This window comes from Cyprinus carpio, chromosome B11, assembly GCF_018340385.1.
Source record: "Cyprinus carpio isolate SPL01 chromosome B11, ASM1834038v1, whole genome shotgun sequence".
NCBI lineage: Eukaryota > Metazoa > Chordata > Actinopteri > Cypriniformes > Cyprinidae > Cyprinus > Cyprinus carpio.
The window spans coordinates 10743975-10799672 of record NC_056607.1 but is presented as its reverse complement, the minus strand read 5'-3'; the positions used below and the strand labels follow the sequence as shown (position 1 = coordinate 10799672).

At 36.8% G+C, this 55698-nt stretch overlaps 2 protein-coding genes across 2 annotated transcripts; both read right to left on the bottom strand.

Annotated features, from left to right (window-relative positions):
* Positions 1–907: 907 nt before the first annotated feature.
* On the bottom strand, positions 908–13711 carry LOC109098873 (MAP kinase-activated protein kinase 2-like). The gene is made up of 10 exons (XM_042733888.1): positions 12946–13711; positions 6384–6523; positions 5378–5442; positions 4433–4512; positions 4159–4285; positions 3941–4016; positions 3699–3823; positions 2872–2957; positions 2704–2784; positions 908–1620 (listed from the first exon to the last, which is right to left on the bottom strand). Exons 1-10 carry the CDS (start codon positions 13240–13242, stop codon positions 1465–1467), a joined length of 1233 nt encoding a protein of 410 aa, XP_042589822.1. The 5' UTR covers positions 13243–13711; the 3' UTR covers positions 908–1464.
* Positions 13712–14445: 734 nt separating this feature from the next.
* Positions 14446–51939, bottom strand: LOC109105285 (dynein axonemal heavy chain 1-like). Its single transcript, XM_042733887.1, is given in 81 exon segments — positions 14446–14813; positions 14924–15158; positions 15394–15600; positions 15787–15931; positions 16169–16278; positions 16280–16300; positions 16747–16917; positions 17098–17274; positions 17484–17663; positions 18651–18821; positions 18970–19101; positions 20593–20751; positions 21022–21166; positions 21268–21464; positions 21817–21968; positions 22495–22690; positions 22791–23016; positions 23122–23282; positions 23450–23599; positions 23905–24024; positions 24145–24270; positions 24550–24681; positions 24885–25076; positions 25367–25534; positions 26595–26786; positions 26889–27074; positions 27202–27312; positions 27396–27587; positions 27660–27831; positions 28039–28247; positions 28585–28720; positions 29298–29494; positions 30185–30412; positions 30496–30674; positions 30894–30923; positions 31076–31249; positions 31474–31631; positions 31732–31892; positions 31982–32122; positions 32242–32349; positions 32518–32676; positions 32760–32879; positions 33035–33229; positions 33328–33505; positions 34253–34407; positions 34477–34568; positions 34797–34983; positions 35130–35216; positions 35424–35573; positions 35664–35777; positions 36005–36299; positions 36425–36535; positions 37771–37934; positions 38052–38192; positions 38430–38609; positions 39113–39218; positions 40994–41115; positions 41206–41370; positions 41511–41723; positions 42205–42458; positions 42680–42878; positions 43021–43182; positions 43273–43414; positions 43554–43636; positions 44061–44180; positions 44263–44488; positions 44600–44790; positions 44974–45124; positions 45403–45698; positions 45777–45988; positions 46098–46255; positions 46737–46989; positions 47353–47520; positions 47697–47829; positions 48047–48170; positions 48526–48688; positions 48768–48837; positions 50328–50420; positions 50635–50775; positions 51328–51491; positions 51747–51939. Coding segments are annotated over 80 exon segments (12801 nt in total). The 5' UTR covers positions 51487–51491; positions 51747–51939; the 3' UTR covers positions 14446–14691.
* Between the last annotated feature and the right edge of the window lie 3759 nt (positions 51940–55698).

Below are 55698 nucleotides of genomic sequence, written 5' to 3'. Positions count from 1 at the left end.
GCTACTGATTTACCTCCATAGTTAAGTGGTCATCTAAATATGTTCACTAGAAAGTGGCACGCTATCAGCAAGACTAATGTGTATGATAAGTGCTATTTATAAACCATATGCAGTGCCTGACCACAAAGAAAGCAGAGTATTTAGCCCAGGCTTCTTTGAAGTGATGCAATTTCTGTCAAAGGTCCGCAATAAAACATTTTTAAAAAGTTAAAACGGGAAAAAATTCCTTCTCAGAATCTACTCAGCTTTGTAGTAAGCAAAACATGTAAGTGCCTGTGGGAAATCCTAGTATTTCATCATAATAATGAGCTGAATTGGTAATTATCTCTGGTTAATGCACATTCTGGCAGCTAAAAAATAAACAGCTGAATGTCAGAGATGGTGGAAGGAGAGATCAAGTATGTGGATGTCAACTTCTCTAGAACTGACTGCTCCACTAAGGAATGAAGCCTGTAGAAAATAACCTGTAGAGGTCAGCTTTTTAGTTACTTATGCTGATGTTCAGGTTCAGGGAGTGACTCACTGCACCAAAAAGCTTCATATCTCGCAGTACAAGGAATATTGTGAAATACTTCCAGTACAGACACTCAATTCCTCTGAATATGTATTTAACATTTTTATTTGCAATCAAAAGGGCTAATAACAAAAGCCCAAACACTGACAAATTAAAGTATTAGTTCACCCAAAAAATTACAATTTGCTCACAATTTAGTCACTCTCAAACATTCCAAGATGCAGATCAGTTTAAAAACTTCTTAATCATGGATTTGTTTCTTACAAACATGCAGCTTTTCACTTGACAGGATGTTAATTGATGGACTGGAGTCATGTGGGTTATTGTGATGTTTTTATCAGATGTTTGGACTCTCATTCTGATGGCACCCATTCGCTGCAGAGGATCCATTGGTGAGCAAGTGATGAAATGCTACATTTCTCCAAATCTGTCCCGATGAAGAAACAAACTCATCTACATCTTGGATGGCCCGAGGGTGAGTAGATTTTCCGCAAATTGTCATTTTTTGGGTGAACTAATACTGGAGTGAACTGCATGATAGGACTGATGAGACACACAGAAACACATCGTATACAAATACACATACATAACATAACACATACATAGTGCGAATAGTGCGTATCAAGTAATAGATCAGTACACAAAAAAAAGATATCAATGAACACTCACATACTGCTGAAGGATTTCAAAGCAGCTTTTTAAAGTCTTCTTCACTGCTGGTGGTAGAAACAAGGACTTCCTCTGTATACATGTGCATACCGTCTAATTTTTCTTGTTTATCAACAAAATTGTCTCCTGTTCTTGCCTTTTCCCTTGATCCATCCATCCTCTGTTCTTCTATGGAGAGCCCATCTATTTCCCTGTGCTTCCATTCTTGCTCTTGACTCCTTTAATCTGATCTTGCACTTTCCTTCGTGTCATTGATCTGTCTGTTCTTCATCTCCAGTCCTTCATTGGCTACTGCATCCGCTTCCTCCACTCTTCTCCCCTGTCGCTGCTTTCTTGCGTCTCTTGTTCAGCAAGGGGTTACTGGAGGCATCCAAGTCCTTAATCTTCACCTGCTCGTAATCTACACGCATGGTGGCCAATGCACTGGTTAACTCTTCCTACAAACCAAGAGACAAAAAAATGCACATAGTATAAAGTATAAAGTTATTTATATATGCATCTTATTTTACTTTCCCATGTTTCATTTCACTCATTACATTCACACCTGCCACCAATCACACAGACTATATAACACCCATTCACATGCTCTTCTGGGCCGAGTATTGTTAGTGTTTATCTCTGCTTAGCAATAGCTACTGTATGGAGCCAGTCCTGCTATTATAGTCCTGTCAAGTTTCGCCCGTTTAGTCTAGTCGTGTTTTCATCTTGCCTGTCTTTGGATTATTCTCTTGCTCAGCTCTATTTGGACTCTGTTTGACCCTCACCTGAACTGTTGCCTGTGTTTTGGATTACCCCTTTGGATGACCCTGTTTGGACATTGAGAGATCGAACATGCCTGTTTACTGGACTACTCTTTTGTCTTGCCCATGAATGGCCTGTTTGCCAGGGTCTGACCCTTGCCTGTTTTATAACCACGTTGTGAAATAAAGCTCTGCAGATGGATCTGAACGCCTCTGTCACTTTCTCCATAACACTACTATTAAATAACACTGTTTTATTATTTTATTCATATATATTGCATAAATAAATAAAAAAAACACATTAGTTTGCATTAGTATACCAAGTGTTATTCTATTTACACTACATATACAAACAGAACTCGGTCTCTGTTTAAAGAGAAAATCTAAAAATAAAATTCCATTAAAAATATATATTAACAAAACCTGTAATATTATATCAATGATACAACTATTAAATAACACTGTTTTATTTTATTCATATATATTCAATATATCTGTTAAATTACATACATATATGATGATATATACATTGCCACTAAGGTTACTTGAAATGAAATGAAAATGAACTGAGTTGAGTTGTTTTTATTCTGCTGTGTGGCTCCCCCTTGAGGATTCAGGTGGTTTTAAAGAAAATATTGTTACCATTCTTCAGTGTCAGATATTACATAAAAAAAATAAAAAAAACCCCATACCAATGGAAAAAGCCCCCTAAATGGTATTTTTCCATTATTGTAGACAGGTAGTGTAATTATCTGATTGGGCAGAGCAGTCTGTGCTCACCTTGACCTCGTCCCACATCTCGCTGTCTTCTGTCAGCACTCGTGTGGTGTGGAGAGGCGTTTGGGGAACCACCATGGATTGCTAAAAGAAACATCTCAGTGTTGGATCCTTGTATATACAGAAAAACATACATCTAAAGAAACACATTCAATCAGCTGAAATACTCACATTGATCCAGGGATGGTTCATGAATTTTTCAATGGTCATTCTTTCATTGGGGTCGGTTTTCAATAGCTGGTTAATCAACTGTTTTGCTGGAGGAGAAGAATATTATATATCCGTAAGAGGAATGTTACTGTTTTAGGTCCTCATAATCGAGACCAGTGTTTTGAGCATTACAGACATGGTTGTGAGGTACAAAAATTTTTGAGAAATACTGATCTAGATAGTGAATCGTGGCACCAGTGTGAACAGAAGTAAAACCCAAAGTGGATTTACAAACACAGACAGAATATTTGAAAATTCAGAATATTTACTGATATTTGCAACATACTCCAAACACAGTCTATACCACTCTGTATGTTTCATAAAAATCAATGTTTCATAAAACATTCTAGAAAATCCAATTTAGGATTGTTCCCTCTTGCTGTAACAAATACAAAAAGATATAATTAGACATAATCTAATTATATATGTAATTAAATACAATTTATATATAAATTATATATAAACCTGCAACAATACTAATCATTGTTATATTACTCAATATTCAATATATATTTCTAATTGCAGGAATATATGGTTTCTAATGCTAAATGAATTATATACAATAAAATAACTGAAAAAGGGCAATAGAAAGACCAAAGAGAGCTCACTTTGCATTGAAATATTGCAAACTGGAATTATAAATAACCATGCATACATAAAACAGGTCCAAATGATTATGCGTAGTCATGGAGACATAACGAGCAAAAGCAAAGCAACACTGCCCTCTGGTGGTAAACAGGCAACATGATGTTTGACTGGGTGCAGAATGAACATAAAATGCATCTCACCCTCCTCAGATACTTCAGCCCACTCCGGTTTAGGAAACTCGTACTGGCCCATGCGAATGCGCCGCTTCATTCCCGGTGAAATAGCCTGTCCTGTGTTGGAGTAGAACGGTGGGAATCCACACAACTCAAGAAACATAAAGAGGAACAAAGCAGTTTCAACTAGTTTAAAATGATGTACTTCACAGCTTTTACAAATAAGCTGTTATACTTAAGGTAACACCAGGCAGAGTCGTTATACTCACAGGATGTACATGATCACACCCAAAGACCACATATCACATGATTTGTCGTATTTTTCAGGACCTAAAACCTCTGGTGCTAGAGACATAAGTAAAAAAAACAACACAAGTTTGCATTAACATACCGAGTGTTATCCTATATTTACACTACATATACAAACAGAACTCAGTCTCTGTTAAGAGGTTCCTCTCATGATAAGTGTGACATTCATCTTACTGACCTACATAATACGGCGTGTAGCAAGGCGTCTGTAATGGGTTATGCAGTGAAGTCTCTTTAGCAAAGCCAAAGTCTGTTAGTTTGAGAACTCCAGTGTCTTCTTTACTATTGTAAAGCAGGTTCTCCGGCTGAGGAAGGCATAGAGATGCTCAAAATATTGTCAACAGTGACACAAAAATAGAATCTTAATTCAATATCCCAGTTTCCTGAATTTCTGACTTGAATATAATGTTACTCTCCTTCTGATGGTAGTACTAGTAACAATCATTTGTTACCTTGATGTCTCTGTGTGCAATGTTCATGTTGTGCAGATATTGGATGGCTGTGCCGATGTCTCTCATGATCTCAGAGGCCTCTGCAGGTACAGAACAGAGGGAATACAGTGTGACTGCTGTCTCTGATGTCATTTCATGATTATAAGTATACCAGCGAACTTCCATTTTTTTTTACTATTCAGTTCCTCCCTCAAAAAATGTGTTTTTGTTTCTATTTCTTTTGTTTGTGTTTCTGTCCAAAACCACAATATGTACCGAACAGTGAGAAACTTAAACCGTTACACCCCTACTTATAAAAATCAAAATCATAACCATAATCCTATCGTAACTAACAAACTTACTAACTAACCAATGGAAATTATATGGGGAAATAACCTCATCATAACTATAACCATATTTATAGTTAATTAATAAACTTCCTAACTAACAGAAAGTATACAGAGAATTATCCTCCTCGTCACATTTATTGCTAACTAATAAATTATTTGATATTACATGGGAAATTAACTATTGATATTGCATGGAAAATTAAATAACTAACTTAACATGGGAAATATATTGGAAATGATCCTGTGTTATGTTGTTAACTAACAAATTAAACAACTAAAGGGAAACTGCATAGGACATTAACTTCCTCTCCATACTTATGGTTAACTAACCAACCACTTAACAAATATTGGAAATTATCTTTCTCATCATATTTACTGTTAAGTAACAAAGTAATCAACTAAATGGAAATGACATGGCAAATTAACTTCCTCTGAATATTCAACCAACTATTAATACTCATTTTCACCATGTAAAAGGGGGCAGTAGGAGAGCTTAGGCTGGCCTAAATGTGGTTATATGCGTGTGTTTGTGGCAATATACTTATACTTTTGCATGGTAGATTTCCTGTGTGTGTGTGTGTGTGTGTGCTAGAAAACACAAAGACAGATAACCCACCTCGCTCTGTGAAGGCCTGGTCTCCTCTGACCTGAATTCTGCTGAAGAGCTCTCCCCCCTCCATACTGACAAAACAAATACACACACACACACACACAAACACACACACACACACACACACACATTTTCTTATTACACAGCTCAATGCACAAATACACAATCACAATAAGCTGAGTTCCTTTCCCAGCTTAGTATGTGAAAACAACAACAACATGGCTTTATGGTTATAGAAATGATGTGAATCATATTATTGCCAAAATGCCCAAAAGCACAAGGGAAACAGGAAATGAGATCTAATTAAGAGATGGAACATTTGTCTCTGTGAATCTCAGACTATGAAAGTGTGCTGCTCTCACAGTGAGAGTGAATGAGACGCTCTCAGACTGCTCAAGCACCCAGATAAAGCACATCACAGCCACTTAATACAGCGTTTGATTAAACTGCATGGAATCAAAATTCAAGTTTTGTGGCTTTTAGGCCATGTTTATTAACTTTGAGGTTGTCTGTGTGAAAGCTGGTAGTCTTTTTTGGAAAATGAATGACTCATGTTGGACTACACCTATTTCTGTCTAATAAGATGTTCTCTATAATGAGAATGTTCCATTCCCTGAGTCTACTGGCTGTTTAGCAAAGGGCATACGCAATTTAATATGACCCTATAAGAAAAACATCAGCCATTTTCAAAACAGCACATTTTTATGTGTCTAAAGTCTTATGGTTGCTGTTACTCAAAACAATGCAGTCCATACAAATGAGAATAAAATAAAAAAAATCCTTGAGATACTACTAGTGGAAAAGAGAACTGAAACCTTCATTCAGAACAAGACTGTGAGATAAGATCACATGGTATCACTGGGTGCAAAAATACAGGAAAAAAACCCTGTTTTTCCTCTTGTGTCTTTATAAAAAAGAAATGTCACTAGTCAAGGATGTTGACTAAAGAGCTGTACTATTTCTGGCAGCGGGGCATGATGGGAAATTATGGTTTACCACTGACAGGACTGACCATTCCATAATTATGAGAAGACACTTTTTCCCACGATACATGTTTTCATAGAGGCTGAGGATCCGAACTATATGTGGCCCCCCGGATACTCGCCAGTGCAGTTCCACTTCTCTCAGGGCTTTGGGACACTCGTACAGAATCTAAAGAAATCAGAAAAAAGATGCAGACTGTCAGTTTTTTTATTTTCTAAAAATCTATACACTACTGTTCAAAAGTTTGGATCAGTAAGATTTTTTTTTATGAAATCAATACTTTATCAAGCAAGCATTAAACAAACCAAAAAAAATACATAAATAAACAAAAAAAATATTTTTCAAATAAATGCTGTTATTTTAAATTTTCTATTTATCAAAGAATACTTTTAATAAAAATTAAATAGAAAAATAAATGTAAAAATTAAATGCAATAAATATAATGTTATATGTATTAAATATATATTTTTCATCTAAATACTAAATTGCATACAGAACATTTAAAAAAATAAATTGTCGACATCATCTGTGGCCTTTTCACCTGTGGCAATTGACAGCATGTCACAGATGCTGTCTAAGAAGCTTAAATTGTTTTGAACCTGGAACATTCCTTTAATAAAATTCAACTGCCTTCCAGCCGCTTGCTGCCCATTAAAAGAAGAACAGTTATGCAATAGCTTGTTTCATCTAAAAGGAAAGAATATTTCTATTCATATTATGCAATTTACCACACAGAGTAAGTACAGAAAGTCCTTAACTGGTCTTTCTGTGTGTCAGTCCTTTCTATCCTACTAAGTGGGACATCAAACACATGGCGTGCACTGGAACAGTGTGAGACCTTAACATTGCACATGTATCCCATCAGAGTGTATTTTTGGGGCCTAAAAGCAGCCACTGCAGTGACACCCAGTGTAACTTCTTGGTGGCTTTTTAGTGTTTTGTGTCCTTTTCAGGCAACAAAATGTCTATGATCAACTGATAACGACTGCAGTAGTTTCATAAATAGTTTACTGCTGCAGTCACAAAAACAAGACTAGCCTCTAAAAAAACATTACATCACTTGCTCACTAAAGGATCCTCTGCAGTGAATGGGTGCCATCAGAATGAGATCTTATAAAAACATCACAATAATCCTCAAGTAGACTCCAGTCCATCAATAAACATCTTGTGAAGTGAAAAGATGTGTGTTTGTAATAAACAAATTCATCATTAAGGCATTTTAGCTTTAAACTGTTGCTATGGCCAAAATATGAGTCCATTATCCTCATTAAATCCAATGAAGAAGTCCATTCCCTGTTGTTCTCCCACATCAAAGTCCCATGTCAATTTTTTTTTTGGACTATTTCACAACTTTTTCACTGGAGAAAGCAATATTATTGATAAAAGACATTTTCAATTGGAAACAAAAAATGGCTTTATGATTGGTTTTCTTAAACATTTCTTATAAACATGCAGCTTTTCACTTGACAAGATGTTAACTGACGGACTGGATTACTTATGGATTATTGTGATGTTTTTTCAGATGTTTGGACTCTCATTCTGACGGCACCCATTCACTGCAGAGGATCCATTTGTGAGCAAGTGATGTAATGCTACATTTCTCCAAATCTGTTCTGATGAAGAAACAAACTTATCTACATCTAGGATGGCCCGAGGGTGAGTAATTTTCATTTTTGGGAGAACTATTCCTTTAAAGTATTGGGGGGAACCCAAAAATGAAAATGATGTCATCATTTACTGACTCTATGTGTTTCTTCTATGGAACATGAAAGAAGATATTCTGAAGAATACTCAAAAGTGTTTGTCGATTAAATGAAAGTTAGTCATTGACTTTCACTGTATGGACAAAAAATAATTAATTTAAAATATGAATTAATTACAATTTTTGTGTTTATTACTCTCACTGATGTAATTATAAAACTATTTTTGACTTGAATAGAAGCAGTTAAGGCAGATGTCACCACAAAAAGCAATTACTAGCAAAGAAACGTGCTACAGTATATCCATCTACACACTAAAACAAAGTTTAGCAGTTGTTTACATGTTAGTAATGAGCTTCTGGTTTTAATTTCTATCAATTAAAGCCCAAAAGCTGTTTGAACCACTTGCAGAGGCGTGAACTGCATTCAATTTGATTTGACCCCCACCCACGTTGTCTCTGCAGCTGATAACCAAAAGTTCACAATGTGTGTATATATGTGTTGGGGGTGGGGGTGTGGGGGTAATAAAGAGACGTGTTGCGTATGCTTTCTGACTAACAGCAGCCGAAAGACAGTTTGAGTCATTTAACAGAGATGCCCGTGGGCTGGAGTTTCAAGGACAGTGTTGTAAATGACTGACTGGAGTAACCTTTATAGTTCAGTCCTGATTCAGAGATACAGGAACCACCCACAAAAAAAAACTGCTGTAGAATCACAGGGAAACAGACGTTAGGAAACTCCTTTTACAAAAATAACAGAACAGAAGCTGCGGTTGAAAGAATACCACCAGAGTATCAGATTACACACACACACAATAAATCACATGTGCATTGGTTTTGCTGCATAAGCTTTATGGGTAATCTTGTAAAAGGAGCGACAGCATCTACTATTATGAATGTGAGTGCTGTCTGGTGCTAACAAACACATTCACTTACAAAGAACACGTATTAGCAGTTTTCTTTATATATATATATATATATATATATATATATATATATATATATATATATATATATATAAGACATTTTTAAAAGTATTGTCACCTTTGATAAATTGATAAATAAGAAAAGTATTAATTTCTTTCATATGAGAAGAAAACCCTAGCATTGTGGCAGAAGATTTTGCACAGACAAGCACCACTCTTGTTTTCTTTAAGAAATGTCAAAATATACAGTACTTTACATTATGAGAGAAAGCAGATGTGACCATGTGCTTACAAATGAGTCACATCTACTTTTGAGCCAGCTTTTTCAGTTCCACAACAAGCTACAATGGTCTCAATCAAGACCAGTAATAATATGTACACAATTGCAAAACTGTATGTACCATTAAAGTAATCAGTTTGCTAAATTCACAGAAACATAAACAGACAATAAATGCAACAGGCAGTTCATCTGCACGTCTGCAGGGATTGATTGCAGAATGCATGAGGGCTATATTGACCGTTTAAGCTTTATGACTGCATTTAATTTCCTGAGTCTACAGCCACAGAATTTAACAGTCTCAGTTAACTGTGAGACGAGTCTATAGACTTCCAACTGGATTCTATTTAGTAAATAACAGGTTATATTCTTTTATGTGAGTCATTAATTTGAATGAGATGGATGTGTGTTGTTTACAGATACCATCTAATGACACGTTTATATTTATTAGCTTATTTATACTTCAAAATGACTTTTGTTTGTGTAGCCTAATGTGGTCAGATCGATGCATTCAATATTTTTAGTAAAATAAAATCAATTCATTTAGATGTTAAGGGCCTTTTGTTGTTACGGTTAGTGTGTATAATTTATAATAGTAGTGAGTATAACCAGAAGGTTTCTGTGACCACAGTTTCCTTAAGAAACCCTACAAGCCGAGTGGGGAATTACATTTTCTAGAAACCACTATATTTCAGTTTCAGCCCAGAAACGTTGTGGGGGTTTTGTCGTTTGAAGCGGTCTGTTTTGTCATTTGAAGCAGCTCAACTTGATTTACTGGAGGTCAGCGAAATAATAACCATCTCACGTTTGGTTCTTGGTCAAACAGAGACACGCATGAGAGTTTATATTACTTTCTGTGTTTGTCCAAATTACGTTTTATGATAACACGTGAAACATGACACTCTGATCTGTCTAAAATAAGACTCTTGTAAAAGACACCACGGCGTTACTCAGCAGTCTGCTTTATAAAACTATTCTTATCTCATGTAATCTTATACTCTTCTTTATTGGGCCTTTTGTAAAAGAATAACTGAATACTAATGGGACAGAGTTCGAGTTGAATTCATAGCCCAGATCTTGCAAACTGCTACAGCATAAAACTGAGCCTCCTAAAGAAATTAACTTCTACAGACAACTTGGCAGCTCCTGCAGATTCGTCATACAGCTTTGTCACACTCTGTTTTTCCATTCGGGGGAAATGAATTTCATCCCCCTTGCTTAGGAAACATCAAGCGGCTGGCTTCTAGATGAACCTTGCGGCACACTCAGAAATATGCCAGGATTGAAAAAGGCTCAGACCTGAACAATGGCTGGATCCTGAATGTAGAATCAGTGCTGAAAGATGAACTCAAACACTGAACAGTGAGAGTGGCAGTGCCAGGGCTGTAATATGAACCAGTCGAGCATACGGTAGCTGACAGCACAATGGGAACAGTGAAAGGCCATTGAACAGGGCTTACACATCTTTTCTTTGACATTTTACCACAATGCTGCTTTATTAAATTATAATAAATACTGTTAAACATGAAACAAGGTTCTGATTTTGCCTTATTCACAGTATATTCAATTGTTCAATTCAATATTCAATTGTCCTAAAAATGATTTGATTATTATTATAATTATTTAATCAATTATTCCTTACTTAACTGTATATATTATGTAGAGAATTTTGTCCTACAAAACACACCAACACGCTACAAACTAAACTCAATCAAGGGATCAAGAACCACCACTGCACTGGACTTTACATGCAGGGTAGACGTTGTAAGATCCCAATGGCAGGGTAATAAATATATCTCATGGGTTCGATCAGGCAGTAAGATATCTTTTCCTTATTGGCAGCCGTTCAATATGGGAAATCAAGAGTGAATTAAATGAAATTTAAGGGATGGCTTCTATCCAGCTAAACAGGGAGGATTAAACAGCACCTATACACTCACATTCATTACACTTAGCCATCAACATGCTACCTAATTAAAAGGCAGCCAAGATGGACAGCTCTGCCCTATTCCTGTTTACCCTGTGATTAAAAAGAATAAAAGAGGATATTGAGCAATAAATTACTCCTAAATGACTCAGGTCAATTGGATTCTCACTGTGGTCCAGCACACTGAGATTCATTTAGGGTAGCACAATAAGCATCAAAAGAGCCTCATTTACATTTTCCCATGCCATTTTCATAATAATAGGCAATGCCTCTATCACTCTGAAGAGATATTTGGGATGGTACTGTGTGTCAGTCGAGTGTAAGTGAGTCTGTTGTCACATTGGCTCTGTGTGATATTCAAATCCTGACCCTATTACAAGAGACACTGATTGTGTATCTCAGGCCAGCTGCTGTTTAAATCTAGTTAGATATCTTCCACTAAGTTGTAAAACAGAGAGAACAGGTGCAATCCAGACTTGCCAAATCAGATGGCCTGACAAAACTACAAGTGGACAGGGAAGTTTATAAATTCTTATTGCTTCACAACACAAAAACATAAGCAGACGAATCATTACCTGACATTTTTGTAGTTTACCTGTCTAACTTCTTCCTACACTTACACGTCCATATTTTAATAATTGGGACCTGTAAGTCCAATTAGACTATAGGCACATTTCCCCAGAAATATTTAAATAAGCAATAATTTATTAAATTGTAATATATAGGCTAATATATTAATATTAAACCTGAATATATTATTTAGAGTTTTTAGTGTTTTACTACTACAATGATAATTTTCTCTTTATGTGCATTTAGAGTTCCTCTGTTTCAGCTGGATTATACTGGACAGTAAACCCCTGTTCACAATGGCGCTTGGGTGACATGTTTCCATTGCACTGCCTGAATGCTGTGTGTCACACCTCATCTCCTTAAAGAGCCAAGACAGATTGGGTAACCCTTCAACTAGTGGCCCTTCAGTTTCCAGGAACCTCAACACTGTTTGTCACTCTGGCAGTCACCCTTTACATGAGGTGTGGTGCCATGACACGCATGCAAACACATAGAGACACTGAAGACAAGCAAATTAACTGTTTTCTGTGACATCAGATGTGAATACATAATGAATAACTCTTGATTATTAAGCAAAACTCCAGTAGCTCAAGCAACACCTGCAGCAAGTTCATCAGAAAATTTCACTTGATTTGACAAAGCTGTCATACTGACACAGACTTTATATTTATTATATTTAAAGTATATTTGTCATCTAACAAATATTTTATTTGCAGCGTTTTCAAAAACCAGTGAAACTTCTTGATTTTCCCTGAATTTTTCAGTCATTCGTGATTAATGCAAAAACACTTTCTAGCCAATAAAATTTAAAGCTGATAAAAATCTAATTTTTAATGTCCTTTCAGGACTATCACTTAAATTGATTTCACAATTCACAATTTTAAAATTCCCAGATATTTCTGCATTTTACTCCCATGCTCCCAGACTCCCAATTTTGTAGATTTTGAAAAATCTGATGAATGGTGAAAAATATGGTGAAAAGTTCCATCATTTTAATAGGCTATTTTAGGTTAATGTCCATGTTTTTTGTTAACTACACATTGTGCTTAATGTTTTGAGGTGTAAGGACTGATTCTGAAACAAAACCACTATATTGCATTAGGTTAACAGCGTTCATTTGCCGAAAAATGCATTACACGAGTTGAGTCAACTGTCCCATTATATCTCCATTACAACATGTGTGTAATTTACCTTCAGCGCGCACTTTTGTCCGGTTTTCTTGTTATAGCACTCCACCACTTTGCCGTTAACACCCAGACCCAACACTTGACTTGAGACTTTGTAGTCCTCGGTCACGGCATGACGCTTGATTTCCAGCTTGGGATAGACGGGCAGGGGGAACCGAGTGGAGTCGGTGTCTGTGGACTGGTTCTCTGGGTGAGACGCGGCGCTCTCGGTCGAATCTGTCTTCTCGCTTAGCGTTTCAGGCTTTGGCTCGGACTCGGACACGTCCGCGTTGTCCGTTTTAGACTTTCCATTCTGGAGCATTTTTCAATGCAGGCGAAATTAAGCTATTAGATACTCAACGTGGCTCAAGAGGGTCCTTTAAAATCCACAGATAAACTATCCGCGCGCTGTCACTGAGTGACGCTGCTCCGAAAATACACTGCTGATGAATTCCTGTGATGACTGACGCTTACAGAATTACTGCACATTTACCAGCAATAGGCCACTTATATTCAGATACATATAAATAAAATGCCTGTTTCAACATCACCAGGAAGATTACCATAAATAAAGTTGAACAAAAAACTAAAATTCCTTAATTTGTAGGCTAAGGTTTCGTCCATAAGTCATAAAAATGAATTCGAAAACAGTGTTACCAAATAATAAAAGTCATATTCACGTTGAGTAGAAAAGGTCCCAGCTGAAAGTGTCAGATGAAAAAGAAAGTGTGATTTGTCCTGTGGAGTTCCCGTCATTGACTGTATTGCCGCTGTGTGTGTGTGTGTGTGTGTGCGCGCGCGTTCACATGGGGTCAGTGTGTCTGTTGCGGAAGCACGAGCTGCTGAACCGCTAGTTTCTTAAAGGAGCCGCGCACGTTTATAAATGAGACACCGAGACTATGTCTGCATTAATCAGAATTTTAAGTCATGTAAACACTAATATATATATATATATATATATATAGATATATAGAGATATTAGATATATAGAGAGAGAGAGAGAGAGAGAGCGAGAGAGAGTAAAATAAATTTCATTTATGTCTGTCTAATTTACTGCAGTGTTCTGATTGTTTTTATAACTAAACACTGAAACTATTAAAGGGATAAGGGGAGAAAAATGAAAATTCTGTCATTAATTACTCACCCTCAGGTTGTTCCATACCCTTAAGATTTGGACATGAGGGTGAGTAATTAATGACAGAATTTTCATTTTTGGGTAAACTATCCCTTTAAAATAATTTTCATAAAAAAAGCTAAAATAACACAAAATATACATAAGATAAATTGAAATGAAAATTAGAAATGTTGCCTTTGCAACTAACTAAAACTAAAACTGAAATAAAAAAATAAACACTAAACTGTATTTAATAAAATACTAATGAAAATGACAAAAAGTACAAAACACAATTACTGAAATGTTAAAATTAAAACAAAAGTTAAAATAAAAGAAAATTCAAAATATTAATAAATACTACATGTAAATACTACCATAGTTATATACTAAAATATGAATAAATATGCCATATATATTGCATGATATCATTGCTTATGGGTGGAGTTCATTTTGTGGTTTGCGTGAGGGACCCAAGGTTTAGTACAACACTGCATCCATGCATATAACTGTTTTATTACCACATTTAAAAACTTAGTAGTCATCTCTAAACACTGACTGACAGTGTTTACAGTGTAACAGTGTTTTTTCATCAATCTGTATTTTTCCAATGTTGCTTCAAGCTTTTATGTGTGTATGAATAAGGGTTTGTGTACAAGTCTAGTAGTCAAGAGCACAGATCAAGGCCACACCCTGTTTGATCCAGTGCCCTTGCGTACGATCTGTGGGCAGCTCAACTGCAATTACATAGTTAGTTGAGTGCCCGGTGGTTGAGAGAGTTCCTGTGGGGAAAAAAAACAGTACATTTCAGGTAAAAAAACAAAACAAATTGTCACATAAATCACAATGACTCCACGGGATGTCACAAAGAAACGCTCTTCAAATTGCTCACCAGCACGGGTAAGAGTTTTGTAGATAGGACACATGTAGATTCCAGACAGAGGGGGCTTGCGGTTGGGAACGGGTACCATCCAGATAACAGCCATCTCTGTGTAGAGCTCTTTGGGACGGGATTCAGTAAGCTGGCCTGTTTCTGAATCCCAGCGTGCCCCTTCAAGATACAGACCATGGATGAAGCAGCCGATGTCGGGCCTCACAGTCAGCTCTGCTACTGCTTCCTTCATCACCTAAACGAGGGTTCAAATAGAGGAAATCAAAGAAAACCGATAAAAGAATGGTTCCTAAAAAATATACACATCATGCTGTTTAGATATGCAACAGAACGTAATATTCCAATGTTTGACCTTCTCAGGTATGCCATACTTCTCTTAATGGTCTATCAAATATCAAGCTTGCTTTGAGAGCTTGCATTACACAGAGTTTAATGCAAGAAAGCCTTGCTGTTGAAAGCAAATTATGCACCTTAAAGTCAAAAGCAATGGTGTCAATGGAGACCGAAGCGCGTCGGGCAAAGTTCTGCATGGTTCCTGTGAGGAAGGCTTGGGGGAAGAAGAACCCACTGATCCAGAAAACAGCAGGAATGCCATCTGAAATCCAGTTCTGCAAAAAGCTTATGCGCTGAACCAGATCTGACACCCAGGAAGCCAACGGCTTAAGAGATGGATATGCTTGGAAAATATTAAAAGAAGAACATTATGCTACCCATCAAATATATCAAATAAGTCTAAGCCCTCAGTAGTCAAAGTGCTAATTCTGAGTTGAGTTACACACACAAGAGTGTTTGCATAGTCAAGTCATAACAAAAACACTCATTCCACAAATTCAGTGCATGTCTTGCATGGTTAACATTCTTGCCTTGGCCTTCCATAGTTCTGGAACAGCGTTGATGAACAGACTGTTAGACATCAGCTCCAGTTCAGATGACATAACCACCAAACCCTTCAAAGCCTTCACCAGATCACTGAGACTCTGGGAAATCACTGATAACAACTTATTATATCTGTAAAAGTGATAGAGTGGTGCATTTTTAGAGTGTTATTATTATTTTTTTTTTAAATATACACTATTAAATATACACTATCTGTAAGATTTTTCAGTGTTTTTGAAAAAACAGTAATAGCAATACTGTTAAATAATATTGCAATTCAAAATAACCATTTTCTATTTTAATATATTTTTATTTATAATTCTATTTATTTATATTTTTAACATAATTTTCTAGAAACTGAAAACTTACCTTATAACCTCCTGAACCAGGACCGTGTTCATAGATTCTTCATACATCACTGGGTATTTATGCATGACCTCCTGCACATTAATGAGACTGGGAATCTTCTCCACAATCCCCCTCCACAATTTCCTCTATGATCTTTATGTGTAGAGGAGAAAAGAGAGTGAGCATTAAACCTAAAATGCATATGCATTGTACTTCACTGGTGTTAAGAACAATCCATAATTGCAGCGTTACAACTACATTACATTACATTACAACATTACAATTTAAAGCAACAATTTATATATATATATATATATATATATATATATATATATATATATATATATATATTTTATATATATATGTATATATATTTTTTTTTTTTTTTTTTATTTGTTTTTTTTTAAATGTAATTTATTCCTTTGATGGCAACAGCATTTTTTAATAATGTAAAAGTATTCAATATTTTTTATATAAACTGAATGCATCCTTGATATATACAAATAATTCATAAAAGAAAAATTCTGAGCAATATATATTCAGTTTATAAACTGGTATATTAAATTCAAATAAATGTATGTAGAATCAATATGACATACCTCATCTCTGGACTTGCCTCCGCTGGCTGCTGCTCTGGGCTGGAGCTTCACTAAAGTTCCCAGCAGAGTAAATGTCTCATTTTGTGCAAAGCTTATGTTGGCATTGTCATGGAGGCCAAAAATCTCTGGTGAGTCGTTAATTGGTAAACCACGAAAGTATGTCAAATAACCCCAAAAAAAACAAAAACAACAAAAAAAAACCAACCATTAAATGTATTGCATACCTCTAAACATAACAGAACACAAGCTAAATTGTAAGCCTGTGGAGGGAAACGTTCATTTTGCACTGATCTGAGATCAGCTTTATTGTTGTTTCATAATATCTGAGGTTAAGAGATATCAGTTCTGGACCTTGACATTGTTCTCAGTGCTGATTTGTCTGTATTCTCCAGAAGGAGAGTAAAGGTGTTCAGGGCCCAGAACAGCAGGGCAGTAGAAATCCTCCAGAATGGTTAGGATGCAGCGGCGATCCCAGTTGTCTGTCACACGACCCCCATAGTTTATTTCCCCTGCAGTATACTTCAGAACCTGAACAGTGAGGGAGAGAGAGAGAGATCAGTAAGATCTGCGAGTGTTGCTTCCTTTATACAAACATAAACACTACCAAATATAGATGTTTAGATGTTCTGGAATTGTTTAAAATGTATGTTTAATCAGCTAAGGATATGCACAAAGGAAGGGAAATACTCTGCAGAGAGACATGAAACTGTGTGTGGCAAGAGAACATCTGGATTTGCCTTATATGGGATGTCCTGATATTCATCCAGGAACATTTTCAGCTGGCTGAGGCAGATATGCAGGTCCCCATCCGTAAACTCATATGGAATGTTAAATCCTAGTGGGCCGAATTTCCTGCGCTCAATAGCATTTCCATGGAAAAGGCACAGAGACAGGAGGAGAGCCTTAAACTCTGCTGTCTGCCAAAAGACATGCGAAATAAATAAAAAGAGAACTATATTTAATAATAAACATAAATGAGAAAGATATCATATTACATATTTACATTTACATACACTGGTGTTTATACTTCAGCATTCATTTGGGGTCAGAATAAGTTTTTAAAAAAAATATTGTTTATTAAGCAAGGATGCATTAAAGGGTTACTTCACCCAAAAATGAAAATTCTGTCATTAATTACTCAGCCTCATGTCGTTCAACCCGTTAGACCTCCATACGCCGTTTATGTTCAGTGGATATTCTCAAAAATGGCTCTAGGGTGATGCGGAGGAGATGAATTGTTGAATAAAGTCATTATTTTATTTTGTTTTGAACACAAAAAGTATTCTCGTAGCTTCGTAAAATTACAGTTGAACCACTGATGTCACATGGATTATTTTAATGATCTCCTTGCTACATTTCTGGACCTTGATCGTGTAAGGACACCTGCTGTCTATGAGAGGGTCAGAGAGCTCTCGGGATGCATTAAAAATATCTTAATTTCCGAACATAAAAAGAACACATATCATACTGGAACAAAACAACATAAAATAAATAAACAAATGACAGAATTTTCATTTTTGAGGGAACTATCCCTCTAAACTGACCAAAAACATTTCTATTTCAAATAAATGCTGTTCTTTTGAATTCCTATTTATCAAAGAGTATTGAAAAAAAAATGGTTTCTACAAAATCATTAAGCAGCAAAAGTGTTTTCAGTGATAGTTTCTGCTGAAAATTCAGATTTGCCATCACAGGAATAATTACCTTTTAAAAGAAAAAAGAACATTTTATTTGTAATAATATTTCACAACTTATTTTTTAATTTTGTTCAAATAAATGCAGTCTTGTTGATTACAAGAGTCTTTTTTTCAAAAACAAAAAATATTGCTTTAATCCAAATTAATATGACTTTTTTTTTCTCAACATAAAAAGACAAAGAAAATGTGCTTATTTTCAACAGGTACCTTAGTACAGGAAGTGATGAAATCATCAGTGAGGCTGCCATAGGTCCTCAGGAGATTGGCTTTAATGCCTCGTGGTGGTTCTATGGTCATCTTGGAGCCATTCTGCAGAATAGAGACTGGAAACTTGTTGCTGGGCAGACTAGTGAGCCAAAGACGGAAGTCCCGATTAACCTACAATCAAACAAGTGTTACAGTACATTTAAACAAACTCTTCCTTTTGAAAAAAAAACTAAACAAAACAATGAATGTAACAAAGATTAATAGGTATACTCAACAAACAGTCAATAAAAACTAAAATAGCTAGTCAGGTGTGTCGAACTTTGTCAGGATCGATGTTCTCAATGAGTCTCTCCAGAGATGGCATCCAGCTGGGAGCGAGGTGGCAGTTCTGGAAGAAGACCCATTGTCCTTTCTCCATGGCGCTGTGCATCATGGCCTCAGCACTGGGGCCCTGACATACAACCAATGCTGTTAGCCCAATATAGTCAATATACTCAAATATATGTAGATATAGTGTCTTATAATGTCTCTATTATTACTCACTTGTTCACTCATCCATTACTAATGCTTACACAATGCAGAGCAGTTGAGAACACAATATTAGTGACATTATTAGTGATATTAGTGACAGAATAAAGTGACACTACTACAAAACGGCCAATACCCAATATAGTTCACTATATATAATTTTGGTTATAGACAGTTTTAGTCCATGTTTAACTGGACAAATTTCACTTTATTACATTAAGCTATAACAAACACACACACACACACACACACATATACATACATATATATATATATATATATAAAATGCTATTAAAATGTATGCACTAAAGGGAAGTACTTGCACTAAAGATGATTATTTGTAAACTGGTTGGTGTCAGCCTGTAGGTCAGGTGTTTTACAGTTCTTTAATAGGTGGCAAGGAACATTGCAGGCTTTCAGAAACTTTAAATAGGAACATTATTAGCACTAGGGTGAGGAGTCTTCTTTTATCAGCATTTGTCTACTGAAAAGATCAAATGTATGGAGAGAATCTTAATCTCAGGGTCTCAAACGTGTGAGGGTGGATACTTTGAACTAAAATTCCATGTAGGACATACTTAAAACATTTTTTTTTGTTTCGCACATACTCCATTTGCAGTGCATATGCAGTCCATGTGTGTTACGTATGTGGTGCAGAAGCAGCACGGACTCATTGTGCTTTCACACAGGATGCGTTTGCAGTCTGCTCCTGATCCGCAGCTGTTTACCACAAACACAAAATTAATCCATTGTTTTGATTTCAAATCCGAAGGTTGTTAGCCTATACTGAAAGTGCTTTTTCAGCATTGTGATGATGTGATCCTCTTTTATCACAGTACAGTTACACAATCTTTCATAGACATATCCTACTTTTCTTGAGTTAGGCTATCACAAATATTTTAAATTAAAACTTACCACTGAAAGAAGCAGTCGGCTCTTGAGCCTTTTACTTTTAAATCTTTATCACAAACAGTCCCACGGGTCTTAAAGAACTTAGTTTTTCTAACACCACAAGACACAAGTGCACTTTTCTTTGTTTTAAACCTAGCCAAAAAGCCTGTGAAACACAGTAGACTTTAATTATATCTATTTATTGTGAAATTACTACATTTCCATGTCAATCTATGTTCATTTTTACAGCGAACAAAGCGCTGTCACTTTAATTCAGCGCATGCAGCACAGCAAAAATAGACTCAGTGCGGAAACGATCGCTGCACTGCTGCAGACGCACTGCTCCTGTAATGCACTGCCAGATCGCAATCACATGCAGTGTGAACGCTCTGATCCGTTAACATGGCTGTGGAAAAAAATACGCACCGCAAACAGAGTATGTGTGAAATAGGCGTTAGTCTGACTATACATTTATGATATCAGTTTCTGCATATGTTTATCTCTGGATGTTTTGTGTTCGGACCTGTCCTTGGCCAAGGGAGATGGCAGTCATCTTCTTTGAAAACTTCATGACCTCTGCAAACTTATAGAGGTCAGCAGCGGGGTCGGTACCAGGAGAAAGCACAAAAATGAGGGCGGTGGAAGGAGACGAATCTTTAAACACCACAGACAGGTCTGATGTCTGAGAGACAAGAGAAACATTGTCGAATGAGAGACATGACAAATCAAAACCAAAAACAGTGAGTCACACAGAAAAACATTATTAGTATGACTCAAAAATATGCAAATACCTGCTACAGGGTGAATTCAAATTAACCTTTGTTTATTTAACATTCCAATGCAGAGTTCTTACATAAACAGTGTTCCGTTAATATCAAAATGCTATTAGATTGTTTACGCTATTATATGATGATATGAGCAAGGTGTGTATATAGAGCATATGTGTGAGTACCTGTGGCTCGATGAAGTTCTGACCCAGCTGTGAAGCCACGAAGTCCTGCAGGCCGTGAGTGAGCCGGTCAGCTCTCAGACAGCGCAGAACCAGAAGCTTCTGAAATGAGTCTAAACCACTGTCCCACTCGCCTGGAAGAGGCTCCCTGTTCACATATGCTTATAAACTTAGAATCTAAACCCGACATGCACAATAACAAAAACATTTACAACCTCTAATAGGGCCTACAAGTATGTTTGTGCCTACCTCTGTGGCTGGCTGCTGTCGAATATACTCTTGAATGCAGACTCGTGTTTGGAGAAGCTCTCTGGCAGGTTACTGAAGGTGGGGAGGGTGCTCAGTGCCAGTATGTCCTGCCAGGCTCTCATGGAGAGCCAGTTTGGAGCAGGGTTTGGAGCCTGATGTTGGGGCCGCCCCCCTGATAACAAGTATTGCCACTCAGCCTGTACACATTCAAATCAAGATATTTCTTTACTTTGTTATTATTTCTTCCTCACTACAAACACAAAAAGATTATATGACATTTGTTTTATCACAGCACAATCAAATAAAGCTATAGTGGAAGAAATATTAGCATTATTAAAAGCAGTTGTAGTGATAAAGATCAAAAGAAAATAGAGACAGAATTCACTTAATGAAATTGTTTTAAATGTCCTTGTGTGGTCTCTGATAAACTGATAAACATTTGCCATAAATATTTGCTGGCTGGAAAGAAAGAGGCTGAGCTAGAATAAAAGAAAAAAAAGGTTGAGATAAAGACAAGAGAGATTTAATCCTGTTTTTCATCTTGCTAACCATATCAATCTTGCTGTCATTCATCAGAATTCTGGAACAGAGGAGGAAGGCAAACATCAGCTTGTGTTTCTCAAAAAGACTGCGACAGACGTTACTGTACAAGCTGAAGGTGAAGAACTCATTAATGTTGAAAATACGCTCCTTCACTTTATCTGTGGGGAAATAAGACAAGATAGTTAGTTAATCAGTTTGTTAATTTATAAAATCATTTATAATGTTTATTAACTATTACTGCAAATGTCTATAAGATGTCTAAAATAAGATGTCTTAAACTGTCTTGGTAAACCTGGATAAAATATCTTGTACTGTAGCTATAAATTTCTAGTACTGAAAAAGTCATGTAAATGAATAAAATGAAAAATATCTCCATGGGCATTTTTATAATGAATAGAATTTTTTTCTAGTTATACCAAGCTCTAAAATATTTTAATGGGTAGAAATAATAATAAAAAAGTTTAAAAGTAAAAAAAAAAATGTTTTTAAAAATAAAATAAAAATGTTATCCTTATCCAGTAAATCACATATAACTCGAAAAGATATGAAGCCTTTGAATATTGTTGTGGGCAGTGGAAAATGACCTTGGAGACAAAAAGGTTGATAACCAGTGGTCTAAAAAAAACTTCAGGTTCTTTAATGTCTTCAATGTCAAAGGTCAATAATAGAAGGGCAAGATTTCACCTGCTTTCTTTGAGTTAGCTATGCCACTCATAAAAATCCCCAGGAACCACTCCAGAGAGTACTGGTACATGGGGTCCACATTTGACAGATCTGACACACAGAAGAAGAGGATCTGGGCTCTGACAGCCACTGGGACGTATTCCAGACGTGTGGCGTCAATGTCCCTCTCAGTCGCCTCAGCTGCAGTCACTTTAGCCTAATGGTTTGAAAATGTTCAAAAATCACTGATTTGGTATTAGATTTCTACAGCATAAATAGAAAGCAGATTTAGCTCTGCGCAAGCCTTTCTTTCAGACCTGAATTTCTTCGGCTTTGACTTTGGAGGCCCCAAGCACTCTTATCAATTCCTCGTCATCAACAGGGTTTCCCTCTGAAGAGCTCAGTCGGAACAGGATCTGGTCTTCTATCTCCTTTAACTCCTGTTTCATTTGTGCATTACTCACAATGAGTTGGTTCTTCACCTTTTCCAGATCAGGTCTCTCTTCAGCTACGAGACAGCCTAGCAGCTGATCCTCTAGCCCACTGTATGAATACGCACAGAAACCCAACACATGTGAAATCCAGAATCCACCTCTCAATCTAAAAGCCCATATTATGTTCTTGTCTTAAAAAATTTAAGAGCAGCACCTGGGTGAGAGGGTGAAGTTAATGAGAGTCACTTTAGTAGAGATCTCCGGTGAGTAATGTGGGTTGGGCAGCTTAGTGGTGATGTACATCTTGAAGTCATCATGATAGTGAATGACAGTGTCTCCGAGTTTTAGAACTACGTTGCCTTCATGGGTATATGTCTGAAGAGCATACACTCAAGAAAGTCAGATTTACACTACAGGCAGCTAAGAAATACTATAACAAAAGGATCATTAAAATCATCAAACACTCTTCATATGCATGTGGCTGCTATAGCACATTTTGAGTTTTATTTTATGATTTATTCACACAGAATAGTGATGAATACTTGTCGTAGGAGCACAGGGTCCAATGCAGGGTCTAGCTCCTCCCCAACATTCTCCAGCAAGCAAGGCTTTCCAAAGCGGATGGCATTTTCTAAACTACGCAGGAAGTCTCGGTCACTTAACTTTATCACAGCTAATGTGTTATCACGCTCCTGTGGAAACAGAACAAAAGCAAAGACCATGAGAAAAGGCAGAAACAACAATTGCACTGGACTAAATTATTCAGTACAATATACACAATACTGTTCAAAAGTTTAGGGTCATTAAGATTCTAGTCCCATCTCATCAGCATTAACTGCAATTTTTAATAAATTATATGCAGCCTGGTGAGCATAAGAGACTTTTTTCAAAAACATAAAAAAATTATTGACCCAAAACTGTTGGACACTGGTGCATGATTTAGCAAGTTAGTTTTGTTAAAAATGTTTTTAGTATAATAATTCTGTATAATTATTACCGTGTTCTTAATCCACTTGTTGGCCTGTCCCTGCGGATCGATAAACAGAGGCCAGCGCTGAGAGTATTGAGCAATCACTCCGTTCTCCACAGAAAGACTATCCTTGGGCAGCCCTGCAATCTACACACAAAATCACACATGCAAATAAATAAATACACTTAAAATATTAATAACTAGCATATTTACATAACAAACAGTATTATGTCTATGCACTGAAGTACTTATGTGTCGGTCTCTAACCTGCCAGGAGCGGATTTTGACTTTGTCTCCCAGTGTGCTGATCAGGTTGGGCCGCTCTGTGTGAGGGACTGTCAGTTCTTTAAAACCCCTGAGCCACTCCTCAGCCATCGCTGAACGATATTCTCCCTGCAGAAATCATACATATTTATATCTACTCTCTCTGTGAATCTCCCAATTAAATGTTAAAGGTGAGATTTTTCTGCATTACGGCAATAAGAAAAAAGTGCTTATTTGTCAAGAAAATAATCTTTGAAAATCAGAAAAATTTCTTTTGATTTTAGGGTGAAATATGCCCTGATTTCGAACAGTTTTTGTAAACAACCACCCTCATAATTAACTCAATCAAATATTCAAACATCATTTCACCCAATATGCATTTTCGCTGCTGCACTCCCACACACTTACAGTGAAGGGTCCGAGGTAAGCTATGTATCCTGCAGCGAGCAACACATCTCCTGCCACGTTATTCACCATGTACTCCAGCTGCTGAACGGTCTCTCTCCAGCGCACCTTCTCATCAGCCAGTCCACCAATCAGCTGCCACACACAACAACATCCTGTGTCTGAACCGCCATATGTGCTCAACAGAAACTCAAAGTATAGCAAACTTCTACAAAACACATTTGCTAGTCATATATATCATGCTGATGCAAATCACGCCAGCATGGTAAAATGGTAAGTTTGACAGGCCAGTGTCACAGTGAAATAAATGCAAAATTAAATAGTTTTTCTCCACTCACCTTATCTGCACGGATCAATCTGTTCTCACACAGCTGACATTTGGCATCTAGCTCGTCTCTCTTGGTCAGGCATTCATGATACTTGGCCTGCAGTGTAGCAATGCCCTCCTCTACAGCTGCTAGTTTCTCCTTAGCATTGTCCAGAATGCGTTGTGTTACAGCCAGATCCTCCTGAGATTCCTGCAAGGCTTGCTACTCACACACACACACACACACACACACACACACACACACACACACACAAATAAACACAAAAAAAAAAAAAAACAAAAAAAAACACATAGTAGAGCATTAATATAGTTATTAAATTAGCCTCAGTTTTGGTCTGTTCACAAAAACTTCAATATGCTGCTGAACAGCTTTAGGAAGAAAAGTGCTTAAAATGTTGTAATTACAGACACAGATATACAGATAAAGTGAATGAACATTTAAGGAGATTTAAGCTAAACAATGGATTAGGCAGAAAGGAATCAAGCTCCTACCCGTTTGGGCTCTACAGCTCTGGCCACAAAATGGTACACATGCATTGCTCGCACCCACTGACAGATGGAAGTACAGGCTTTGGACACCTTGGCGATTGAGTCAGGCTGGAACTCTGGGTTATCAATGTAAGGCTGCACTTGTTTGATCACCGAATCTGGGATGTTGTCCTGTGGGATAAAAGACCAGAGCAATAGAAATTATACACTTCGGGCTTAAATGTTTCAATTAATATTTCTAATGCCATGAAGATTTTGAATTTGTACTAAAAAACCTTACAATGCTTGGGCTCTGTAAAAATTGTAATGTTTTTTCAATAAACCAAAGACTTTTATGCTCACCAAAATGGCATTTATTTAATATAAAATACAGTTAAAATATTAAAAATTTAAAACAAAATAAAAAAATAAAACTTTTATTTTAATAAATTTAATATATTTTAAAATGAAATTTAATTCAGTGACTGCGAAGCTGAATTCTCAGCGGCTATTATTTCAGTGTCATGTTGTGGTTCAGAAATCATTCTGAATGATTCTAAAATTAATCATATCTGATTTCGTGCACAAGAAACATTTCTTATTATCATCAGTGTACATTTACATTTATTTTATACTAAGTACGATTCAAATCTATTAAAGGGGTCCTATGATGCTCATAAAAAGAACATTATTTTGTGTATTTGGTGTGATGAAATGTGTTTGTGCGGTTTAAGGTTAAAAAACACATTATTTTCCACATACTGTACATTATTGTTTCTCCTCTATGCCCCGTCTTCTGAAATGCGTCGATGCACAATGCACATTTCTTAATATTTAACGTATATTAATGTCATTATTGATGAGGATTATATATTCTTTGAATAATATCGGTCTTTAAACGCAAGATATTTAAAGTTTACCAAAAGTATACTTGCAAAAGTTCCACTTTAGCACAATCAAATATACTTCAGTATATCTTAAGTTGGACGTCAGCACTACTTTTGCACAATTAATGTGCATTTCAGGTGTTTCAATTTAACAGACTTTAAGTAGGCCTATACCAGTTTAGAATAATAAAAATGCAATTAATGGTCATTTTTATTAAGTACATAAATATATAAAAGTATATGTAATATAATTTGCATGAAATAAATGTATTTCAAAGACATTTCAGTTTATTTATTTTCATTAGGTACACAGTAAACAAAAAGGGACATGCTTACATTACCCACATACAAAATAATCATCTCACCTTGTCATACTTGAAGAGACCATCCAGAAATTTTCCTGGATCTTGCAGAAGACCCTTTCCTGCATCCCAGTAGTCATCGACCTTCTCTCCGAGCTTCTCTCCTGCAACTTTCTTGGGTTTGATACCCTTCAGGATACAGACAGCTTCTATAACCAGCTTCACTCCTTGAGGAGGCCTCTGCATAGCCCGCACCTACAGTATATCAAAAACACACACACAGCTCCTTGTGAATTGGCATGACCTGAACTTTGTGCCATTTTGGACAGATGTGAACAGAAAATATGATGTATGCACCTCAACGACATCATTCTTTTTCAGCGACTTCAGGCTAGCGAGGGCAGCGTCCAAAGCAGGAAGCGCTTCATTCAGATCTTTCTGAGCATCATCAGCGATGGCCTGTGCCACACGAGCCTTTTCAGTGGCTTTAGCCTCCTCAGCCTGCACCGCTACACGGGTCTCCTCAGCTACCACTGTATCTTCCTACACACACACACACACACACACACACACACACACACACACACATATAAGGCAACAAAAATCAATCTGGAATTTTATTCATTCATGTTTGCCATCCTAACTTTTTTATTTTTGCTGTTTTATTCACTTTTATTTTCTCCATGGTGATCACAGTGTCCTTGGCTGCTTCCTCCAGCTGAGGCCTCATCATCTCCAACTCTTCCTGCATCTTGCTCACATCCTCTGCTGTACTCAGCAGCTACACACATACACATACAATCATAAAACACGTTTGTAGATCATGTAGAATGTGTAGGAAGAATAAGACGTTTCCTAAATCACCTTATCCAGGCCTGTTTTCATTCTCTGTCGAGCGCTGTGTAGCTCCTGCTTCTTCTGGCCAATCAGAGATGAGAAGATGCTGAGGAGCTCTAGGTAGCTTTTAGGAGTGACGTAGTTGTAGCGGGAAAGTTCAGCCAAGTACTGCTCACACTTCCTGGACACCATTTGATGGATCTCAACACACATCAGTGCCTGTAAGGAGAGACAGGTCAGTTTTACGATATTGTATACACTTACACATGCATATCACACACTTTTACTGACCAGGCTTTGGATGGCCGTAGGGCTGGCCTCCAGTTCTGGAAGCTCATTGAGGAAAGATGTTGCTACAGACTGTAGCGCCTCCTGTGGCCATGCGCTGAACCAGTCAATTGTGCAGCAGTTGACCAGTGAGGGGAACTGCCTGAGGCGAGCCCGGAACACTTCCCCTACTGGACTGTAGATGGAGACAGAGAACAGAGGTCTTGAGACTCAGTTTCCAACTGTTTACTGTATTTTCAAGCTGAAATATTATGGGATATTGTTCTAACAAATGGGACAACAGACAAAAAAAAATCTAGCTTTACACTAGATCTCTGCAACAGTTCTGAACAGTGTAGTTGTGCATTGAAGTATCAACAGAAGTATTAATATAAAGATAAACCTCATGCAGAGAACAGTGTGGATGTTGCTACGGACTCTCTTGATATAGGCTGCCATGAGGTTTGCTTTTGTGGGCTGCTGGCCCATGTCCTGAACCACAGGTTTCATGGCAGTCAGGATCCGTTCCTGCTCCTCTGAAGTATAAAGATTGGGCACATCGCCTGAGTTCAGGATGTTATTCACATCCTCCAGGAAAGATTCACTCTTAATCTGAAAACCGGCAGGTAAGACAGAAGAAATGTTTTAAAGACTTGAACAGCAACTTGTTGTGTGTTTGTGTCAATGTGATTTTCCTGCAGATACTGTAAATCTTTTAGGAACATAGGAAGATGTCTAAAGGATCATGTGACACTGAAGAAAATTAAGCTTTAAGCTTTTTTAAATGTTTATAATTATTACTGTGTTTACTATTTCTGATCAAATAAAAAGAGCTTTAGTGAGCATAAGAGACTTCTTCAATAAACATTAAAAAAATCTTACATATTCCAAGCTTTCGAACAGTATATCTGGTATATAATGTGAAAATGTTTATAATCTGTGAACTCACCTGTGTATCTACAAACAGGAAGGTGATTTGCACATTCTTCAGACCAGCCTTTAGCATGATGTTTTTGATGTCCTCTCTCCACTCGAGGAAGCCATAGTTCTTGGAGAGTTCAATTTGGAAGCACTCATATTCAGCTCTGACAATATAAGGACAGTCACATTCAAAACATCTGTTTAACAGTGAAGCCATAGATGAGGTCTTTAATTTGGTCTATAATTTTGGACTGTTTCCAAATGGACATATGAATGCTGGGATATAATAGCAGGATTTACACTGTAATCACTTTGTGGGTGGCCATGTATAAAGACATTTTCACTAAAAAGTTTAAGATCTGGCTAGTACTTAATTTTAAATATTGCCCCTTAAACACATTCTAGCAAAAACTTGGGAAAAAAATACTGTGTCTATTGTCAAATGATGTATTTGTATTATATATGTCACGGTTTATTAGATGTGTTTAAATAGTTCACGTATGTGTTCCAGGCATGATATAATTCTTTTCAGTTCAACATGGGTGGCAGATCAAAACGTTTACAGGCAAGGATCATTTTAACAAAAGTATTGATGTCAAAATTGTTAAGGTTTAACATAGTTTCAATTCGGTGGGTCAATGTAACTTCTGGTTTTGATAAAATAAAGCCTTATTCAACTGTTTCTCATTAGGGATGCTACTTATATTTTAAGGGCTCAGCATAACACTCTTTAGCTCTCACATGTGTGTCGCAAGCCTGGTAAGCGACTGGCGTCCACTGCCACCAACTCCTAACAGCAAAGCGTTCCCCAGGGGCTGGCGCAGGATGCGGCTGATACGACACACATGCTGTATGGCGTCCATGAACAGCACCAGCTTCATCTTAGTGGTGCTGGTCTGGTTATAATCATCCATGTACTCCTCCATCACACTGGCCAGCTGTATTAGTGGATACATAACAAGACTTAAAAAAAACTTTTGAATCAAAAAACTATTTTATGCAAAATACTTGCCAAGGCAAGCAAAATGCCAAAAAATGTGTGTGCCCACACAAAAGTCTGATCCAGGGTTATTACTGTTAAAAAAAATATCACTTGAAATAAAATAAACATGAACTGAAATTAAATTAAATATATATAAAAAAAAAATCAACTTATTTTATTTCAGCTAGCTGCCAAGGCAACAGTTCGAATATTCATTTAAAGTACTAAAAGAGTTGCAAAAAAATTAACTAAAAGCAAAATCTTAATAAACACACACACTATATATATATTTATATATATATATATATATATATATATATATATATATATATATATATATATATATATATTTGATATCAAACGTTTTCATCAAAGTTGTAAAACAAAAACAATACCCGTTCTTGTCTTAGGACAACTTTGATTAACTTTTTTGATCCACTTCAAATGCGGACTACTTTATATATATACTCTAATAATATATCACTCAAAATAAAATAACACTGAATAACACAGAAATGAAGAATAGAGAATGGACACTGAATAACACAGAAATGTAATATTTACACAATTTGAAGCATTATTGATATGTGTAGCAAGCACCACTAACATGTAACTGAATCAGTGCAAGGCAATATAAGCCTTGTACCTTTTCTCTGTCTTCAATCAGCCGGTAGACCTTGACAGCCCCAGGGAACATGAAGTCCCCATATAGGACTGGCTGGTATGGGACCACCTCCTCAATCTTGCACCCAAACTCCTGTATGTGAGTGTGGAGGAGTTGGTCAAACCACTTCCTGTCCTCATCGCTGACCAGTCGATCCTGGAACACCCTGCAGCTCTCGTGATACCAAAGCTGCAATAGCTGTATTTTATTCTGAGGAAAGAGAGATGATACAAAAGATTTTATTTGAATAGATAACACGTATCTATAAAACTGAGACTTATTAATGGTGGTACCTCTATTTTCCCAGCCTCTGCCATCAGGATGCCCTGGAAGACTTTTGAGAGGTCCCTCAGGTTGAATGTATAGTGGGATTTAGCAGGTGTGGGTAGGAGAGCAGAGGTAAGAGTGGAGTATACCCTGATGGTGGCATCTACTAGTGGCTCATTAAATGGTTTAATTTCTGATACTTTCTCTAGAAATCATAGATACAAAATGAGTTTGTGTGAGAAAATCCATTTTGCAAGTGAGACATATACAGTATGTCAATATAAGCTCAATATTTCTCATTTTTATTTGTAATAAAATACTTGATATTTGTAAATATCAATAAGAAATTTGACATTTAGTGGTTTAGTCTTTCTCTTCGTTCTCTCTGTCTATCTTTCTGTTTCTCTCCCTGTATCAAGCTTACTGCCTGGGTCCTTTTTACTCATATTTCCATCTGTAAAAAAATAAATAAATAAACTAAATGAAAAATAAACAAATCAAAACATCATTTAAAATTCTACCAAAGCTTATGACAGATGTTTCCTGTTGGAAACCCACATTGAAATACATTCATATCTAGATGCCCACATGATGACTGTCACTCACCCATCCAGCTCCCCAGGATGGTGGAAAAGATCTTCTTCTTGCTGGTGTCCTCCATTTCAGTGAAGGACAGGAAGTTGAAGTGGCGTGTGAAGCGTTGAGTGATGGGGTTCCTGCCGCCACCAGGAGGGCCCATGGCACATGCAAAGTTTATGTCAACAAGGTTTTTAAAGGTGCCTGTTAAACACAGAGGATGAATCAGAGTTTGTACAAAGTACTTTTGTGCACCGTCATTCAGGAATGCTGCTTAATATGTCTGTGGAAACCATGGAAACCAACAAAAGCATTTATGTGAAATAGAAATCTTTCTGTCGCTTTTGATCACTTTAATGCATCTTTGTTGAATAAAAGCATTAATTTCTTAAAAAAAAAAACAGATTGACCCAACTTTTCAAACACACCTATCTGTTTTCTGTCATACCAGCCTCCGTGATCCATCCACTGGCGCAGCAGTTCAATGGGAGGCTGAGCTCCATATGTTTCCAGCATGGGCATGTTCAGATCATCAATAAAGAAAATAAAATATTTTCCCAAAGGAGGCCCAAACACACCTTTACGTCTGCAAGTAAGATATGTGTATATACTAAAAATCTAGTAATATGTACAGAGAAAAAATGTATTAATAACAGACTGATGAGAGGAAGAGACAGTGGAAGTACCTTCTGTCAAGTTTGCTGTCAATATAGTCTTGAGTCTGGTTGGCGGAGGTGCGAGCAGAGAACATTAGGAAGTGAGTGATGTATTCAGCAGGCATGTTCTTAAGAAGCTTGTCTGATATGGTCAGGGTCTTTCCTGTGCCAGTTGGCCCGATGCACAAGACCTGACAAATCAAAAGAGGAAACAAGCTTAGCAGCACATGCATATGACATTAAGTTGACTGCATGTAGACTAAGAGTCAGAACTACCCACAGGCTTCTTATTGGAAAGCAGCATGTCTATCAGAAAGGACATGCGAACAGTGTCGACTGTGGGCACAATGATGTCAGAGTAGCTAGTTTCTGGGGTGATGACCACTTCCTGGGCATATTTCATCCAACTGACCCATTGAACCTGAAGCATTTGAATAATCAAATGAATAGATGATTATTGTATCATTTGAAAATGATTTAATTTCTTTTAATCAAAAGTATCTCTCAAAAATGGTTTGTAAATATTGAAAACATTCTCACCTTCCTCTCTTTTCCATCCTCCTCCTCCTCCTCATCAAAACAACTTATTCCTGCATCGTCTAAATGGTAATCGTATACTAGTCCCTCCTCAGGGAAACACAGTTGGACCTGTAAAACAAACAGACAAGGTTTGCAAAAAGCAGCTCTGAATGAATAAACTTACAAACAAGCAATAAAATTATTTGAATGCTCTGTGGCACTTCAGTTTAATTATCTACAGATGTAAATCATTGCTGATAGCACTGAGCTTCATGATAAATTTATGCTACTATTGACCTTTTCTTCAACCATCTTGCCCCTGAGCCATGAACTGAAACGTTGGCAGCTGGCAGCGTCTCCTGTAGCTCCAACACTCCATATGAGTGAAAAGATAAACCAGGGCTCAATCAGCTCCTGCAGCCGAGACACTTTCTCCTGGGAAGGGGGCTTCTTACCCTGAAGACACACACAAAATTCAGTTTAGCCATGAATAAATTAGTTTAATGTAATACTACTGTAATACTAAAAAGTTATCTGACCTCCCGTGGGATGAAGGGCTGAAAGAAACAGTCAATCAGTTTGAGCAGAGAACAGGTAAGATTGCTGTCCATCGAGGTGATCACCTCCTTCACTGATTTTCTGACAAACTGGACTGAGTCCTGAGGCAGCACATAACAACATCTCAAAATCTTATAGACAATGAACTACATACCTTACGATATGTTCACTTTTATTTGATCAACTGATTTTGATCAGGCTGTAATCAATTTATAGTATTTAATTTAAAAATAAAAAACACTTCAGGACCAATCACCTGTAAGAACCTAGTGAAAAGAGAGTTGAATTGATCTTTGTAAGGCTGAAACATGTCAGGGATTGTGCGGAGCCAACATTCTGTGAATGGAGTCAGACCCAGAATACTGGGCTCAAGATATACCATGCCACAGCGAGAAACCGTGGCAGGAGATGCCACTGCCAAATCCTGCACCTCAAACATCATAGTCATCACCTGAGGGTCAAAAAATTGTCACAAAAACACAGAAAATTATTATTATAGTTACACAAAAGAGGTACAACACTGAGAGCTATTAGCAGAAATTCTCATACTTCAGAGAGTTTGATGATCTCTCCGGAGCTTAGACACAGTTTCTTGTTGTCATCCAGAACCGTGTTCATGTTCTCAATCCACACAGCATCCACAGGTCCATCGAACATGTACCACTTCTTCTCCTGGTCCATGGAGGCAGCTCCATCCCGAATGAGACAAGACAGTATACCATCTGTCCTGTAATTTAACAGTTACTGTTAACAACTTGCAGTATTTTTTTTTTCAAGATCTTTAAGGGGGCATCGGATACCAATTTTCCGTAAGTTGGTTTTATTCTTTAGGGTCTTCATGTAATGTCTGCAACATACTTTGGTGAAAATTCCCCAACTGTAGTATAAAACAATACCTTTGTCCCTTGTCAGAAGCAGCTCTGTTCACAGCGATCCATTTTGGTGCATGTCTCTTTAAATGATAATGAGCTACTAAAAATAAAACTATAGGAGAAAAACAACTGCAACTCATACAAGAAGAAAATTAAGACTCTCATGTTCACTTTTACATCCAACCTCAAAACACCTGCATTGCTTACGAGATAAAGCTGCTCGAGCACAGAGAAAATTGTAGACAGCGTACAACTGGCTGAGGGCTGAAATATGCTAATATGGGACAGTCCATCGGTGGTTGTGGGTGGGGCCTGAGCAGTATGAAATCATACCGCTCAGAAACTCAAAATGGCTTGATAATTGAGACTGTTTAGGTTTTTTGGTGATTAAAAAAAAAAGGAGTGAATGGATTTTTATTATTGTAGAGTGGTTGTGTCCACACACTGCTAATATGCAAACCATTTGAATCCAATTATACTAAGATTGGACAGTATAAGATTGGATATAAACTCAGGTCAACAAAGCACAACCAGAGCGCTGCACAGGAGGCTACATCAACCTGTACAGCACTGTTATTACAATAAATCCAGAGTGCACTCACCATTCATGAGTAAGCTGATCAAATTCTCCATAAAGTTGCCCCATAGTGATGGATTTTGGGTTGAGCACGTAGGTCTGTACAGACTCATATTCTCCTCCACTAACTGAGGGTTGGCCTTTCAGGGCTGTCATTGCTGCTCCCAGCACTTCATAACACTGTAAGTATGTGAGAGTGCATATAAGCGAATTTCAAAATCAGAATTTGCCATTTTTGTTGCAGCTTACCTTTGTTTTACCAGAGCCTGATGGTCCTACCAACATTAGACCATGTCTAACTACAGTGGTCTCATATAATTGAATACACTTGGTTATAAACCCTGCAAGACAAGAAAAACACTAAAAATGAATTTGCTGACTAACCAATTAAGCATTTAATATATGACCCCCCCCACAAAAAAACATTATTGTGCTGGAGCTAATAGACATCAAAAATATTTAGCGCTAACTGATAAGAATTCTACAAATTCTACACTATCAATTCGGCAAGAAATATGATGATTTGCTATTGTTTTCTTATAAATCACATAATTCTATTGCACACTCACCATCCACATCTTTAAGGCATTTGATTGCACAGACATTCCTGATGGACTCTTCTAGGGTACCATAGTCTATTGGCTCTTCACGGATCTTGGGGAAGAGGTCGGACACAATGCCATTGAAGAGCTTGAGGTCGTCTTGAAGGAACTTTGGTACATTGACATCTCTGATGGCACGCAGGCATATCAGCTCCTGCATAAATCATACAATTCGTTCAGCAGCAGGTGGTTTTATTTCTGTGGTACTTAAAGAAGAGATTAAACTGCAGAAAAAAGTTCAATAACTTTTATAAAATACTGCAGAGCAAACATGCATACAAATACTGTGTAACATCAAACCTCATTCATATCAGGATTTTCCCTCTTCAAGTTTCCAGCAGCAGAGATCACAGTTTTTACAGCTCTCATCCCAAAATCATAGTGGTCCTAATTGACAACATGCAACAAAGTGAATTTGAAACAAAACAAAAAAATGAAGTCTGGATGATCAAGCAGAAGAAGCAAGCAAAGCCTATTTTTCTTCTTTTTCATTTTTCTTTTCTGACTTTTCTATATAAAAAATATGTATAGAAAACATATATATATATATTTATATAGATAAACATAGCTGCACTCATGCCATAAAAGTCAAACCTGTGAGCTGAGCTGTTCCGAGGACAGTTTGAAAGTGCTGGTGATTTTTTTGGACAAGACTTTGGCATCACTGAAGCCAAATGAGTAAAGAGAGATCTCTGCTATCATGGCGTAATCAGGGATCATCATTGCCACGGGACGGAATAGAGCCTAAGGAACACATACAGTACAGTATTAATCAGTCTTTTTTTATTTTGAGCTTTTACATTGCTGCTGGTGAATTCCATACATTTCAATTACCTTTAAATTATCTGGTAGTTCAGTTCGACCAGCGTAACCAGGATTCATAGTGATGAAGACTGCACAGGATGGAACAAGAGGGATTTCCATGCCTTCAAATACAAATCTTTTCACCTGAACACAACAAACAGGACATCAGGGTTTTCCACAAATTTTTCCAATGAATTTTCATGATTTTCTAGTCTATAAAAATAAGGATAAGAATTAAAAATAATTTACTAGATATGATGTATGAAAGTTATGTAAAAAAAAAAAAAAAAAAAAAAAAACAAGCCTTCTGTCTTAACATGCACATATGATAGTGTTTAAATAGTAGGCCTGAAGTGTGTGATTTTACTCACTCTTTGCTGCTGGGCTTTTTGGATGGTTGTGATCTGTTGAGCCACAACTGATAAAACCTCTACATCAATTCGATTGAATTCATCAAAGCAGGCCCAGGCCCCTGAACTAGCTAAGCCTTTGAGGAACTTGCCCATGGCTATGAAGTCCAACTGATCAGAGCAGTTAAAAACTACAGTCTGGATGGCCAGAGCTTTGCCCAGGTCTTTAGTGGTCTCTGTCTTTCCCGTACCCGCAGGACCTGCCGGGGCACCTCCAAACTTTAAGTGAAGCGCACCAGTCAGGGTGAGGTAGCACCTGTGCGATGGAAAAACATTTTATATCATTTTAATTTCTAACAAAAAAGTATCCTGTAAAATACTTTTCTTTGAAAAGCATATGTACAGCTACATATAAATGAAGTTCAGTTTTCTAAATGTCACCTGTCTGTCAATGGAGTGATAACAAGTCGTCCTGAGTTACCAAGGTACTCATAACCATACAAGAACTCAGCATTCACTGCTCTGATGTACAGGTCATCACGCCAGTAATATCTATGAAAACACAAACACTAACAAGTGTACAGTAAACTGACATCTCTCTCTCTCTCTCTCTCTCTCTCTCTCTCTCTCTTCTCTCTCTCTCTCTCTCTCTCTCTCTCTCTCTCTCTCTCTCTCTCTCTCTCTCTATATATATATATATATATATATATATATATATATATATATACAACAGTTCATTCTGGTTCTTGAATCTGATTGGTTGAGAACCAAGATATTGTACTGGTATCGCTACAGGAATGCCCTTTCACTGTTTGTATCACTCTGCTTCCCCTATTTCTCACAGCGAGTGTCACGGCGGATGTAAAATAATACTGTTTTTATGTCATGGAATGTAGTCTTAAGAGTTTTTTAGGCGAGAATGTACTTGTTTAGACTTCAAATATGTGGTTTGTTAATAAAGATAACATCTATTTGAAAATTTGACTCAGTGTTTTCGGAGATCTGAGCTCCAGGGTGTCAGCAGCCCATCAGCGCTCATGAACCTGCCGAGAGCAGCCTCACCTCGGCCAGATCTTCTGGGATTTATTATTTGCTCTGATGCCCCCATTGTGTAAAAACAAAAGATATAAATATAATTAATAAAATCTAATGGACAGTCTTTGGTCTCATTAATCTATTATTTGTTCCAGAGCAAATAGTTTCTCTCATAATACTCTTCGTAATGCAATAAGTTTTCAATGAAGTAACTTAACGTTCCTTTGTTACTCGTTCTAAAGTGACGTTTTCGAATTAGTAACGAATCTTGAGCTCAGCTGTTAAACTGTCAAACAGCGATTCGAATCTGTGGCGGAAGGAAGTAGTTCTGCACAAAAGGGTTTTTAAAGACACTCTGTTGTTGTTTTTCTTATATATTTACACACTCAAACTGTTGTATAAATGCAATATCACACTCGTAGACGTGAGATATGGCTGTATATCGGCTCACTGTGTTTCGGGCCATAGGCACACACGCTTCGTCCCTATGGCCGAATGACAGCATGCCAATATACAGCCATATCTTACGTCTAAGAGTGTTATATTGCTCACACACACACACACACACACACACACACACACACACACACACACACACACACACACACACACATATTACTCCTTTTAAAATAATACTATTATAATGTTACAAACAATTTATATATATATATATATATATATATATATATATATATATATATATATATATATATTTTTTTTTTTTTTTTTTTTTTTTTTTTTTATTGTATAACCTCAGTTGGCTGATCCACTCAAAGTCATTGACACTGGACACTTTCTCCTCAACCAGCTTTGCTGCCACATCTTTAGCATGCACTTCGATCACAATGAGTGCTGAGAGTACCGCCCGTTGCATCTTTGACAAACGACCCCGCACCAGCTGCACCAAATCTCCCAACTGTTTGGACATATACAAACACACTTTAACTTAGATCCAATGTTTCCTCATCAAAATTTACAACTTTGTAATGTACAAAACATCCCCAGGAATGTTTAATTGTTTGCACTGTTGTACCTGTGTCTGTAGCTGTGGATAAAGCCTATCTGTAAGGTCTCCCTTATCCAGAGACTCTGACACCTCTTGGGTCCAAAATGTTTGACAGCCAGCGATCACCACCTGCCCGGGCCAGGACAACACCCACTCTGTACGAGGACGCTGCAGGGTTGAGACTTTATATTAAAACATTCACTGACAACATAAACTACTTGTTATTATAAGACACATTGTATTTAGGCTGTAACAAAAAATCGAGTGTACTTTGTAAATCTATGGTGATTCATACTGATTTAAGGGCCTTTTACATAAAACAAACAAACAAAAAAAGTTGTTTTAGCTATGCACTTTGTTAAAAATCCCTGACTTATCATCTTCAAAATAAGAAACAACACTTACCTCTACATAGACTTGCAGTGAACGACTAATGTTGTCTCTTACACTGGCCTTCATGGAGTTCTCCACTTCCCGCAACCAATGCTCCACATTCCCAGATGGAGACACAGGGACAGACAACTTGACTTCCTCTCCCTCAGCAGAGTACATGTGTGTGATCAGCAGATCCGACTGGAACTGGAGCTGCATGTTGTACAACAGATTTCAGAATTTCTGACATTAATTGAAAACTATATGTGGTGACCCTGGACCATAAGCTGTCCATTGATTTTGGGTTTGTTAGGATAGGAAAATATTTGGCTGAGATACAATGGTTTGAAAATCGGGAATCTGAGGGTGCAAAAAAATCAAAATATTGAGAAAATCACCTTTAAAGTTGTTCTTTGCAATGCATATTACTAATCGAAAATTATTTTTTGATATATTAACGGTAGGAAATTTACTAAATATCTTCATGGAACATGATCTTTACTTGATATCCTAATGATTAATGGCATAAAAGAGAAATCAGTAATGTTAACACATACAATGTATTGTCGGCTATTGCTACAAATAAATTTATGACTGGTTTTGTGGTCCAGGGTCACATATTATTATATAAACCAAAATGATATTTTCTGCCATGCTAATAATAAAGTAAACATATTACAGCAAATCAGACCTGTTGTATGCAAAAGAGTACTCACCCGGGCGACGTTCTCAAAACATTTGCGGAGATGTGGCTGCACTGCTGTTGGATCTTTAGTCTGAGATAAAATCTCCAGCAACTCATCATCTGATAAAAAGTAAAATCTACAACCAGACAACAAGAGAGTTCTTAAACAATTGCTTCAACAACTATTATGACCCTGCAGAGTTAGATTTAAAGAAAATATTTGAAAATTACCTTTCATGCAGTGTTTTACACAGCTCTAAGTGAATAAAAACATCCTGCAAAGTTTTAAATCTAAAAGTGCACCGTGTATAAAGTTATTCTCTTTCAAAAAAAAAAAAAGAGTCGACTCCGAGTCATGAAAACGAGTCGTTTTTTAAAATGACTCTTTAGCTGTTTCAAGGTGACGTCAAACTGAAACATTAGCATATTTATGCCCGTCCACTTGTTGTGTGCGCAGACCCATGAAAACTTGAACCTCCCCTCTCTCAAACGCCGTGGTGGATACCTGTGGAGAAGACGCTGTGCTCTGCACTGTGAGTAGAGATCCATTAGGGTACAGTTAGGGTATGTCGAAAAACTTCCAACTCATTTTCTCCTCCAACTTCAAAATCATCCGAAATCGCTGCAGAAGCACCGACCCAGTGTTCACAAAGTGAACGTGCAAGGATGGTTTCTCTTTCCAAAAATAAATAAATAAATAAATTTAAACAACGATGTAGGACGATTTTGAAGTTGGAGGAGAAAAGTGTTGGGTGTTTTGTCTTGAACTGTTGTACACAGAGTTTGCATGCGCATCACAGAGCTAGACAAGATGAGCAAAAAGTGTTTTATTATTATTTTTTTTAAGAAAATGACAGATCGTTTCGTTATATAAATTGCGACTGATAAATTATTTGCGACTGGAGAAAGGGAGACATGAACATCTTCGATGACATGGGGGTGAGTAAATTATCAGGATATTTTTATTCTGAAAGTGGAGTAATTCTTTTAAAAACTTGCCGTCATGTACTCTGAAGCCTACTGTAGCATGCAAAATACGTATTTAGATATGTGTATTGTGTTCGCTCCACGCAGCTTGTAGGTGTCTGTCTAACAGCAATATCTGTTCACTCACAATTGTCTAGAAATGTATGGATGAATAGTTAATGTTTGTGAATTCTAGTTACAAAAGTGATTTAATCAAGAGCAGTGAGAGATTTTCTCTCAATGTTGTTTGATTAACGTGAATGGCAGACAGGACGAATATTGGACCGCTTCCCCTTTAAGACAGAAGTCCGGATCCAATATACTGTTACATATGCGCTTTCTCTCGCAACTGTTCATATTCCCTTAAGACCTAAATGACTGTGTTTATGAGGATACTTTGGACACATTTGGACGGGCATTTGGATGCATATTAGTGTTAATGCAATCGTTCAAAGCCAATAAAGCGGCAAAAATGCTCACAAGCTCTATTAGCAGCTGATGCGTGGCTTACGCACTCCTCTCACACAGAAACAGAGACAGCGCATGCATATAGCTCTGTTGTTTGTTTTTCAACGTCCTAAAATCAGTTGTTTTAAACTGCAGTGCTTAAAAACGCATGCAAACATTAAGTTTTCGTAACCACGCGTACAGCAACATGACGTGAGCGTGCATGCTGTTATTCACATTTCTGCCTGCATCCCCATGTAATGCATGTAAGACTGCCACTGTCATTCAAATTAAGAAAAAGTATTGCCGTAAACAATGTATTTTCTGGCACCACGAAATAAACGATAGAGCATAATATGAAACGATAGACTTTTAATTTCGTCCATCCGATATATATTGTCATATCGCCCAGCCCTATTAAATGGCAAATTATTGTTTAATGAATTGCCCTGGGCCTTCCCTACTGTTGAATGAAACCATAAAAACTGATCATTTTTACCTGGGGAAGGCACTTCGTTTGGTCTCAAGGTATTCACTCAGTCCTTTCTGAACAAGCTCCAGTAAATTGTTACAGTCTTTGAGACTGGCCAATAGACGGGGTTCGGGACACACCTCAATCACCTGGACTCATAAAGACAATCACATCTCAATTCTTTGGTGAACCACTGACAAATCAAATATAGTATGATTAAGTAGTCTGACCATGCTCACCTTATTGTTATCATGGGCAGCCTTCATGATCTTCCTCCAGGTGCGCTCCATGGTCAGATACCTCTTCCCCTCTACAGGCAGCTGGCGGTTGATATCATCGGAGCTGAAAATAGGTTCCATATACAGCCACGACCGCTGACAGATGAGCCACTCTTCTAATACTTCCTACCAGCAGAATACCACAGTAACACAAAGACTTTTAGTTATTGTTTTTGGCGAAGACACCTACATGCAAACTAAACAAACATACAAAAGTACCTCACCCTGTGGATTTCAGAATCATACCTGCAGGATGATTGGCTTACCTGTGTCATTTTCAATTTACTTTCCCATTTGCTGATTCTCTCCTCAAAGGGTTTTTTATATGGGGAGAAGGCCATGCTCTGAGTCATTACAATGTGGTCATCCAGGAGCTGAGAAGCTTCATCTGGGCTCTTCAAGATGTAAGTCCCTGTCTCCTTATAAGGCATAACCTCAAACATCACTGTTGACCATTCCTCCTCCATCTTTATCAGAGCCTATGTATGAGAGCAGAAAATACTGTCATATGACATAATATATATATATATATATATATATACTAATATATACAATAATATATACATTAGGTAAAATAAATAAATTAATTAATTGTTAGCCTGAATGCACTGTAAGTCGCTTTGTATAAAAGCGTCTGCTAAATGCACCACTGACAAGATGAGCTTGTGATAATTCACCACTGACAAGATGAGCTTGTGATAAAACTTGGCTGTCTATGAAAAAAAAAAATGGGGATGTACAAGCTGTAGTTTTAACAAAAGCCCTGGAGCTGTCAAAAGTCCACTAGGTGATGCAAAACGTCAGCTGACAAATAAATGGAGATATCTGGGATTAGGTAACACTGAGAAAGAGTATACATTGCTTATTTTCATATACTACCTAACACACAGTGTTCTTATGTGCCTCATACATACAAAATACATCTGAAAAACAACTCAATGGGACAAATATTGCTCTCACTTGCTCAATAGCATATTCTTTTCCAGCCTCTTGAGCCACTTGGGTGATTTCCTCCACATGATTTTGTAGGCCCAGCTCCAGACAAAGGGAAAAAGTGAGGTTCGCTGTAGACTTTATATTCATGTTAATACGTTCAGAAAGAAGTTCCCAGTGGCGGTTCCGCATGCCAGGATTCCTTAGTCCCCGGATCAGAGGAATGAATGGACGGAACGCTTCAATCTTAGTCCGGATTTCAGATGCCACTTCTTGACAGGCTGAATAGAGTCAGTAATGATAAAAACATGTTATGAACAGTATGATAGGAACACATAATCTATATGTCTAAACCAGAGATTTTCCTTCTCCTTTTGTATTCATGAAAATTTAAACTTCACTTATAAAACAGGAAAACTTATTTCATTCTTGATGCTAGGTACTGTATGACACAAAAACATGCAATATTTGTTTGTGTCCTCTAACATTGTTTCCTACTCACCAGGAATGTCTTTAAACTGTTTGACACACTGGTGCATAGTCTTGTAAGCATCATTGACATTATACTCCAATTGTTCAGGGTTGATGGCTGACAGCGGGTCATTGAGCCAGCTTTCATGCCAACGCAGCCAATCAGATGTTGTCTTCCACAGGTCATAAAATGGCTGAAACTCTTTGTTCAGCTTCTGTAGCTCGGTGTACTACACCACAACCATAAAACATATACCAGAGATTTTTCAGTTTTAATGTTCTAAGAAAAAGTATGGTCTCATTAATATCATAGAACGAAAATGATAAAACAATGAATCACTACACGCAAATTTCCGTGTAGAGTTAACCTACATTAGACACTGGTTTGCCAAAGAGTCGTTCACGGTTGTTGTAAAGCTGTGACATTTCCTGACACTCTTTCAGCTGCTTGCTCACTCTCCGCACCTCATGGTCATGTGCCACCTCATGCGCTCGCCCAAGGTTTGTGTAACCAGATAATCCAGCCACCGTCATCTGAAAATGAATAGAGGTGACTTAATTGCAATGCCCAGAGTGATCATCTATTTAAGGCAAAACGATCATTCTTGACTTTATGAGTCTGACCTGCAGGACATTCAAGAGATCCAGGAAGCTGTTTTGGTCGACAAGCTGGATCTTAAGGAAGCGTTCTTCATCCTCAGCATGTTGGGCTTTCACTCTCTCCATCTGGTTCAGGATCATCCAGGGCCAGGCCATTGCTGTCCACCTACACAACATTTAGTATTTAGGAGCTCAGCTACTGAAGAAATGTGATATAGATGTGTAGAATGGCTGATTTTAGATTAGTTAAAAGCAACTGTGTTAAAACACTATTTAATTCAAGTTCAAGGCAATGATGAACTCACTTCTCATTGACATCCTCATCAGAGAGACTGTAGAAGAATTCATCTATGAGATCATAATCAGACATAGCTTTGGACAAACACTCCTGCAGGAGGCCATTAGCAGAGGAAGACAGAGAAAAAAGTCATTCAGCATTAAATGCAACAATGCAATGAGGATTTTTAAGCTTTAATCAACTTAGGGACTTTAAGCAACAGAGGCTGATGGAATGGAAATGGCGACAGGAAGTCAAGTGTTAACTTCTGTAGCCAAAGGACACAAAAACTACTAAGCAACAATAAAGAGGATGGGATGATGGATCATTTAACCATTTGACAAAGTACAAAAACGTCATTTAAAAAGCAAGACAAGTACTATCAAAATTAGGAAGATGTGGCCAGTGAGTATTGCATGTGCTCTGATATGCCACATGGTGGCACCGTTTTCTGTCACTTCTCCACTATCCATTCCCAATAAAGGCGAAACACAAAGGATGACATTATTAATAAATATTAAAACAGTGACTGTACTTCATGTGCTTTGAGTTGCTCAGGGAGTAATTTCATCCATTCTCTCTGCTCTATGAGCTCCTCAATGCAGCTGGGTTTCTCTGACAGCTTTCTGCTGATGGCTTTACACTCCGTACTTGCCTGAAACACACACAATATTACATAACAGTGATACATTCAGACTTGATAAAAAAATTTCTAGTCCTAATGAACACTGACTCACGTCTTGTATCTGTTGATGTAACCTCAGAGCGAGTCGGTCCAGCACTGCACTGGCGAGGGCTCTGTGTTTCTTCACCAGGCTTTGCCGAATGGCCTCCACGCTGACTTTAAAGGGACCTATGATGATGGCAGAAGGGATGGACTGATTTAAAAGTTCCATCTCCCTCAGGTGCTCCAGAACTTCCTGCTTCACTTCCTGAACGGTCTGGTTCTCCTGACTGTGCAACCTTTGAGACAAAAAAATATAAGCAGAAGGACAATCCTTGCTCTGTAGTCTCTCAGTTAATTAAAAAAAAGAAAGAAAGAAAGAAAAACTAGCAAACATTATAGAGATTTACTCTAGGAAAGTGTTGATATCTGAATTATGGAGCTCAAGGTGGCATTCATATTCACGGGCGTAGGATCTGAGAGGTATGATGGCCTGTTTCAGGGCCAAACTGATGCTCTCCCTCAGACTGTTGACATCAGGTTCCCACAAGGCCACTGTATCTAACACGTATCCAACGACGAGCAGGTTCTTCATTACAAACTGAGAGAATGGGAAGGAACAAAAACAGAAAAAAGCCTTCAGAAATATAATAATAATAATTTAATAAGCATTTTTACCAAATAATTCTGGCTTTGTTTAATAATGTAGTCATTAAAAAAAATCATTAAATAAAGTAATTTCTTCATAAAAAATTATTTATGTACAAGCAATAAGATAGGGAACCTTGTCTAGTTGAGGTATGTTGTGTGTGGACAGGATTCCTTTATCAAACAGGTTGATAACGGAGGTTTCAAAGCTCTCTAGAGGAGTGCTGTAACCAACACCGGTCTGATCAAGTACCAAATCCACTGAGAAAAGGGGTTTCTTTTTTGGCCTGCATAAAATAATGTTGGATCATGGATAAGTTACATATAGTACAAAACAATGGCACTCTTATTTAGATCTTGTTTCTTTTGACCCTTTATATAGATAAGATGATATATACCTCTTAATATACGGTATATGTAAAAAATAAAACAATTTAATGTTGTACAACAACAGAACCACCGATTTAGATTTTATCATTTAAGAAATGTAATATAAAGCAACATCAAACATAATCCTACAAGCATATTTAATAAGCAGTAACCAGGATAATGAGAATTCACATACTTGTATGGGCTGTTTATGAGATCAGGGCCCCAGGTCAGATCTTTGGGGCATTGTAGGACATTGTGGCAAGCATCGAGCAATAATTCGGCTAAGCTGGCCAGGGAATCCTGCACCAGGAACCTGAGTGTGTCCTGCTGAATGCTGCGTATCAGTGCCATCAAGCGACACAGTTTAGACATGTGGTAAACATCCCAGTTGGAAACAGAGAGATTGTACCAGTCACGACTTCCATGCAGACTAGACGAAATCCCAGTACATAAAGTGTCCAGCCATGACTCTTGTAGAAACAACTGGATCTGAAGGAAGACAAAGAGTGTATGATTACACAGAGGCACATATGTATGTGTATGTGTATAAGGTGACAGGTGGTATACCTGTGCGTGTTTCTGAGACTGTGCCGACTCAAACTCCTCCAAGCTAAGTGACTTTGTGAAGCTGAGATGAAACAGACTCATTTTTGCCACCCTGTTGCACTCTTCTCTCACTATGGACAGCACAGTGATCACCTCAGGCTTAGTGAGCAGAGTATTAAAGACAAAAGCTGCACGGTTCTTCTCAAAAGGATAGTCAGGCACTGACACAAGGCCTAGAAGGAAAGGAGACAGCACGTTGTGGGTGGGCCCATAAAATAAATCAACAACATCAAATCCCAGACTGTCTGAAAGTCTCCTTTCTTTTGATGTCCATTTCTCTACCTTTCTCAGGAACTTTCTCTGGTTCTTTTTGAGGAATTTTGATGTGGGGGAACTCTTCTGGGCTTTCCTGTACCACCTTATCAAAGCACATCTGGTTCATAGTGTGAATATACTCCAAACGAAGCTCTTCCTCCAGCTCCATCACACACTCCTGTAAACTGTATAGACATGTGTTTATTGAAAAACAAACTAATTCAGCAGACATCAGTAATTGTTTACATAATTATATGCTGTGTTTTCTGGAATTACACATCTGATGCTGATGGAAGGTGCAGATGATTTTTATAGGAAACTCTTAATGTTTTCATTTAATTTAATGTCTTAATGATCATACTTTGGTGCAATGGAATAAATATATATATATATATATATATATATATATATACAATTCTTTTTTTTTTTCAAATGAACAGCATTTATTTGAAAAAGAAATATTTTGTAACATTATAAATGTTTTTACTGTCAGTGTTGAAAAGAAAATGTAACTGACCCCAATTTTTAAAGGTAGTGTATAAAAAATATAATTACAGGGTGTTTTTGGCCCACATATTTAATTTTTTTAAATGTAATTTTAACATCCTTGCATACATTGAAATGTAAAATTATACTTGATCCTATTATTATTTTAATTCTTCTCACTGTTTAAAATGGAGGCCTGGTGTGGAGACTGCATAATTTCTGATGCGTTCTAAACTGGAGGGGTCAAGGGTGGGGGTGCCACTCCAGACTAGCATACAGTCAATCGAAAGATGGTACAAGATCATGGCCTCAGTGTACTGTCTCAAGTCCTGGGCAAACTGGACTCTCTGGGCAAAGACACGTGGGTCCTCTGCACAAAACAGCAGCCTGATCCTGGGAACCCAGAATCGCACTTCTTGCAGTGACAAAGCCCCTGGGAAAAAAAGAAAACATAATGAAATAAAAACAGAAGTCAAATATAGTGAATATTGTGGATCGTGAAATAGAAACACAATGGTTTATGAAAGTTTACCTACATCACTGAGTAAAACACTCGAAACATATGTTTTGTGGTTTGCAGCCGATTTCTATTTGATGCTATTTATATGATATAAAAGTCTCTTAAGTAGGCATCTAAACATTTTTTATTTGCTTTCATTCTCTTCTGGGATGAGCCTATCATGTGACAATGTCATTACTTTCTATTTCAACAAGAAACTCATCAAAATTGGGGAAAAAGTGCTCTTCAAAAGGTTTCATGTCGTGTTTAAAACAGCCAAGGTTCATGAATGGCTACTGAACATGCCTTCTCTCAGTCCTCCATTCAAAATACGTTTTCCATCAGAATCTCGAACCCATCCATTACAGTCTGCTTTATGCACCAAGTACTCCTTCTTCTCCTGGCTGTACTGTAGCACCCCAACCAACTGCCAAGAATACTCCAAAGCTGGGCTCTCTGGATCCACTACATGGCAAACACATGAAGAACAGACATTTAATTTTTCCCACATGTGCCCATATGGCTCCCACTGGATGGGCTATAAGATTAATTTATTTTCAGAATGAACTACAAGACAAATGATGGGATCCATTCGACTACAATATGTCAGGTATTTCCAGAGGGTTTAGACAGCACTGTACCAGGTGGGATGCTGTTTTTTGTCGGCAACAGGGCTTTGGCAGGAACAGGTTTGCGGTCGATGGAGCCTTGCTCGTAACCTAAAGCCAGCCATTCCTCTGGCGTACGGCAGTCAAAGTCCTCATTGTCGAATATCTGGTGTTACACAAAGCAATTTAGACACAAAATGAGCCACTTGTACAAAACACACAATTATACTGCCAATGAAACAGAAAGATGCAGGATTTTAAACTGAAGCATCTACAGTATGTGGACACCAAAATGAAGGAAAAAGCCACAAGCAAACTGGGACATTAAAATATGAATATTTCATAAATATTTCATTAAAACAGTATACAAGAACATGCATGACCTCCAGAGACAGGTAGTTTGAAACTGGTGGAATCGTCTTGTTTTTAAGCATCAGCTGGTTGTTATAAATGCCTCGCTCTGCCAAAAGATTATTGATATCCAACTTCTGATACTCCCTCCTACGTCTGGGAATTAAAACAGAAACCAGTATCCACCAATTAAATAAATCCTGGCTGATTAGAAATATTAATTTCTTGAAAAAACATTTGAACTGTACTGTATTTTTAAATTATAAAAATCTCAACAATTGACTATTTACAGCACAACACACCTTGAGGACACGTTGACCCTCTTTTCAAGTGACTATTTTCTTTAACCTGGCATTATTTTTTTTTTTATTTTTTTTATGATAAAACATGTCAAGCATCCTGTCTATGCTGGCATCTAATTTGCTTAGCAAAACACACCTGGGGCTCATTTTTGGGTTGTGACCCAACAGTTGAGAAGCATTTGCGTAAGATGTTTATCTGAACCACTCACCTCTCAATCTCAATCTTACGGGGCACATGTCCTGGAGGGCAAACATAAGGCATCTGAACTTTTGGACAGTAACTTCCAGGGTGGAAGTCTGTCTCGTGCTGGAGTTCATGCCATTGCTCCTCCATAGCACTGGGCGGGACAGGAAGCATTCTCAACATAGATTCTAGTAAAAAAAATAAATAATAATAATTAGTATAATTAGTATCTATTTAATATAATTAGATTGTTGTTTGATTTCTTACTTTTGTGGGAGTTGGACTCGTTTCCTGCCCGGCACAGTAAACTGGTGCTCACTGGGTCTTCCGTATATGACTAAAAACAGTAGCATTAGTTTTGGTGATCATATTTAACAAAACAAGTTGAGTATACTTTTATGTTTTCATTTACATGTATGAATGGGTAAGGCCCTATCTTTTCCACAATCCAGAAAATGCAGAATGAATTGCAGAATTCAGTCATAAAAATGGAATTTATACTGTATAATGTGCCAAACTGTATGTTTAACATTTTATTTGACATTAATTAATTAATTTGTTGTACATTTGTGATAATGTGTATCATAAAACAGAATATAAAAAATAAAAACAGAAAACAGAATTTATTGTAAAATTTTGATATAATATATATGGTTATTTTTAGGAATTCAATTGATTAGACTTTGTTTGTTCAACTTGAAAAGATAAAAATTGAATTCAACAGAATTTAATTCAAATGCAATCCAGAAAAGAATACACAGGGAAAAACAAAAAGAGAATTGACCCATCGGTAAGCCCCACCCCCCTTCATTACTGTTGCTCCCTCTGACAAATAAATGGAGCTGCTCACTGTCTCACAGTGACAGCTGTCAGTGTGAAAACCTTGTCTCACAATGTTTTTGCACAATTTTGGACACAGAAGGGCCACCATTTAAGTGGGAATTAAATAGGAGGGATATATAAAAGATTTTCAAACAAATGGTGGGTAACTCGATGCAAGGATTTACAGATCACAATGCAAGCAGGAGAAGTCTCATGTTACGGTCGTCATGATCGCAGATGACAACATCCCGGGTCAACACTGTTCATGAATCGCCAGAGTACGATTAAATGAATGTACATTTAACTAGTTTAATATGGAAAGGCACTGAAATGTAGACCTTCATTTATGTGTTTTTGACTTACACTGTACATGATGTGAGAAGAGTTTGCTATTTAGGTTTGTAATAGCATGGACTCACTAACTTTAGCATTAGCTGGTTTTAGCCAGAGATACCTTGCTGAAACGCAAGATAACATTAACGTTCTGAGCAGATTAAAATTGTAACTTAATAAGAGTATGACAACCAGAAAATGAACTTTTTTGTCTTCATTGGGATTGGGTTGAATGTTTAGGGACATTTTGCTCTGCTTTGTTTGGGTTTAAGAAATGTAAAAAAATTAATTCTATTGCCCATCCTCTCAGGATACCTAGAATCAGAACCACAGGCACATCATTTTTCCATTTTCGTAGCATAAACATCAAACTGATGAAAGCTACGGCTCTTCCAATGTTTCTCTATGGCACTGAAACCTTAAGATGTCCAAGTTTCGCCCCCCTTGCAACTGATATTCGACTGCCATTGGCTCATCTGTGTTTGAGTGGAGGGGCTTACCGATGGGTCAATTTTGAAAACAACAAGAACAGGAACAAACTAATATAACGAGAGATAAAAATAAAATGGATTTCATAGGGCCCTTAATGAGAAAATAAAAATGATAGAAAGAATCAGTAAAAGAAGAGAAAAACTGGTTTACCGGTTGCAGACTTGAGCCTGATTTACTTACGAGATTTGAGAATATGCAGGGCAAAGGGGTCAGTTTGTGCCTGTGATGTCCTCTAGGATGAATCATCTTAGATATAGATGGATGGTTTTCTTTCTGTTTTTTTGTCCATAAAAATAGAATTTACTGTATAACATGCAGAACTTCATGTACAACACTTTATTTGACATAAATAAATTAAATGTTTTGTTTTCTAAAATTTGTGTTGTTAAATATGTATCATAAAACACAGAATACAAAAAAGAAAAAAACAGACAACAGAATTTGGGAAAAAAAACTGGAATATAGCAAAAAAATAGAACAAATTCACCTGTTCTTGTTGACTTACATCTGGTCTGCTAGCAACAGATGAGGTGGCACTCAACGCAGGCAGTTCGTCCCTGTGACGTCCTCTTGACACACTTGGAGGGAGAGGATGAATCCTCTCAGATCCAAATGGATGGTTTTCTACCTATTTTTTGTCCATAAAAACATTAATTTTCTGAACAGCATGCAGAATTTCATTGCCATTATTTGACAATAATAAATAAATTAATTAATAAAATGTTTTTTCTGTTTCTAATTTTTAATAAAATGTGCATCATAAAACACAGAATACAAAAAAATAAAAAATAAAATAAAAAATAAAAACACAATAAAAATCCCATAGATGTACACTGATGGAATGTTCAAATTAGAATAGTTCAAGACTATTGGAGTAATATTTCTAAGCAATTTAGACTTATTAAATCTATCTATCTATCTATCTATCTATCTATGTGATAGACTGCATGACCTTAAAATCTTCAACTTTAAGCTTTAAAAACTAGTTTATTTAAACTTCTTCAAGAACACCTTCAAATTAAGCTTTTAAAACCACTTCAAGCAGGTCATGTTTTCCCAAGCCACCCTCAAAATCAATTCACAAACTTTACTTTTTTAGAAGCTAACAATAATAAGCTTAAACTGAATAACAGTAAGTTTTCTTTCTCAAGCCAGTAGAAGAGATTTAGGAGAGGTTAACCTGGTGCCGATTTGTGCCCGGTCTACTAATGAGAGAAGAGGCGGTATTTAACGGGGGAAGTTCGTCTCTGTGACCCTCGCTTGGGGGCTGGACGGCTGGACGGTGAGGACCAAACATCCCGAATTCCGGACGATTTTTTCCCGGCTGTTTTTTCTCCATATTCGCTTATCACGAAACCGTCAGATAAGAAACAAAAGTTACACAAAAAGTATCTGAATCTCATTATAACCAGGCACTGATATAAAATATCAAACACTGAATTATATAATAATACAATATAGAAAAATATGATACTATGTTACATTACGGTCGAGTTAAACATAATTTAAACATAGTTAAACATTTTTCTTGTCATTTTAACATAACGTTACCTCACTTCAAATCACAGCAGGCTCACTAATAAACACGTGAACACGTACCTAACAAACAAACACTCAAATTTTCTCTTTTTTGAAGATCTCGACGTCTTCTGGTAAAACAAACGCGTATCGTGAGTTTTACTTGCTTTGCAGTGTTTAAACTGTCATTTAGCGACGCTGCCACGGTTGCCAGGCCAACGCCGTGCACGCGGGGTTTGTTGTAGATTCCGGTGCACGAGACTAGACCGAGCGCTTCACAATCCTTTACTGTAGAGAGCAAAACACACATTAGTCTGCAGGTTTATAGAGAAAATAAAGAATATATGTTCTTGAGATCAGTTATATTTTTTTGAGGTTAAGCTTTAGTATAAGGTCTAACAAAAAAAGCCAAAAAAATAAGTATTTGATGATGTAAATAATATAATAATAAGTATGTTTGTCTTTATTTGGTGTCATTCGAGTTGTCTGTGTTAAAAAAAAATACAGATAGAGTGAAAATTGCTACCAATATCAAATTTCAGAGGACACAAGGCTGTTCAAATGCTCACAGATCAATCTGGATTTACCGGCTATTTAAAAAGTTAAAAGAATTGGTAAAATAGAAAGAGCAGTTGCTATGCTGTACAAACTGGGCAATAGTAACTTCACTGTATTGATTGCACTTTATTTTTCTTACAGTTAATTTATGTTTCATTGTTATAAGGTTTTGCAAAATATTTATTGAGAACAGATATAATGAAGCAGTGTATTTATCAACTAAAGACTGACATGTGTAACCATAAGGTATTTATAATAATAGGTAAATTAAAACGTAACATTTAAAAAAATAAAATAACCAGGAAAAAAAATAAATAATAATTTTTTTTTTATTAATTTGCTTTTATCCTATATTTCATAATATTATATTATATTTCTGTTCTATCTAGTTACATGTTCTTTTTTCATTTTATTTAAAAAAAAGCACAATATAATACAAAATATATAAACACAACAAATATGTTGCAGCACCAAAGAAAAACCATGCATGTCCCAAAGGAGTTATACCAAATGTCCGAAAAGGAGCGGGATGAAGCAAAAGCATATTATTATTCCCACCCCGTATACAGTTGCATATTGTTCATGTATATCTTTTAATATATTACATCGCTATCTTTATATTTTCATATATTCTTTAAAAAATAACAAATCCACAATAACTTAAACACCAACCAAATGGTTTTTATCCAAAACAACCAGTCACCCCACAATCACCCATTCTAATACAATCAACATTATAACCCCACAACCCTCACAATCTCCTCTATACATACACATATCCTATAAAGTGTTTTTTACACAACGTTTTAAACTGTTTCATATATTATGCTTTAACACCTGCTCCAAACCATTCCACAACCGCACCCCACAAACAAAGATGCGTATACTTTTTTAATTTGTTCTTATATGAATCTTTTTTAAAGTTTAACTCTTCCCTAAAGTTATACCCACCCTGTCTTTCCAAAAACATTTTTTGAATGTTTCCCGGAAGTAACTTATTTCTTGCTTTAAACATAACTTGACAAAACAAAACTTAAACTTGTGCTGTTTTAAATGTAACCAAATCAAGAAACCTCAGTGTATTTGCCTGCAAAAATAATACATGTGTCTGTTCCAGATATCCCACATTATTAATAATTCTGATTGCTCTCTTTTGTAATATACATATCGATTGTAAATTGGTTTTGTAGGTATTTCCCCAGATTTCCACACAATAACTCAAGTATATGGTAATACAAATGTATTATACAGAATATGCATTGATTTATTGTCCAAAATATGTCTTGCTTTATTCAGAATTGCTATAGTCTTTGCAAATTTAGCTTTATTTTTATTTGTGGTTTCCAGCATATCTTGTGATTTCAAAATTACACCAAGAAATGTTCATATACTCTTTCTATATTTACATGGTAAATTTTAAATTCTACTTGAAGGTTTGTTTTATATTTTCCAAATAACATAATCTTTGTTTTACTTATATATTTAATGGCAGTTTATTTACATCAAACCATTGTTTTAATTTATTAATTTCAACTGTTATCCCAAAGCTGCTGTAAATTATCCCCGGAACAGAAAATATTTCTGTCATCCGCAAATAAAATTTTAGTATATCTGATACACTACACATATCATTGATATAGATTATAAACAGTTTTGGATCTAAAACCGATCCTTGTGGTACACCACAAGTTATGTTCATATTTGAAGATTTCCAAAAAAAAAAAAAAAGATATTTGTAGGAGTAGGAATGTACTGTACATCTTTGGGTAAAAATGGTTCTGAAAATTAGCTTTAGTGGGCAAATGTTGCCCCTTACTTTAATTTTTTTTAGTTTTAATTGCTCTCACTGCTCATCAGTAGACCTCTGTACTTCCTTATATGACATGATGCACTATGAAAATACATGTAAGTATAAAAAAGTATGACTGCAATAGTCTTATAGTCAATGACAGACTGAATCTCAAACATTTCAAGACATTTATAGTTTTGTACTTCCATAGTTAATGCCAGTAATTATGACCTAACACACTGGAATTGGTGTCCCAGAGTGATCTCAGCCCATCCGTTCTCTTTTCATCTGTGTGTAATTGTACTCTTATGGTCCTGAATGACCCACAGGGATCCTCACACTCCTGGGTCAAGAGGTCACAGAATCCTGCTACATTTCCCAGTGGAGATCATAAGCAATACACACCTTCACCCCCGCTGGCCCTGCATATCATCCTGAGTGGGTTCATTGTAGCATGCATGAATTACTTCATGTGCCTGAAATCATATGTCATTCCCAGAAGGTGTCTTGCAAACCCAAAGACTGGGTTGGGCAAGGTCAGAGGTCAAGTGCATGTGTGAAATTCCAAATGAGGAGCCAGAGATGCCTTCTGACTTTGCATGGGATATAACTGTCATCACTGTAAAAGGACTGAAAAGAACATGACAGACTGACAGATCATTAAGGAGATTCATCAGATCATTAAGTCAACAGGTCAAAAAGTTAATGGCAGCAGAGGAAAGACTTTCCAATTAACAACACAAGAGTGATACTTTGCCACAAGCTCCCAATGTCCACTCAGTTTACTCTCGAACTGAGGCCCTTGATGTACAGGTTGCCAATTTCAGTTGAGGAAAAAATTAAAAGACACTTTCTCTATGCCATAACAGATTTAAGTGATCTATATACTGTATATATATACATATATATTTTTTGATTATGGCAATGTTACATGATACAGACATATGATACAGTGATTTTTAACACGTCTGTAATATTGCATTAATAGAGCAAAACTTTCTGTTGATTAAAAGTTACTCTTATAATTAATTTTTAATTCATTCATATATATATATATATATATATATAATATATATATATATATATATATATATATATATATATATATATATATATATATAATACATTTACTTAATTACAAAAATTATAATTTTTGTATTTACTTTTAATTTATTTGCTTTTATTATTTATTTTATTTTATTTTGATTATTATTAAAATTAAATAATTGAATATTATTTGATTATTATTCCCCTCCAGCTTCTTCAACTGTATAGTTGCGTCATGAGACCCTCGCTGTAACCCAAACGCAGATGCAGCAGACACATTTGTCTATAGATCCAAACACCTGTCAGCAATTAATGACTAATAGCTTTGGCCTACAGCATTACAGGGCTGTTTGAACAAGACAGATGAGATCTCAGATGGGATCTCTGGTGAGCTGGGTCCTCAGAACAGAAAAGTTCTCATTTTGTGGTCCAAAATCAGGGCAGATTAGTCCCCCAAGCGACTGAGGTCATTGATGAGCTTCAGATGAAAGACATTTCTGATAGAATAATGCACAACTGGGACTTTCAAATGTCAGCATAGCAGAAACTACGCCAGTATCAAGAAGAACATAACTGTGCTATTTGTAAGGAGGAAAAAAAATGTGTTCTGTATTAAATTCACATGGGACACAAAGTATT

Bases quoted from the DNA above. Each gene is read 5' to 3' on its own strand.
- LOC109098873 (XM_042733888.1), bottom strand. From the start codon at position 13,242: ATGCTCCAGAATGGAAAGTCTAAAACGGACAACGCGGACGTGTCCGAG. The intron at 3,824-3,940 runs GTGAGTATAACG...TATGTTTCTTGA, and splicing joins GGTGTGATCATGTACATCCT to GTTGTGTGGATTCCCACCGT. The intron at 1,621-2,703 runs GTGAGCACAGAC...CTTGGTTTGTAG, and splicing joins AGATGTGGGACGAGGTCAAG to GAAGAGTTAACCAGTGCATT.